The 72,089-nt window shown below is 29.8% G+C and overlaps 4 protein-coding genes and 1 long non-coding RNA gene across 6 annotated transcripts; 3 read left to right on the top strand and 2 right to left on the bottom strand.

The window, feature by feature from the left end:
• Positions 1-9,448: 9,448 nt before the first annotated feature.
• Positions 9,449-11,708, top strand: LOC114181351 (very-long-chain enoyl-CoA reductase-like). Its single transcript, XM_028067777.1, has 2 exons — positions 9,449-9,858; positions 11,040-11,708. The coding sequence occupies exons 1-2, from the start codon at positions 9,532-9,534 to the stop codon at positions 11,508-11,510; spliced, it is 798 nt and encodes a 265-aa protein (XP_027923578.1). The 5' UTR covers positions 9,449-9,531; the 3' UTR covers positions 11,511-11,708.
• Positions 11,709-19,175: 7,467 nt separating this feature from the next.
• On the bottom strand, positions 19,176-23,511 carry LOC114182730 (silicon efflux transporter LSI2-like). Its single transcript, XM_028069664.1, has 3 exons — positions 22,245-23,511; positions 21,577-21,766; positions 19,176-19,488 (listed from the first exon to the last, which is right to left on the bottom strand). The coding sequence occupies exons 1-3, from the start codon at positions 23,415-23,417 to the stop codon at positions 19,226-19,228; spliced, it is 1,626 nt and encodes a 541-aa protein (XP_027925465.1). The 5' UTR covers positions 23,418-23,511; the 3' UTR covers positions 19,176-19,225.
• A 16,548-nt stretch (positions 23,512-40,059) lies between these two features.
• Positions 40,060-41,328, top strand: LOC114181239 (steroid 5-alpha-reductase DET2-like). The gene is made up of 2 exons (XM_028067642.1): positions 40,060-40,455; positions 40,770-41,328. Exons 1-2 carry the CDS (start codon positions 40,135-40,137, stop codon positions 41,238-41,240), a joined length of 792 nt encoding a protein of 263 aa, XP_027923443.1. The 5' UTR covers positions 40,060-40,134; the 3' UTR covers positions 41,241-41,328.
• A 2,136-nt stretch (positions 41,329-43,464) lies between these two features.
• On the top strand, positions 43,465-45,103 carry LOC114182645. The gene is made up of 2 exons (XR_003604155.1): positions 43,465-44,106; positions 44,455-45,103. It is a non-coding gene; the product is annotated as an uncharacterized LOC114182645 (long non-coding RNA).
• An 8,918-nt stretch (positions 45,104-54,021) lies between these two features.
• Positions 54,022-65,679, bottom strand: LOC114181910 (sterol 3-beta-glucosyltransferase UGT80B1-like). Of its 2 annotated transcripts, XM_028068579.1 has the most exons (15): positions 65,443-65,679; positions 64,718-65,326; positions 63,665-63,816; positions 61,515-61,754; positions 59,648-59,759; positions 58,551-58,721; positions 58,076-58,139; positions 57,429-57,486; positions 57,136-57,313; positions 56,538-56,668; positions 55,877-55,979; positions 55,375-55,451; positions 55,118-55,165; positions 54,856-55,005; positions 54,022-54,504 (listed from the first exon to the last, which is right to left on the bottom strand). In XM_028068579.1, the coding sequence occupies exons 2-15, from the start codon at positions 64,872-64,874 to the stop codon at positions 54,301-54,303; spliced, it is 1,845 nt and encodes a 614-aa protein (XP_027924380.1). In that variant the 5' UTR covers positions 64,875-65,326; positions 65,443-65,679; the 3' UTR covers positions 54,022-54,300. The 2 variants fall into 2 exon arrangements, with proteins under 2 accessions (XP_027924380.1, XP_027924381.1); XM_028068580.1 differs by lacking the exon at positions 64,718-65,326 and having other exon boundaries at positions 65,443-65,678.
• Between the last annotated feature and the right edge of the window lie 6,410 nt (positions 65,680-72,089).

Here is a 72,089-nt window from a genome sequence, read left to right as displayed (position 1 = left end):
CTTGAGAAGGGGTGATAAAGATATTATATATCTCTTGCTTTTATTTATATTGATAAAGATATCATATATCTTCTGCTTTTATTATTATCATCAAATATTCTATTTTATTTGGTTTTTAGTTTTCCCTTTATATGATGGGACATTGTAGTCTATATATTGAACAAAGGTTCTAATAAATCAATAAGCAAGTAAGCTCTCTTTGAGTTGTTTTTCACCTAAACTTTTCTTGTGCGTTTTTTTGTACGCATCCTTTCTTCTTTCTCTCATGGCTTACACATGTCTAACACGATATGATGAACTTTTAGATATAAAATACCGGAATGGGTAACATTTAAATATTTTACTGCTTTTAAGATAAGTCATCTTCTAGTAAGACGATTTCAATATTGAATTCGTATCATATGCACATGACTTTAAATAAGCCAGGTCCCATACATACAACTTCCTATAAGTCGTGATCTCAAAACACGATTTATGTGCAAATGGGATTATGCTAACATTGTGATCATTCATTGCTCATGACTTTTAATTTGGAATCTGAGTGATCCACACCAAATTGGTAAAAAAAAATTTCATTCTTATTCACCAGCACATAACCGATGATCTGACTGGTGCAGCCCAGCTCTAGCTCTAGTGGAGAAAGACCACCCATGGAGGATTGTTTTATTTACTCTAATATAGATGCTGGTTAAGGTAACATATGCATGTGTTGTTAATTATTGGTTAATTATTGGAGTTTTATGATTGATATCATCTTGATAAGCCAAAAGATATGAAAAGAGAAAAATGAAAGCAGAGAGAGAAAAAAAAGAGAAAACTTTCTGATATATTCACTGTACTGTGGCCAAACATGGCTTATATATATATAGAGTTTAGAAAAAGGAAAACTAACTATATACATAGAAACTAATTAACTATATATGTAAAAATTGGTAAAACCCAACATCGCCCCATAAGCTCAGGAGTGAATATCAAGTAATCCGAGCTTAGACACAACACTTTTGAAGATGCCAGGATCAAGTGCCTTTGTGAAGATTGGCAGTTGCGAGGTGTTCTTTTGTGGGGGATTGGATGAATTGACTTAGGAACTGTGCGACATATCCGATATCAGGCCTGATGTTTGTTAGGTAAAGAAGTCGCCCTATCAGTCTTTGATATGGGGTGATGTCTTTAAGAGGAACTCCTCCTTCAAACAAACCTTTAGTGTCTTTGGTAATAAGGGTAGCACAAGCCTTTGAAGCAAGGAGACCACTGTCAGCTAAGATGTCTAAGGCATATTTCCTTTGTGAAACATGGATTCCCTCACTTGATCTAGCAATCTCCAACCCGAGAAAATATTTCAAATTTCCCAAATTTTTGACTTTAAAGGTGTCATCTAGGGATTGTGTGATTTGCTCAATATCAGAGAGATGATTTCCTGCAAGTATAATATCATCAACGTACGCTAAAAGAACAATGATGTTAGTCTCGAATATTTTTACAAACAATGAATGATCATATGTAGATTGAGAAAAACTAGAGGCTTTAAGGTGAGATGACAGTTTTGCAAACTATTGCCTGTTGGCTTGCTTCAAGCCATATAGGGATTTCTTCAATCTACAGACCTGCCCGCTTTTATTATTAGCACACCTAGTGGAGGAAGCATATAAACTTCTTCATCTAGATCTCCATGGAGAAATGCGTTATTCACATTCAATTGTTTCAAAAACCAATTCTGGGCAGAGGCAATGGCAAAGAGGAATCTGATGGTGGTTAACTTTGCTACAGGGGAAAAAGTATCCAAATAATCGATGCCCTCCAGTTGAGTGTAATCCTTGGCTACCAACCTTCCTTTGTAGCATTCTACCTCACCATTAGCATTATATTTTACCTTATAAACCCATCTGCAACCTATGGGCTTTTTGTCTCGAGGTGGATCAACAATTTCCCAAGTCTCATTTTGTTCAAAGGCTTTAATTTCTTCTGTCATGGCCTTCCTCCATTCGGAAAAATTGATAGCTTCACTGTAAGAAGATGGCTCTCTATTGGTGGACATAGCAAGAACATATTTCAAGTGTGAAGAAGAAAGTTTACTGTAGCTGAGACATGAAGATATACGATAAAGGACATCTTCACTATTTTTGTTTATATAAGAGCTAAGTTGGCAATGATAGTCTGTAAAAAACTAGGTGCTCTTCTATTTCGAGTAGAGCGTCTCAAAGAATCAGTAATGTTTTCAATTTGAGATTCAATGTGTGGATGATTGTGTTCAGTTTGCACATTTCTAGCGTTGTAATTGACTGATTCAGAATAAGGATTAAAATATGATATTTGACAAGTATTATTTGTTTGCAAAACAGGATCAATATGGTTGGGATAAGGAAACGCCTTTTCATAAAAACACATATCTCTGGAAACAAAAATTTCTCTACTCTTAATGTCTAACACAACATATCCTTTGGTTCCATTCTGGTAACCTAAGAACACACATTTTCTAGCTCTAGTGTCAAATTTAGACCTATATCTTTGCAAGCTAGAGGCAAAACACAAGGATCCAAACATCTTAACATCATTTAAATTTGGATTGATCTCATAAGAGATTTTTTCTTTCAAGACTTTAATTGGTAAACAGTTTATTAAAAAAACAACTTGCATAATAGCATAGGACCAAAAAATCATAGGAATGTTAGATTGAAAAATAAGGCTTCTACTAACTTCCAGAATATGCCTATGTTTTCTTTCCACAATAGAATTTTGTTGGGGGGTTTCTATGTAGCTGGTTTGATGAATTATACCAAGATTATCATACAAGTCTCTACACATAAACTCACTTCCATTATCAGAACGTATGATTTTAATTTTCTTGTGAAATTGAGTGTTAATCATGATCACAAACTTTGTTAAAGCATCTCTAGTTTCAGCCTTCGTTTTCATTAAGAACACCTAACAAAACCTATTGTGGTCATCTACTATAGTCAGAAAGAATCTATGTCCATGTATAGAGGTGGTGCCATAGGGCCCCCAAATGTTAGCATGTATCAAATCAAAAACATGCTCAGAATACGAGCTACTATTACTAAAGGAAAGCTTAGTCTGCTTTAAAAAATGACATACATCACAAGGTTTGGTTTCACTAAAAACAATGTAAGGAAAACGTTTACTGACAAGATGTAGAACTTTATCTGAGGGATGTCCCAGCCTTTTGTGCCAAATTCCCCCATCTTAATTCTTCGAGTTATCATGATGTCCCTCAGTGATGCTGGAGAAGGAATTTACAATCTTCTTTGTGGTTGATAATTGTAGCAGGTACAATCCTTCTTGGAGCTTAGCTTCTCCAATCATCTTTAAAGAACGGGCATCTTGGATCTAACACAACTCAGAGGAAAAAATTAGTTTCCAATTGTAGGATCTAACAATCTTGTGCACAGAAATAAGATCGGGTACAAGAAACACATTATGCAAGAAAAAATTATCAAATTGTTGTACAGTCCCATCATAGTATGCAAATATATGTGACCCATTTGGCAGTTTAATACATGTGAGTCTTATTTTTCTAAAATCTACAAAATTAGAAACATCAAAGGTAACATGGTCTGTTGCTCAGGTATCTAAAATCCATGTAATGTTTCTGTTCTTACCATTTGAAACCTTCTCACCAGTAGAATCAGACATCAAATTGTTAACTTTGTGAGAAACGTCACCTTTGTCTTCTTGGATCATTTTCATGATTTGAAGCATTTGTTCATCTGAGAAAAGATTACCTTCCTTGCTCGGTCGTTGATCATGCTTTTTAATCATAGTTTCATTTTTTTCAGCATTAGTGTTGTTAACCACCTTTTCACCTTTGGTCTTGTACCAAGGGGGATAGTCGTGCTTAGCATAGCACTCATCTATGGTGTGGTATAATTTGTGGTAATAGTTGCATTATTTGCCATTATTATGATTCATGTTTTTGCCTCGTCCTTGTCCTTGTCCCTTCCAATTGTCATGATTCTTGGAATTTCTTTTATCCCTAATGTTCACTGCAGCCACCAAGATCTTACTGCTTTCTATGGTGTTCCCAATTAGTTATCGTTCTTGTTGCATAACAAGAGAGAAGACACAGTTTATACCTGGAAGTGGCTCCATTAGAAAAAAATGTGTCTTCACAGTACCATAAACGTCATTGAGCCCTTTCATAAAACACATGATATACTCGAATTCTTTGTGCTTGATAACAGTTTTGATAAAGTCACATTCACACTTAACCTTACAGGTGCAGCTTGGCGTTGGTCTAAGAGACTCAAGTTCCTCCCACAATGCCTTTAGATCCGTGAAAAAAATCTGTGACAGATTTTTCTCCCTATTTGGTTGAATGTAGTTCTTGAAGAAGATCCGAGATCCTGAAGTGGTCTCCTTTAGAAAATCGCCCGCACAGATCATCCCATAAATCTTTTGCGTTTTCAATGTACACGACGCTTTAGGCGATCTGAGTATTCATGGCACATGTAAGCCACGATATCACCATCATGTTACATCTTTCCCAGGCATCATGGAGGATGGTTCCATGTGTTGGAGTTTTGACACTACCGTTAAGGAATTTGTGTTTATTCTTGGAGATGAGGGCACGTTTCATGACGCGACTCCAAGCATGGTAATTAGCCCCATCAAGCTGAATATTGATTAACGTTGCTCCTGAGTTTTCACCAGGATGGAGGTAGAAAGAACTCAAAGGATTATGGGATTCGTCCGTCGTGGCTGTGTTTTCTGATGCCATCAAGAAAAAACAAAAGAAAGATTTTGAAAGACGAAAAAAGAAGCAAAGAGGAAGACTTGGCTTTAGTGGAAGGAAACGCTCCTGATACCATATTGGAGTTTTATGATTGCTATCATCTTGATAAGCCAAAAGATATGAAAAGAGAAAAGCGAAAGCAGAGAGAGAACAAACAGAGAAAATTTTCTGATATATTCACTGTATTGTGGCCAAACATAACTTATATATATAGAGTTTTAGAAAAAGGAAAACTAACTATATACGTAGAAACTAACTAACTATGTACGTAAAAACTGGTAAAACCCAACATTAATCCATATACATTGTATATAATTAAATATAATATGAGTTGGTTTGGTTGTCTAGATGATTTTTGGATTGAATGGATCAGTGTGCGGTGCAGAATGGAGCGGTGGCTGAGTGAGCCAGGGAAAGGAATAGGGATAGAAGGTTGGGTACGTCAAAGATATTGACTATAATGCACTTAGAATACGAAGTCATGACAATTCACTCAAATGATTTTTCCCTTTGTTTATTTCGAAAAAGTTGAAAAATATTATGTTTTTAAGTTAGTTTTGTTATATATGTGTATGTCACTGATTAGTAAACTTATTATCAATTAAATGGATTTTTCTCACTTGCACACACTTTCTCAGTCAGAAATTTTATTCAGCATGACTTATGGAAGTCGAATGCATAATACATACTTTTGTATTTTAGGTTGAAGTCGTATGCATAATACGTGACTTATGTATTTTAGGTTGAAGTCGTGTGCATTAGATACAAATTCCTCATAAATGTTATTAGGTATAACACGACTTACTCCAAGACTGTAATAAGTTTTAAAGTTGCCCATTTTGGTATTTTATATCTAAAATTGCATTACATCTGTATAAAAATCAATAGAAACACTCCAACAACTTAGTAAAAGAAAAAATGTATTGTAAATTTATCGCAACATAAATAATTCTTAAGATGGTTTTAACATTACAACACAACCTTTTGAATTTGCAATCTTGAAAGCACCATTTAATAAATTAAAACAACTACAATGATTTTGAAGGATTTTTCTTTTCAAAGTAGTATTAGATATATAAAATAATAAATCAATGGTTGTATTCACATAGTTCTGTAAATGTTAATTAAAAACTAATTCAACTTTGACATTGTTTTTCAAGTCTAACATTTACAACGTGAAAAGTTACTTTTATTGTAACACCAAATGCACTTAAGCCACCACTAGTTCCTTTAACATAGTCAACAATCTTTTGCATATCTTGATTCTATCACAAACTACCATGCATGTTAAATTTATTAGTTTCTAAATCAGATAGTTTTAGATTTTGTTAAGTAGAGTATAATTACAAAGCATAACAATTAAACACAAAATGTAATGAAAAATAACAACTAAATTTTAAGTTTAATTCAATCTTATAAATTTAACTTTTAAGGTGAGATTTATATATATTTATATACTGTCAACTTACTTTATCTCTGATCGATATGAGATCTTCAACAAAAATAAATAAAAAATCTCCATAATATTAGAAAACATATGAGAAACCTTTTTCACAAAAATCACATTGTAATTCTAGTAATACACATGTTTACGAACCAAAATAGCACAACTAAACAATTGAAAACAATATTGGAAAAGTCAGACTTGGGACTGGCTTTGAAAGCTCTGAAGGACATGTTCATGACTATAAATGTGATATGCATCTATCCATAACATAATTAATGTGTAAATGGTTATTAATTGTTTTTTTTTCTCTAATCAATGGTTAATTTCTTTACATGTTGTCTCTTGTAGACCGAAGAAATAGCTGAGAAATTATGTAGATATGTGGCAGCAAGTTTGAAAGACAAATTAAATAATGTATTTTATGATGAGTAGTGTATTTTTTTTTTAATATTTTGATAGAAAATGAATAATATCTGGAAATAAATATTTGTTTGTTGTATTCTAATCGACGTCCACATAACTTTGTACGTTTTAATTATCTATCTTACACTCAGTACATTGTTTGGTTTCAATCAAGCATGAAAAAAAACTTGTCAAGACTACAAAAATAATAACCTAAGTAATATTTTTTAATTCATTCATATTTTTATTCTCATGATTTTCTTATGGTTTTAAATTTGTATGTTTTGTTTACTTTTTATTATAGTTCATTTCAAATTTTAAATCTGTTATACTCATTATTTAAGCTATCACCGAGAATAATAGTTTATTTAATTAAGATATAAAATATATCGATATAGAATTTACATTTGGATAAAATCATAATTAAATAATAAAATAACAATAATAGGTTTCAAAAAATAATTATATTAAATTTATTATAGAAAATTCTTGCGGAATTTCTTGTAAGAATATTGGTCAGAAGATATACTTGCAAACTCAATCTTGCAAGAAAAGTTAGTTGGGATTATTGCGGTTTTTCGAATTGATTTTTTTAAAGAAAAAATGTTTTGAATATTTTTTTCATAAAAAAATTTGTTACGAATATTTTTTAAAAAAATTTTGCAAGAAGTTTCTTACAAATTTTTAAATTTTATAATAACTAATTATTCACAAAAGTATTATTACCTATTAATCAGAATTTGTAGAAAAAACGGATAAAAAACACTTTTCGTGTAAATGTTTGTAAGAAATTCACAATAAAATCTCTGTGAAATATAAAAAATTCTAGCAGAGGATATACTAGTCTACTTTAGGAAAAAAAAATACATATAAAGTTGTAAAACTATTAGGAGTAGAATAAATGATTGTATGTAAGTAAATAATATATAATTATGATTTGAATTTATGTAAAATATTAATATAAATATAAATAAAAATGTAAATATTTTAGAGCATTTTTAAATATTTTTTAGAGACTATAAAATATTTTAGAATTGCATTAATAGGTAATAAAAAATTATTAACAAAATTCGTAAATAGGACGCAACACAATTTATTTATAATAATTTAATGTCATTATTATGAATTTTTTTATTGCTATGTAACGTGACAGAAGTTTAAAAGATTTATGCTAAATTTATATTATTATTAGTTTAATTAGTTTAATTATTGTTTTTTGTACGATTTCATTTAATATTATAATTTTTATTAGTACGTGAAGATAGAGATTTCATTAAAATAATATAGAAGAACAAAATAAAGAAATATTTGAAATATTTTTAAACTTGAATATTTATTTTCTCTTTATAATATTTAAAAAAATATTTTTTATTTTATCAATTTTACTTCATTAACATTTGAAAAATCAATAAATATTTTGATTGTCATTAAATTTTATTTAATACTCTAATTTGAATTAAAAAAATTATAATTTCTATCTAAATATTTAATATTAAAAAAGAAAAATATATCTTTTAATATTAAATATTTAATAATATTATATTTCTAAATATTATTGTTATCCATCACCTCTAATTTCCAAAAGAAAAAATAACATATTTGTTAATGTTAATTAATAACCAATAACTATACGTGAGGAGATAGATAAGCACCTACATTAGAAATAAGAAGTCTTAAAACAAGGAATTAAAAAAACATGAAGCAAATGCTTGACAAATCTCCAAAGAAAAAACTAACGTATTTATGAATGTCAATTAATAAGCAATAACTGCCAACTGCCACGAGAGGACATAGATGATCAGCATCCTTAAGAAATATGAAGTTTTAAAATCACGAAAAAGATATATAAACCAATGAGAACTGTACAAAGAAGTGAATTTGGATTTGGATACACTTGTTCATACCTCACACATACACATAGTGTGTGGGAACAAGAAGAAAAAAATTAGAGGATTTTTTATGATTTCTTTATAAATGTGTATGAGAAATTTTAAGAAAAATAAAACTAGTATTTTAATAATTAACTTTATAAAGAGTTAAAAAATAAATTTTGAATAAATTAGTATAAAAGTTTTTTTAATTAACTTGTATACACAATATAAAAAATACTTACATGCACACTAAGCTCGGTGTATATAAAAATATTTACTTTTAATAAAATAATTTAGAGACTAATTAGAAGATTATTTAATAGAATTTGTTGATGTACAACTATATTCAATTAAAGCAAGATAACAATAACAAATATTAGCTATTCACACTAATTATTCATTGAATTAAATATGTTTTGTTTCTTTAACTATAAGTAAAAATTGAAAATAATTTTTTTTAATTTTGGACTAATTTAGTCTTCTAATAATTCTAAAAATATGTGTATTTAGTTTTTTAATCAATTATTTGTAAGTTTGTCTGTTGTTTTAAACGTGTTTGAGATTAATATTTGAGTTATGTACACCGTTTAACACATTCATATTTACATTTCAATGTTAGCTTAGAAACGCGTTTAAAACATCAACTAAGTTTAACAAAATTTGGTTAAAAGAATCTAAATCCATCAAATTTTTAAAGATAAAAGACTAAATTAATTTAAAATTAAAAAAAAAAAGACTAATTTCAATTTTCATTAAAAATTAAAAATAAAAATATATTTAACCATTATTTTTCTGGTAATTTTCCTGAAGAATATGATGAATATTTTAATAGAAAAGAACAATCAAACACAACAAATTAAAAAATTTTGAAAAAAGAGTAATTTAACTTTGATCGAATTTATTATTTTAATATCTTTCTTTCATTATTTCCTTACACAGGTACGGATCCCACTACAACTATCTTCAACCCAAAATGTGGCTATAAAATTGCTTCATCATCAACCCCTTCAATAGGTAAAGAAACAAACCATAACAGTGCGTAGCATCTTCACACCTCAACAATGGTGATGTCTACGTTTCTGAGCTTCATTTTCGCGCCGCCACCTTCTCTGGTGGTTTCTACCATGTCAGTGGTAAGCCTCGTCTCGCTGGCAAATGCTGGTTTGTCAGAAATTAGAGGGAAGCATTTGAACTATTCGAAGTTTTGGAACGCTAACCCTTCTTCAGAAAAGCAGATAAAGTTGTCAAGTAAAACTGGCATGCTTCTGTTATACACTCCTGCTTTTCTTGCTGCCCTTGCTTCCTTCTGGATCTTTCCTCATGAAGGTCTCAGATCCACCCTCCTTCAATCTGCTGTTACCCTCCATTTTTTCAAGAGGGACTTTGAGGTTAGTAACACTGATTTTATGCTTCTGTAGTTATGTTCTCACACTGCTACTTACCAATTACCATGCACGAAGTTAGTATTATATACGGACGAAAAAAAAATAGTTGCTTGGGTTTTAAATATCATGGCTTTAGGTTCTGTGAGAATGTTGTACTTACATTATGTGAAATTGTTACCGATGCAGTCACAATTGTGGTTGTGAGTAAGAAAAACCTTTATGTTGCGGTTGCAATTAAACTTTAGAGTGCTATTTAAACCCATGCTTTAATGGTTTGTGATGAAATGAATTTTAGGAGTGTTTAGTACAGGGTTGTTTTTTTTTTTCTTTCCCTTTTTGTTATGAATTTTCAGTTTAGGTTGCCATTTAATTCTGAAAACTGTCTTGGTAGTTTGTTACGATAATGGAGTATATATAGAATTTAGCAGGCTTGGTTTTGGGGTACATTATATTTGTCAGTAGTTTTCTGAAATATTATAGATCGTGTTAAAAACTCGTAAAACCTTGGAACTGAGTAACTTGTAAAAGGGTTCTATCATATACTTGATTTTAAAGGACAAGATTTTATGTTGGGGCTAGGGTTTTATTGCGATCTTTGTCATCTCAAGAAATCGAAGTTGCAAAAAATATGGTTAATGGAGTTGACTGGAAATGACTGGGGGTTTTTGTTTTCAGTGCTCAAATAGCTTTTCTTTTTCTCTGTTTTGGTTTCTGGTACCTGGGCTTATGGTTTTGTTGCTGCTCTACGATTGCTTTTGGGAGTTGTAGAGTACACAAAAATGAATGCAGTTTTTACTCAACTGTGTAGATTCTGTTTGTTCACATGATTTGGAATAAAATGAATTGTGTGGAAGAAATTATTTGCCTTGCTTATGATGCAAATGAGTTTTAAATTATGGTTTTTGGTCACAACTGTGTTGGGGCTGTTCTGGTTTGATGATGTCCACAATCATGGCTTGAAAGTATTGTGGAGGCTGCCAGATCACCATGATGCAATCTGCAATTTGAATCTAGATGACACCAATTTCAGGAGGATTTTTCAATTTGAATAAGAGAGAATCTAAGCTCTGTTTTGATGGGAAATCATTAATTCTTGTTTTGATAACACTAAACAACTCATGGTGCCTTATTTGCTTGTTATTTTATTGGATTTCAGCTCAATTAAGAATGCTGCTAATGTGTAGGTTCTGTTTATTCACAAATATAGTGGGGGCATGCTTCTTGATTCTGCAATCCCCATCACTCTGAGTTATTTCCTATCAGCTGCGACTATGGTCTATGCTCAACATTTAACACAAGGGCTTCCAGAACCACCAATCAATCTGTTGTATCCTGGCATTGTGATGTTTGTGGTTGGCATCATTGGCAACTTCTACCACCACTACCTTCTGTCCAATTTGAGGGCAAAGGGTGAAAAGGAGTACAAGATTCCAAAGGGTGGCTTGTTTGGGATTGTGATATGCCCCCACTACCTTTTTGAGATTATTCAGTTTTATGGGATCTCCTTCATTTCTCAGACACTATATGCATTCTGTTTCACTTTAGGCACTACTTTCTACTTGCTAGGTAGGAGTTATTCAACTAGGAAATGGTATCTTTCTAAGTTTGAGGATTTCCCTAAGAATGTTAAGGCTATCATCCCTTTTGTCTTCTAAGCTTCTATGAACAACTAGTTTACTTTACTTATATGTGTGGTAGGTTGAGCTTTTTGGAACTGTGACTCACCAATATCAGAATTTTGGTCATCCAATAAGTTATTGTAACTTTGGGTGATTATTTATAGTGAATCTATTGAAAGAGGAAAAAAAGTAAGTACCTAACTTTATGTAATGACATTTGGTGGCTTTAGAAAATACTTCAACTCTTCTAATCTTCATGTTGACACAGAAACGTATTCTGCACTGTCAACCATTTTAAAATGATTAAGATATGGAAGTTTTATTACTTTCAAAAGTTGTATTGGCTAAGAGAATGATGCAATAGAAACTCCTAAATTGAGTGTGGAGAGGATAAGTTTAAATTGGATGATAACAACAACTTTCAAAATATCTTTCAAACGATTGGAGTCTCAATCAGAGAGAACTTGAAGATTCTGGAAATGTGATTGTTTACTGAATAAGAACTGCTAATTGCATTTTCTGATTACTCAACGTATGTCAATAAATATTATCGAAATTGGTTTTAAGACGCATTGAACACAATCCAAAATATACTTGCTGGAAGCAAATATTGTGGAGAAAAATTTCTTAAACTTATCAATGTCTAATATAATTATGAAGATTATTAATTTAATTTGGACATATGCTATAAATTCATATAATTTTAAAATGTATTATACTCTATTTTTTTTTAATTAACTAGTTTTCATGATCACGAAACAAATAAAATGTTAGTCTATTTCAACTGTTGATGTAATTTATTATGAATTCAACCTTATTTTCATTAGAGGTCTCAATAGTGAAGTTGAGCAAGGGAGTGCTTTTTCTTAATAGGCAGAGCATTACTATTTGTAGAAAGTGTAAGTCAATTAATCCGGGAATAAATATATTAATAAATTGACTAAATTATAAAAGCACGTTACCAAAACTTTTTTTAACATAAAATGCATTTTTATCAAATAATAACTATAAAAGGTTGAAAGTAGTTAATGTGAATAAAAACATATTATTTACACAGTAGATTACGTTACATTAGAGAGAAGATTTGTTTGAAGTATTCTCCAACAATTTCTTGGACAGCTTCTCTGTGCACCCTATTTCTTTTTGCACTCCCATAAATTTTTGTATTCTAGGTAATTCCGAATATAAATTACATTTTTTATTTTATATTTCATGATATGCAATTTAAAGTATATTTTTTATTTTATATTTTAAAATACACGATTCATATATTAAAGATTAAATTTTATATTGCATAATTTTAAATAAAAAAAAATTATAAACATGAAGGTCGAAATTATGTAGGACAAGATAAGTGATTCTTGTTAAGGGACTTTGTTTTAGCCCAAATTGTAATAATGAAGGAAGCTATCAATTTTGCTTGTTTTAAGGGATTTTGTTAATATATTTTCTATTTGACCCCTTTTAGATATTCTGTTTCTGTATAGTTAATTTTTTGTATAGGGTTGACATATTTTCGACACAATACTAATAATATTAAACTTTAAAAACTCATGTACAAATTTTTATTATAATTATAGAAATAGGGTACAGATTCTATGTAAATCAATAATATTTAAATTATATATGTATATTATTAGAAATATTTTTATTTATCTTTTATCATTTTTTAATATAATATGAATTTCTTAAATTTGTAAATGTTTTTATATGAATCACAATAATTAAAGACCATAACATGTTGTCTTTTTGTGGTTGCCATTGTAAGTTTTAAGCCTATAACATCTTCATCTTTGTCTTGGAGTAATATTGATTCCTTCTTTACCATACCTGCAAACCTATACACCAACACAATTATTTAGATTAATTTTGAAAGAAATAAATTAATTCTATATTATTATTTATTTATTTGCAAAATAGAGATTAGTATATATCTTGTCTAATAGTTTTGCTTGTCTTATCCTAAACATAATTAAGAAAATTTATTTGTACTATCTTTTCCTTTCTCATACCTGTACTATCTTTCTTCTTTATGAGAACTTTATAATTAGTAGACCTATCATTTTGATTCTACTTTCAGGTAATTAGTAGAACTTTATTTTCTCAATTTGATTTGTTTATAACGTGTATAAGCGTCATGATCAAGAGATCGTTATGTTTTGCATACAATCTATATATTGGAAAGGACAAAATGCTAGGTTTTGAATGTTTAATATTGAAAAAAAAAATGAATGAAAATTGTCCATAAAATATGTGAACTTGGTATTTTATTATCACAGGATCAATTGCTGCAAAACCAGTTGATACAGAATCAGTATCAGTGTAAAGCGAATCACCACCTCTTGATTGCAATGGATTGAAATGTAGTTTAGATGTTGAGTTTTACATAATATGCTGCAATGGCCAAAAATATAAAAATGCCATGTGTGTAAAGTCAGACATTAATCTTGTTTGTAAATGTAAGAATTAGAGTTTTATTGTATCAGTGATTATGACTAAATTAGAATAAAAGATTTGAATTAAGAATTTTATTACCATAAGAAATGGCAGAAGTTCTTCTTCCACTATAAATCATTTTATCAATGCAATCCATTTTTAAGATTGAATATAAATTATGTTCTACCAAATATGTTTTTCGTTTCGTGAAACATAATTCATTTTTGAAATAGTGTTGTATAACAAATTGTTGATTAACACACCAAAAATTAAATTATGAAAAAGAAGTGAAAGAAGAAAATACGGAAGCATAAGAACCGACACACAAAAGTTGTGTTGTATAACAAATTTAGTGAGTGATTGATCGTGTCATTCTCTATTATGAGTTGGAATTATGAGTGTGTATCGAAGCCTACATGCAACTAATCCATCTTTTCTTTGATTGAGTCGCATGCTTTCAACTTTGAATTTCAAATGAAGATACATGAAGCTAACCAAATATTGTGTTACTTGCAAAGAATAAAAATAGTAAAATGCATTCATCTAGTGTCTTCAACTTAAAGGGCAAATTGTTTACTAATCAGGTTATTCATCCGATTCTCGATTCACCAAATGTTGGGGTTTTTTAATCTATGATCTTATGCCACTTCTTTAGTGGGAACTTTTAATTTTCCATTTTCATCTCTCTAATGTTGGATTTATAGTGGGAACTTTGTGTTTTGTTTTTAACTTAAACTAAACATTGCATGGTACATGTCTCACTCATGCTTTACTATGATTCTTTCATTTTAGAAATATGCTTGCCATTGCAACGTTGAGGACAGAGATTGGTGACGGTAAGTTGAAGAAGTGGTAACATTAGTGAAAGACATCGAGGATACGGCTGCTTGTTCTTCGGTAAAAGTGAAAATAGTTTGAGTAAATGTATGAAATGTTATTTGTTTATTTTAATTATGCTTTTGGATCATTTATAACAATACATATTACTACTTTTTATTTATATTTCGACCAAAAGTCAATAATTTATTTTTTTATTCATCTAACATTTTTTTTACGGTAGATATTACTTACAATTATATTTTTTCTTTATTTTAGAAAATTAAATCAATAACGTTTCTTTTTTGTAGTTTTTAGAACGTGAATCAAATTCAAAAAATTCAAGAACTGACACGTGACACCTCCAACGTTGTTACTGTACCACTAACGGGAAGGACTTTATTGCAACAAATTTGTTAGAACAGGGACCAAATTGAGATAAAAATAAATAAAGAAATCAAATTGAGATATTACTATGAAAATGAAACCAAAGACATAAATAAACCTATTTTTAATATATAAAAGCTATAACATATTTCTATTGGAACTTTTCATTTCTATTAACCTTTTATTTAGTTAATTTTAATTTCAAAATAAATTATGAAATATACAATAAATGTTTTATTTTTAGGTTAATCCATGCATAAACAATACGATGATTGATATTGTTCATAAACGTTGAATAAAATGATTAATAGGATGTCACATTGTTTAATTTAGTGAAAAATTTCATGGTGTCTCCCTAACTACCCCACTTATGATAAAGAGTTGTACACTTTGGTGAGAGCCCTTCAAACTTGGGAAATACTACTTAGTGTCCAAGGAGTCAGAGGTAGTTCTGTAAAGGGGAGGGGGTCATGGCCCCCTAATTTTTTTTTTAAATTATATATATATATATATATATATATATATATTTATATTAAAATTTATATTTTTTTAATTTTTTAAATTGTATATTATGTTTCCTTCTTTTATAAAGTACAATATTTAATGTAAATAAATAATAAAACATAAAATCAAATACAATAAAGAATAAAAATATTTATTAAGATAGTTTTTTATTTTCTTTTGATTTTCTCACGAGTTGTATTCATCTCTTATTCTCATCCATTTTCTTTTTGTTCCTAAAGAAAAGATGGAAGCTAGACACAAACTAATTATTTTTGCTCCCATTTCTTATTTGTTCTCTTCCATTCTTGAAAAAAAAAAAAGATAAATGTCTCTTATTTCACTTGATACTTAAATCTTAGTTTGATAGTTAGCATTATAATATAGAAGACAAAATAATGTACTGTATTTTTCATAATCGACTTTTTACTGTGACTTGATTATCATATATTTTTCTTATAGTAATTACGTCTCAAATTTTTATTAGATTATGATAAATTATTTTTTATTCTTAAACTTGAAAAAAAAAAACAAGTATGTTGATAAAGAGATGATTAATTTATAATTTCAACTGCAACATTTAATTGTTGATGCTCCTAACCATCCATATTTGAAGAATTTATCAACTATTATTAGATTATGTCACTTTTTGCAAGAACAGACAAATCAAAGACAATTTTCTTGATTGATCGTCTAATTCATCATATTTTATCTCTTCATGTATCATTTCCTACAATATTATCAAAATAATATTGCAGAATAAATGAAAAATGAATTTCTTGCCAGCAGTATGGTTATTTACATTGAAAAGGGAATAACTGAAAAGTTTAGTTCTTATTCAATTATTGATGAGTCTAAAGTTTTTGAGTATATTATTTTGGTTCCCCAAAATTATTGACTAATATCCGCCACTGCAAGGAGTTTGTTATTCATAGTAACCTTGAATCACTTAAGTATTTAAAGGGTCCCACAATGGGTGCCAAATGTGAATTAAAACGAAAATTTTCAGTTACTTCTTTTGTGTGTGTAAGAAATTCATCTTTCATCTTATTTTGTAATCTTGTTTTAATAATTTGAATTACATAATGATTTTTGTTGTTGTAATAGTAGAAATAAAAAGAATTAAAATAAGACGAATTAAGTTATTATTCAAGTAAAATATACTTGACTTCCCAATTTTTATCAAATATTGACATAGTTCATGATTGATAAATTCTTCAAGTCTTGATGGTTAAATGCATCAACAAAGTTGAAATTTCAAACTAATATTTTTTTTTCAAAGATCTAAAAGATAAAATTTGTTCATATGTTAAAAGAAAAATTGTGTGCTACAATTAAATTGCTTTTGAATTTTGTGATATAAATCTAAAACTTCTAAAAGTAAAATGTATTTTTTTATAGATTACGTCATCGTATTAAAATTAATTTAACTTTTTAGATTTAATAAATTGGCATAAACTTTACAATACAATGTTACTTTCCATTTTTTTAAACTATAATTATTTAAAACAAAATTGACCCAAAAGTTTATCAACTACATTGTCTTAAGTGTATTTGGTTTGCAGGAAAAAAAAACTGCTTTATCATATTACTATTATTTACAAAATCTACTCCACTAAATAAAAAATATATATTTATATTTAAATTCTTCTACATTGAAAAAATTCACTAAAACAAGTGAAGAAAAAGTCAAGGTCTAAGACAAACATTCCTCCCTGCGCACAAGGGGCTTCTAGTAAGAAAGTTTATGGGCCAACTCTTCCTGCATCTCCATATATTTCTTCCTGCACCCCTATAGATGTGATAAAATGATCACTTACCTTTAATGAAAAAAATAATAAAAACCTAGATTATTTTCCGATTTAGAATTGAAAATACACTGTGCAACTTGGAAAACTTTCAGATTACACGATTTAGAAGAGACAAAAAAATAATTAATTATAATAACCAATTTAAAAACTAATTTATAAACTAAATTTAGTATCAAATAGTCTTTATCATAAATAAAAAATTATAATTCATTTATTAGATCGAAAAATACATTATAGATAGTGCACTCTTTCTCCTTGTACAACATCACCTATGTTGTTACCTTGGGCCACCACCGTTATGCCATTGTCTCCATCATCGTCGTCACGTCCTTTTCCAAATCTAATATAGTCATTTTTTTCAATTAATTATTATTTAAGAATAATTATATTATATTAAATCTTTGATAATATATATATATATATATATATATATATATATATATATATATATATATATATATATATATATATATATATATATATATATATTATAATTTTTTCATCATATATTTTATAATTTATATTTTTCTCAATACTAGGAAATGGAAAAAAATAATTTTATTTTTTTTATTCTTTTATCTTTATCGAATACTAATTTTTACATGACAGGACAGAGAAAGTTACCCCTTAAAACATTACTAAATTATTAAAATTTATCTGTCAAAGTGAATCCTAGAAAAATAGTTATGATATTTATAGAAAAAGGATTTAACATTTTCTTATTCCCTCGTATGTTTAAGATGGGATTTTTAAATTTTGTTTTTCATATAACAAATATAATGTAAAATAATAACATATCGAAATAAGATAAAATAAATCTTTTAAATTTACGTACTTAATTTGTATCATATTTTATAAAAATTTAAATTAATTTTGTAATGGTTAGTCAAATGAGTTTTACCTTGATTAAAACAATAACTCAAAAACTTATCATTTTGAGTAAAATTAATCCATTTAAATATTAAAGGTCAAAATTTCAACTACAATAAGCAAATCCTTATTTATTATAAATTTTAACATTTCACACTAACTATTATAATTATATTTACTTGTTATAAGCAAATAAAATGATAAATATTATAAAATGATAAATATTATAATTGAATAAATAAAATGTTGTATAATTACAAGTAAATATATATAAATAAATAGTGTCTAATTAAAGATAAATTTAAATAAATAGAAAAGATGTTAGATAGCTCGATTAATACAAATATATAAATAAAATATGAATAAATTATATATATATATATATATATATATATATATATTAAATAATTTTAGTTGTTCATTCTTTTCCTATGATAGCTTTTAAAATTGCTTAAATGCTTACCATTATAAAATGAAAAGTTATGATAATTCATTTGCGATCCATTTTCTTTTTGGAGTTTCATAGTTTATTAGGCTCTCAAAGTTCTTATATCAAAATAAGATTATGTTAGTCATCGGTACTAAACTCTTATATCATTGAATATATAAGATCCCAAATAAGACCAACATTTATGATCAATTTAACAAACTTCTAATAGAATGATAGAAGACTCACAAAAGCATGTGTTTTATGAGTCACAATTAACATTTCCTTGTACAAAGAAACATGTCTCAGATTAGTCTTTTGTTTCATAGTTGAAACATAAACCAACTTTTGGAATAATCATTGATTATATTTGTATGTAACATAAATGATAAGAAGACAAAAAATTGATTATTGTTACATATATTTTTTCAAAAATCATAAACCACACTGCAATAAGCTTATTCTACTATAAGTATTTGTGTTGAATGAAATTATTAGTATAATCATCTTATGAGTGTCAAACCAATAGCAGTGATTACGAGAGTTGAAGGAAGACCAAATTTGAGATGGTTCCAGAAAGTTAAAGTGTATGCAATGTTAGGAGTACGGCGAGCTTGTTCACACACTATTAAGTTTGCTGCTGATCCTAGAAGTGACAAGTTTCCTGCAACTGTGCTTGCCCAAGCCAGTATCAACCATGCTTTCTTTTCACTTTCTTGCGAGATTGCAGCAGCTGAGGCTGCAACCGGTCCTCCGAGTAATAGAACTACAAAAAATATAACATCTTCATCCGGTGTTTCATGTCTCGTCAAAAGATAATATCCATAAACATTAAGTTTTAAGATTTTATGTTGAAAATGATATCTACTCTATTATATAAACAACTTATTTTAGAAATGGTCAATTTGAATCTTTTATGATAAAAAAAATTCTGAAAGATTTAACTATTTTTTAAGCTTTTGAAATTTTCAAAAGTTATTCTAATTTCCATATAAACTTCATGTACTATATCTCATTTATGTACTTATTGTTACAATGACATTATATGCTATGAATGTCTTGAAAAGTGAAAACTATAGGATAAGTACAAGCTTAACACATTTATTCATGGTATGAAACTCTTCCAAGCTCTAAATTAAAAGTTTAAAGACTATTCAAAACTACAATATTATAGAAAACATGTATTTGAAGGTTCCTTTTATAAAAGACAATAACTTAAATTTTGAGGATTATTTCCATTGTTTATTTCTTATAAAATATATAAACCTTATTTATAAATTATTATATTGAAAACTGAAAATGACTTTTGTTTATAATATTTCGGTTCATTGTCCGTGTTACGTTGAATTATTAACTAGTGTTTACACCCCTTTTCCAGCTCTTTTCATTAGTGAAACATGTCAATAATGAACCTAAATAGTAAAGTGGAACTCAAATTTTAAAATTTAATTAATGAAAAACTATTATACGAAAATAGAAGATACAATACCCAACAAATATGATAGAAAATATATAAGATTAAAATATCTAAAAAAAACTTCATAAACAAGATTAACCCAATGTTTAATTTTTTTTAAAGTAATTTTCTTTAAAAAAAATGTAAGTTAAAAGCCAATCACTTAAAAGAAAAGTCTTTTATACCCATGAAAAAGAAGAATTTACTCCGTGATTTAATTTAATTCATTAATATTAATATTATGATTTAATATAACTTAATTATAAGTATTAAAATCACAAAAACAGAACTATTTTTATAACATCGTTGATAAAGAAAACAGAGTTGTCATATTATTTAATAAAGTTATAAAAGAGGATAATACTATTGAGAACTATATACGGTCATAAATTAAAATGCACTTCATCACAAAATAAGGACATTGTATATTAAGTTTATTAATGAATAAATGCATTTACACTTATTTTTATATTTACTCATGGTAAAAAATATATCTTAATATATTAGGGAATTGGTAAATAAATAAATTAATAATACAGTTATATTCTGTTTAAATAAATTTATCATGTTCATAATATTAATAAATTGGAAAGATAAGTTGTTAATTAACATAAAATCTTTTTTTTTCCACGTATGAAAATTCAAAGATAACTTTTTGGTCTCGATGTGGACCATCATTGTTGCAAAATTCTAAGCAACCCTTCCCAACTTTGACGGAATAATTTGATATTTGTGAAAATAAAAAGTTAACAAATTAACTTTAGAATTACATTTTATGATATTAAACAAAATTTATTGTAATATATATGTTCTAAAAGAAAACAAAGAATAATCACAAGGAGAAATTTGTGACATTTGGCACTTTCTTTAACAATGTAAAATTATTTAAACCCAAACTAACTGAAATTAAACTATTAGGATATATATATATATATATATATATATATATATATATATATATATATATATATATATATAGTTTTATGCCTACAAAACGAGTCACTATTCTCTTTTATAATGTTCTTTGTTAACTAATAAGACAAAGGTCCCAAAAATGATATTATCCTTATTTGTAGAGTTTTAGTACTTTGATGAAAATTTAGTTTATTCATTGATCGGTTGCCATAATGAAGACTTTCAATGCTATTAAAGATTCTTGTTAACTAATCATTCACAAGTTTTCATTTGGATACTGATAAAACTTTTTTTAAAAAGAGCATTTTAACTACCAATGAGTGAACATGGACAAAGAAAACATTATAAATCAAGTTTCTTTTCCATGACAATGCATTCAACATTAAAAACAACCATGTGACATGATGAACAAAAAAGTTAGAAGAAAAAATAACTGAAAAAAGTAAAAAAGTAAATTGAATATTTGAGTAACATGACACATACCAGTTGGAACATTAGAAGCCACATTTGATAAGATAAGTATAACCAGAGCAAGTATTGCTATTCCACTAGCACGGTCAACTCGAGAATAAGGTTCCATAACCTCCCAAAGAGCACCTGGAATTCCAGTTTTATTGAAACCATCTACTGTTATGAACATTCCACAAAAGAATATCAACAGTGAATAAGAAACCTGTTCCAACAAAAACCATTATCCAAAGTTAAATTTGCACCAAAACAACAATTTTTACTTGCTGATTTTGTTTCAAGAGAAAAATAAAAATTAAGGTTAATTATTGTTTTTGTCCCTATACTGTAACACGATTTTGATTTTCGTACTTATCTTAAACACTTTAATTAGGCTAGATCCCTATACTTAAGATATAGATGTAGTCCTTTCCACCCAATAATATTAATTGTTATTTTTACGTGACAAACGACAACTCAAGTCGGATCAGTTCACAAATTCTCCACTTGACAACATTTTGAAAAGTCAGCATAATTCGACATTTGTCATGCCAAATAACAGTTAACGTTGTTGAATGAGAAGGACTCGGTCCATGCATTAAGTATGTAAACCTAATAGAATCAAAATTTGAAATAAGAATGAAAATACAAATCATGTTATAGTTTAAAAACCGAAAACATAACCCATGAAAGATAAATCTTACCTTTTCTAAGGATGGTCCAGCATCTTGGAAATCAAGAACAACCAAAGCTAGAGCAGCTGAAATAGCACTCCATGACATATTCAAACCAAGAAGCATTGCAACCAACATTCCCAATGTGATTATGTAAACACACGACTTCCATAGTATATATCTCCATCTTACACTCAAATTCTCCTTTACTTCTAAAGTGTTCAAGACAGTTTCCACAACTGGTTTAACCCCTTTCGCATCAGTTTTTGAAGGACTAGTAGTTTCCTCACGTGTCTCATAACTCATACCATTTGTCTCCTCCTTTGATGCATTTGAGTTTCTCGTGGAATCCAACGTGTTACTGAGAACCCTGTCGATTTCACCATCACCCACTACCGATCGGTTTCTTAGAGTCTGAACGTGAGGGGAACTCGGAAGATTGAAATTTTCCATGCGTGTATTCCACTGTTCAGAGTTGAGTGAGCTAAAATGAGACATTGTGGCTGGGGAAAAGTGATGAGAATTAACCTCTTCCTCTGCTGCATGACTTGCTAGTGGATCCTCTTCATCCTTTTGAATAGACAACACCCTCCAATACATGACCATGAGAATCAAATCATTCATTACAACCCCTACAACCATAGCTGGAAGAACACCAATCAGAAATTGCCCAAATGAAATTTTACCCTCAACTGCTATGACAAGGTTTTGAGGGTTCCCAATTGGAGTTGCTGCAGAGCCAATGTTAGCACTTGTGGCAAGTGCAAGCAACAAAGGGTGTGGTGGGAGGTTGTGTTGCTTTGCGATTTTCAATATGAATTCTGTGAGAACAACACAAGCAGTGTCGTTGGTGAAAAGAGCACTTGAAACAGCAGAAATCACACAAATTCTGAAGAGTAAGTCCTTTGCTCCTCTGCTTTTCCAAGAAAGCAATTTTCCTATGTATTTGAACATGTCAGCTCTTTCCAGGTAAACACTAACTACCATTGTGCCGAAAAGTAGACCTAGAATTGGAAGATCGATTGCTTCATATGCTTGATCTGGACTAATAACTTGGAATATGACCATCAACATTGCACCTAACAACGACCCTGCAGTTCTTCCAATGGGAAGGAATGGCACAGCAGGAAAAACTGCTAGCATCCAAAAGATTGCAAAGGCAACGGATCCAAGCACTAGTTTTGGAATAGATGCCAATGCCATTGTTGTAACTCTTGAAGAACCTAGTTTTGATCAAAGACTCAAAGTGTCACCTCTAACCGTTATTCCAACTTCATAATAGAATGAAGTTTTGTAGAATGAATTTTCCTGAACATAAAAAGTCATTTGATTTGTTAATAAAAATGCATGAAAACGAGAAAATTCAAGTGAGATTTCCTCCATAAAAGTCTAATCTACTACTCTATAACTTTAACTTTTACAAAGCATTAGAAATTTAAGTGAGTTTTGAATTGATTTTCTAACGCGGAATCACTACGTATTTAGTTTTTAAAATCAATTAAAGAATAAAAAAATTACGTTAAATGATGTTATTTTTGCATTTGATTCAGCTGGAATCAATTCTCCAACGTTTTTCAAAATTTCATATTGGATAAAAATAAAAAAATTTAGTTATAATCATAAAATTTTAGGTTGAAAATAGTTTTAGTCTCTTATATAAGTTTAACTTAATAAAAGTAGAATATATGTGAGTGAAAAATGGGAACATTCATAGGCATGAATTGATTGTAATTTTAATCGAATCGTGTGAAGTGTATCATGGAAACCATTACCAAAGATAAGAAAAAACGACACTACACATATTCAATTCACTTACCTTGGAAAGCCACAATTTATCACGCCCTCTGATTTAACGTATACGAGCTTTCACCAATTTGCTGTCTTTGAATAGGAATTCATGCCATCTGCATGAAAAGTTATGAACTTTAACAAACTAAAGTTTTTTTTTTTTTTTCAAATTGAAATTGAAAAATAAGAAAATATCTTATTCAACTCATAAGTGTTCTCAGGACAACTCGTAATGACATGGAAGAAAGTGACCCTTTCTCAACATTATATAAACACGGACAAACATTTATGTAACCATAAAGAATAAAAAATTTAGTTATAACTTCATTAACTCAAATGTTTAGGCAATGTAAAAACTTTGGGTCTTCTAAAAAATAAAATTGATACCCGAAAATTGATAGATATTGAATGCAGTACCAACTTTGTAATAAAAAAATACATATTCTGACGTATTTATATTGGCATAACGTCACTCTACATTTACTGTTTATTCATTAAATTTTAAGATCAAGTTATCGCTTGATAATAAAGAATTTATATTAACACATTACTTAATCTAAAGATAATTTGTAAATTAAATACAATATTAATTATAAATTTAATTAATCAATATAATTTATTATATAAAGTAATATTATTAGAATTCGAATTCGGACCATTTGATTAAGGGACAAAATCTTAAAACATTTCACTAACATTTAACATTGTATAATTATCTTGAATTACTAGATATATTAAAATATTTAAAAACTACATCTAGCTTTGTAAATTAGATTTTATTTTATGATGGTTTTCAGTTTTAAATTTATAAAAAATTAATTTTAATTTAAAGGTTGTTTATCACATGTCAAAAATATTTTGAATGTATATTTGTATACAAGGTATATGGATAGACTAACCTACATAATAATAATTTTGATATTATACTAACAAGATAGCGAGAATTTGACAAAATACAATAATAGAAGTAGTATATTATGACATTTGATTTTTAACGATGATGGAGATAAAAGAGGAAGTCATGGTAAAAATTAGTAAAAGTGTTTTAAAACTAAAAATCAAATTCATAATTTTTTTGTGAATGTAAAAATTTATTTTAAATGAGTTAAAAATTATTTCAGATTCGTTATTACCAGATTTATTTTTGTTTTAAAAAAATAATTCACCACCATTTTGGAATGCATCTTATATATTTTAAGAAAGCTTTATAATATGACAATGCAATATGGGGGAACGCACAAATCGTTTAAATTTAGTGATGATAACTATATTTGAACTATGGGACGAAATGAGACGAAAATCAAAGCATCGTTATTTCTACGTAGCTTTCAAAATGACGTGGAAATTACAACCAGATAAAAGGTGCAATTTATGAACGACATTTTTCAACTTTTGTTCGAAAGAATTATATTCTCCACTTCAACAAAATTTGTTTTTAGAAACTAAATTATTGCTATCTCAAATAATAAAATTACTCAGTGGCTCAATTAAAGAGTAATTTAAATCTAATCTTAATAAATATAATTAAAACTTTGGTAATTAATGCTGCTAAACAATTCAGATTTTGATCTAAAAACTAATTTATTTATCATTATACAAATTTAATCTAGTGACCAACTATATCAAAATTAATTTTGTTACTATATTATATAAGAATTAGTTCCGTAATCATGTTAATCAATGATCATACTTTGTAAGAACTAATTCATCTACCATAACATATAAAAATTATACATACATATATACATACATATATATATATATATATATATATATATATATATATATATATATATATATATATATATATAACTAATTCCCTAAACCATATCCCATAGAAACTCATGACCACATAAATAAGGTCTAGGAGTTTATCACACTATATTGATCAGAATAGTAAATATTTATTATTCAAAATTTTCTACTTTCTTATATGTTTATTTGATCTTTGAAATCTTTATCTCAATTTCTAAATAAAACATAATTTCTTAATTATATTTATTTATTATTAATTATATATTTAATTTTAAACATTTTAAAGAAATATTTGGGTTAACACATGCCTTGGGTGTGGATAACAAATAAATTTTCAAAGGCAAGCTTTTCATGCTCCCTTATACCGAACAAAACTGCATCAAAAGTACACAAAAATAAGATTAGAAAATGTCAAACAAGATAATTTGACTTACTCGAAAAGAAAAGGGAAATAAGGAAAACACAAGAAACAGAACATGGGAGGCACAAGAAACCAACAACATCTTATGACATAAGGTGTTGTCAAAAAGTGACAGGGGTTTCCTCTGCCTCTTACTTATTCTTGGATCTGGTTAAGGTAACTGAGATAAACATAATAGAAACATTAGTGTAGCTGGATAAAAGACCATGAATTTTTTCATGAAGTCAGAAAGAATGTAATGTATTTTAAGTGAGCCTTGTGCTAGAGGACTTGAGGCTGTTATAGTCAAAGTAACATAAATAGGATGAAAGCCTCACATCTGACGCAGAAGGGGGAGTAAGGGAAAATGTAGCAACTAAAAATGGTTCTAAGAACTAAACAAGATCGTATATGAAGGAGTTCGTATTCTAGGAGATGGTTTTAGGAGTAACAAGCGTTCAGGGTGCAGAATTCAATTCTTATCTGAGAAGGTAGAAATAGTGGGTTATTCTTGGCAAGTTTTGACCCAATGGTTTAGGATGGGATAAAGAATTTATAAGCCATACAGAGATTTCAATATTCTTAAAGAGACCTATGTTAAATAGAAGCTCTATGGTCTAGAATGTAAATGGCCCTCTAAGTGGTCTGTATTCAGGCACAATCGTTAAGTGGAACCTATAAGCTATGGTAAACATTGTGAGTGGTTAAGAGATAGCTATGTTTTTTATCTGTTAAATACAAGCACTACAACTCTCTCTTTTTTGTTATCCCTTAAGTTCTCAAGCATGCCCTTTGACTGGCTGCTGGTGAAACTATGCAAAACAATATTCAGACTCGAGTCTAAAAATGCTTTGTTGATGCTTGCAGATCAGACATGGCTTGGAAATGATACAGAAAAGCTTCTGCCTAGTGGTGGTATCAGAAGTTTTCAGTGGAGGCACTCTAAGATAGAGACAAGAACAACAAGATTGATAAAAGTTTGGGCGAGACTAGTTAACCAGAAAACTACCATACTAAGAGTCAGGACCAGTTCCAATACTCTGCATGGAATTGCAGGAAGCAGTCAGGCAGTGTGCCAAAACAAATAGTTTCAAGGGGTTTAAACACATCTCTATGCTGACAATGATGCTACAAGACCTTGTTGTTGGAAAAGTGATGGAATACCACTTTTGGATGGATTGTAAATGTTGTGAAAATAAGCAAATGTGAAAGGAAACGAACAGTTTGGGAGCTACAATCAAATGATTATCAACAAGACTGTGAATGAAATAATACAATCGATGGAACATGATGTGGGAACCTGTGATCTTTAAGCATGCTGTAGGAGAAAGGGTGGACCTTAATTCTTTTGTTTTGTGATTGATATGTGGGTTTGAAAGCCTAAGGTGTGCTTCAATAGTTTTAATGTACTAATAGGTATGTTGGATGGTTAATAATTATTTATACTTTTAATAATATATATATATATATATATATATATATATATATATATATATATATATATATATATATATATATATATATATATATTAACCTTCTTTTACTCATTTTTTTTACAGATTTGGTTGCTTTGTATATGGATTTGAGCACCCCTAGTATTCTTTATATATATAGTTTTGTTGTCAGTAAAAAAGAAAAGATCAAGCAACATTATATAAATTCTACTGCCACATTCTCATGCCTCGCATCTCTCATACAGGATTATGCAGAAAAACCAAAAGTGCAATAACAATAATAAAATTAGAAAAGTTGTTTGAGTTATATAAAACAATATTAAAGTATGTGACATTATTCAACCACTGAATAAGCTCACAAGAGTAGTTATTATTACATTGTATTTTTTTTAATAGACTACCAAGGACAATAGAGCACAATACTGCAAGTCCATATAATAAAATACCAATCACATAATTTTTCCAAGTCCATAAAACATGCACATAATACTTCAAACTCAAGTAACTGTCGTAATCACCACAGTAGAAAATAGACCAAGGAAAGCAACCTTACTTCCCTATTATGATTCCTCTCAAAACACCTCCAATATTTGCTTCAAAACCTTACTTCTTTGCATGATGAAGGGTGTGTTGCAGGATATGCTACACAAAGAAGATAGTAAAATTAATATAATTGCTGCAGGGCTATAGTTTGTATTTTAGACAGTAGATACATGGAAACACAATAGGATGACTTACAATAATTTTACACTGATCAAGGAGTCATCCTCCAGGAAAAGTAAAAGAAGCCAGAAAGCAAACATAATTTTAATAAAAGAAAGGAGGAATTATAATTGAAATGTTTGCTAATATTGAAAAGACTACCGTGTATATGCTTTTAAAATCAAATTTGGTTTGAACACAACTTTGTATAAGTTTATTTTTTTATTTTTTAATAACTACATTATTAGTATTAATAATTTTTAATTTAGGATTTTCACAACAATTATAGAACACAATAGGCTGGCATTGTGTTTTCATGTGCCTAAAGTTTATACGTACTTCTCTACTAGTTAAACCTGCATCAGTGCATTGCATTGTACTAGGTCTGCTGAGGATCTTTGCTATTCAAGGGTACAATGATAATGGGGTGGAACCTATATAGCCTAATTTCTATACAAGTGGTAACAGATATTGTGTAGTTCAACGGCAACATCATCTCCGCTGCATGCATCGTTCAAAATCGGAAAGGGAAACACTATGCCCTGTTCAAATCAATGAAATTTTCTGAATTTAAAGCACACTTGCCAATAACTAATATTTGCCTCACATGGATACAAGTATGGACAAGTATAAGTTCCTGGGTTCCTTCTCATGGAAAGTTGCTTAAGGAATTCATAAATAGTGATCATACGTGTCGAAAACATTGACATTGAAGCCCGCCTAGGTCCCAAACCTCTATAACATGCCATCCAAGCACCCTCCCTAAACCAAATTCATCATTGTCTGCACAACAGTAGGTCCATGGCGGCCATTCTCATCTCCATCCAACACTTGCATCCTTGTCTTCATGGTGTCCGGTGGCATAGTATTCAAAGCAGACATGCACTAGCCACTGCTGCACTTACTCCCTGAACTGCCATCATTGTCTTAGAATCTGGCCTCAATTCACTCTCATCACCACCTTTTTCGCCTCAATTCACAGCATTGGAAAATGCATATGTCAAAGGTCATATCCCAGAAACTCCTATACAACTACTACCACCATAATACTTGATCATTTTGTGGACGGCATCAATCCCACAGACATTTCGAGGTGATGAAATAACTTAAACACATCTTGAACCATCAAGCGCTGACTCACAACATCAACTGGGGTCCAAGCAAGTTGAGCTGCCAAGAATGCACTTAACTTAGCAGCAGCATTGGCAATAGTGGCAGCGGTAGGTTCAGCCACCCCAATTGGCAATAGTGGCAATAGTGCCAACCTATTGCACAATCAGAGAACCTAGAAAACTAATTTGGGTTTTGTTTATAATATTTTAGGAGTCTGAAGATGGTTAAGAGATACTTAAGTCATTCGTTGATATTCTATTTAAATTCAATTTCTCTTAAAGGATCTTTTTAAGAAGCCGTGGATTTGTATTGTATTAAGATAATTTCATTAGCTACTTTCAGACAAATATATAACCCACTCATTACTCATTAAATCACCCCAACGCAAAATTACGGTAGAAATACTCATTACTCATTTTCAAGAATCACTTCAACTCGATGAGCCTAACATTCTTATATTTCTTCATTCATCTATTTTCTCAACTTCCCTACCAACTCAAGAAAGGTATCAGAAATGGATACTACTACGTCTAGACAAACAATATTTCGGGCAAAAAATCGAAACAAGCATATTCCAAACAACCAAATCAGAATATATGTGTGTGTATGTGTGTGTAAACGCCAAGCCAATGACGAAACCCGAAATGCAAAGCACAATCACTGTTCACAATCAAAATAATCAAATTGATTAAAACTGTAATATATGCTACTCACCGTAAAGATTAAAATCAAGAAATAGGAAGAGAAGTGGAAAATAAATTTTAACAAATATCTCAGCACAATTTCAAATCTGAGACATATATGAGAGGAAAAAGGGAAGTAAACGATGGATATAAAGTGAGGAGAGAACCTGAGGGAGGACAGAACGACACCGTTAGGAGAGATTGCTCGACGAAATGACGGTGACTGGCCGGCGACTTAGCCGGAAAACGGTGCTAGAAGAGAAAAAAGAGAACGGAAAAATGAGCTGAACAATGTGGCTTCGCCGGAAAACAAGAAGAGAGAAAGAGAATCACGAAGAACAGAGGAAGAGAATGGCCTCTAAATATTAGAAGTAGTGGTTATATATAAAGAGGAAAATAATTTTTTTGACAAATATTTGATTTTAAAAGTTGACAAAATTATTAAATAAAGTAATTTTTTTATTTTTAAATGGAAGTTAAGATAATAAAATAATTAAATTTTTAAGATTTTTTTATCAAAAAATAGTTATTTGTCTAAGTTTGTCAGAAAAAACCTTGTTAATATATCATCTCCCATGTAAAAAAGACATGTGTACTTCAATTTATCAATGAGTCATGCATAGCTACTAATATTCAATTAAAACTTATGACGTGGTTAAATTTTGTTTAATACAACAAAATTTCTGTTTTATACCAACAATATTAAGTGCACAACATATAACAACAATTTACATTATATAAGGGATAGTAAATATCACTTTACACATATAATTTTATGAACATTTTTTTTTCATATAAGTTTATTTTATTATATTTATCGAATCACCAAATAATTTATTTTGTAATATGATTAAAATTTATGTTAATTTTTTATTATTATACTTTTGTTACGGTAGTACATTAAATATTTGTTTAAATTCATATTTTGATTTTGAAAGTTTGATGCGGACTTGATTGAAATGTGGACTTATAAAATTTTAAGAATCATATTACAATATAAATTATTAAAAATCATATAATTACGTTATAAAATAGTATGATTGTTCATTATTATTAAGGATTGTGTATAAAAGATATAATATATATAAAACAAAATATAATATAATAGAAAGTCAAATCCTATGTTTTTAATGAAAATAAAGTCACAAATTTATTAATTAAAAAAAATTTATTTTCAAATAAAAATTTAGACGGATGCAAATTAGTACGAATTTATTATTTGGTGGTAAGCAGTGTTAACATAGGATTAAGATACAAGAATCAATGCAAACGATTCCAAATGATATCCTTTTTGTTTCGGGTGTAGGGACCAAACACTTACTAAGAACCACTTCAATTTATTTTACTCCTTTCTTCTCTAAGTCTCCTCTCTTCGTAATCTGTGGTAACTTCTTCACCAAGAAATCTTCCTCCTCGTTCGATCGGCTGAACAGAGGATTGGGGTACCTGTCTAAAAGGCTCCGATGCTTAAGTAAGTTGATGAACCGATCGGTGTATATGTATAACTGCAGTAATAAATGCGAATTAAAGATCCTCACCAACCTACCTTTGGGCCCTATTTATAGTTTCCGGTATGGGCCTGTAATTAGGGTTCCTTAATCACGGCCCAATGATCTTTTAATCAAGATTACTGACTTGTTTAATGTTAATTAATCCAGCTGACTGGTCTGGTTTGGTCGATCCGCTTGACTAGGTGGGTTATCTTCTGAGTTTAACAACCTTAAGTGAATATTTAATCTATATGGCCGATCGACTGATGATCATATGTAAGACATTACGCGAATCACCTATGGGGTCGATTGACTGATGGACCTTTATAGGGTAATGCGTGGTCTATCTGGGGACCGATCGACGGATGGTCCCTTATGAAGTGACGCGATTCATCTGTGGGACCGATCGACCAATGGCCCCCTGTGAGGATGTGATTCATCTGTGGGATCGATCGACCGATGGTCCCTTATGAGGGGACGCGTTTCATCAGTGGGACCGATTGACCGATGGTCCCTTGTGACGTTCATACGTAGTTTATTTAAGTGACCGATCGATTCAACGATCGATGGGTTCGCATGGTTTCTGTGGGTCGATCGACCGATGACTCTGTTTCATAGGTAAGCCCTCCCAGCCTTGTTCAATGGACAGGAGGACTGGGTGTTGCCGATGGTTCGATGGGACATACAGTACACTTTTAATGAGAATATTAACTTACAGTGGAATACTTGCCTTGTATAGAAAACAATAAAGTATATAATATGAGTTCATGTCCCATAAAAATAGCAAATGAGTATATTATTCTGATCTTTTGGTTGGAATACTTCACTCCCATTCTTGAAAGGAACAAATTCTACACTTGTTGAGTATGATTGAAACAATTTTACTTTTTCATAATCAAAAACTCAATGATTCTGTTTCATTAAAATAAAAACTAAAAACTATGATCTTAAACATGGATATTTAGATAATATACGATATTTATGATAAAATAACATAAAAAAGTTGTGGATATGCTTATTTTTACAGAAAAAACAAATATAACAGTTGAAAGTTTCATTATCGTGATTTTGTTTCTGAGAAGTGAAGTGGATAGCTTAAAATAAACAAAGGTTTTGTTAGAAGAGTGTGTAAAGCTTTAGAAAATTTTTTCTTCCAAAGAAATTGACTTCTTCCAACATTTTGTTCAGAAATATAATTGCTGTAAACAAAAGAAAATTTGAAAAAAAAAAAGAAGAAGAAACTTTCAAAGTTCAAAGATTAATTAATTCATTGGATCTGAATGCTTCTTAGTTTAAAAGGTACAAGAAATCGCAATTGTTTTGCCATTAAAGTTCCTGTCATTAATATTAGTTGTAACGTACAAGGATTATTAATTCTAAAATATTTACTCTTCTGAGATAAACTTTTATATATTTTTTAAAAATGTGGATAAAGAATTTTAAAAAAAGATTGAAAATTTATAATTTTATAAAAGTAATTCAACTTATTAAAAATATTAAATTTTGAGTTTTAATTCAAAGAATAAGAATTCGAACTTGTCCGTAATTTTTAATTTTATGCGTTTTATTGATGATGATAAAGCTATTTTTTTTATTTAAGTTGTTGTTCTTGGCTTTCTTCATCAATTTCAAGTAGACCACTTTTTTTTTACTAATGTGAACTAAATTTTTTAATTAAAATATATCTTGATTTTGTGTTGTTGTTGTTTGTAAAGATTTTTTTTTATCATTCAAATTAATACTATTTTTCGTCAATAATTTCTTAATGTTAACTAGAGAAATGATAAGTCATTGATTAAGATTTTTATTTATTTTTACCAAAGTCAATTCAAAAGCTTTTAAATTGAGATTGATTGAAAAGTTGACAAAACAACGTTGTAAAATTGATCATAATTGATGATAGTCGGAACAACATAAAAAGACAATCACTATTAATATTTTTGAATTATCACTAATTATTTGATATTAAACTATTTTTTTTTACATTTAGTGATAATTTAAATTTTTTATCCAAATAAAAAAAATTAATAGATATAACATCCGATCAAAATATATAAAAAATTAAACAATTCAAAATGAGATTAAATCAAATTTAATATATTTAAAATTCTTATAAATTATAAAATCAATTCACAATAATTAATGTCATGTCAAGTATTATGGTGAACTTTGACATTTCAATTATGACTTCAAAATTTATCAATTATTTGTATCACATGAAAATTTATTAAAAATAAAAAATAAATTAAAATCATACAAAGCTTGAGAACTATACCAAACTCATGATAAAAGTTATATTTCATGAAACATAGACAAACTATATCTATTATGAAAAAAATCAAAATAAATACATGTAGATAAAACATTCAATCACTTGTATTGTTCTCTATTAATAAAACCTAAATTAACTAACTTATCAGCACAATATTTCCTTCACGAAAAATATAAGAAACTTTGAAGTGAATATGCGTACACAAATGCAAACACCAACATCATCTCCCTCTAAGACAAGACTCTAAGAAATCCCGTTGATCCAAAATATCGTGACAAACTAAAGAAGAGTCACTTTCCAACCAAAGCCTATGAAAGCCCTCATTTTAAGCATGTTCCAAAGCATAAATGACCTCATAAACTCAGCATAAACAGGAGTTTGTACTCCTTAAAAAGCTGAAAAATTGCCCACATATATACTCTGATTTCCTCTAAAAATATTAACACATGAAATCAAATTAGAACAATCCCTAACTGCATCATAAGTATTCATCTTAAGTCAATTACCACATGAAACTTACCATATTACGGTTTTTTTAATTAAAGGCTTCCAAAATCTTGGAAATTTATGCATTTATGCTTTATGACGAGATTCTATTAAGGGGAAAAAATAGAAGTAAATCACTTTCACTAATAGCTTAGAAAGAACGTAGATGTAAGGTGGAGAAATTAAAACACAAACCAAAAATTAAATTTGATATCTTGTATTCCAAGTTTTTCCAACCCATTTGGCAAGGTTTTGTTGACAAAAACTTGAGTCTCTATACTGCTCAAGACACTAAGACTCAAGACACGATTATCCGGATATATATAATCAGTCAGATTCACCGAATGCTTGTACTTGTGGTGGCCTATACTATTCTGCAGAGCCAATTGCCAATGGGTTTCACCCTACCACTCACAAGGTTAGCCTTCAAACATCTAAGGTCATTATCCTGCCAAAGACTAGGACCTCCTGCTACTCTCACCACTTGAGTCAGTACGCTCTACGTAAGACTAACTAACTCTTTAAAGTGTCAGGATGCAGTTCTTACTTGAATCCTTACTAAATTATATAATGAGGCACCACCACAAACTTCGTGGAATTACGTCCTAAGTATGAGGCACCACCATGAGCTCCCACTAACAAGGGTCATGGAATTACATCCTGACCATGAGGCATCACCACACAACCATCGTAGAATTACGTCCTGACCAATGAGGCATCACCATGAAACCATCCTGGAATTACGTCCTGACTAATGAGGCCCACCATGAGATCTCATCTAGAGATTCATGGAATTACGTCCTAAACCACATAAAATCATGTCTCACCAACCCATCATATAGTTATCCTGCATACCAATTCCATGCCAACATTTATAACTAACCATTCATTCATGTTCCATACTAAGATCATACCAAACTTATTATTTCCAGTCCATAAACCATTCAATACATGCAAAGTCAATTATTTCATGCTTTAACATAGTAATCCAACCAAACATGTGACAATAATCCAATAACAGAGGGGAAAACAGGACCTGAGCACATTCTCGCCCAGTTCTCGCTCAGGCTAAAAGGCCTCGCTCAGGCGAGAGGATTCTCTCTCAAGCGAGCTCCTTTCGCCTAGGCGAGAGCTCGAAAAGTGGAAATAATGCCATACGTGTTCTCTCACTTAGGTGAGACCTCTTCACCTGAGCGAGATCGACTCTCACTCAAAACAGGAGCTCGTCGCTTGAGCGATAGCTCGTGCAAGATCCAGGAAGCAACATCTGGTACTCTCGCTTGGGCAAAAATACCAGGTTCCTCCACTGTTCACGCGTGCAAAACACAAAAACAATACCAAAATCACAATTCAACTAATGTCAAGCAACCATAACAGCAAGCATACCTCATGAATATGGTTTACACATAGAAACATGCGAAAACTCATGAAAAGATGTAAAACCTAACTTCCCTTACCTCAACGGAAGTCACTATGAAGGGTGTAGGCACAAGTAGAAAGCACACAGCTCCAAGAACAATTTTGTGAGCTGGAAACCGTGACACCAGAGCAAGGACAGGGTACTACGGTTAACTCTGGTTGAAAACACAAAACTCAAACTGGAAGAAGAAAGAGCATGAGTTGGAAAACAACTTATGTGGAGCAGAAAATGGTCGAGCTAGCTTGACCAAGATTGAGACCAAACCTTAGCAGAGCACGACTGCTGTTCTAAGAGGGGGAAAGGGGTTGTTTTTCTGAAAAGTGTAGAGAATGAAGTGGTTAAGGCAGTTTAGGGTCTTTGACACCCTATGGGCCAGCCTTAGGCCCAATTGATTAGGGTAGACCTTTAAACTATTGGGGCGGAATTAAGTGGGCCTTACAATTTCATAATTTTTTGTTGTTTAAATTCTTATTAATTATTTGTTATGGTAATAAAATTGCTAGAATGCATTTCAATGAAGAATTCAGAAAGTTGTAATCTCTACAAAAAGGATATTTAATACCATTCATCTAAAAAATTGAGAAAGAAGTGGTTATCTTACAAAATATCGTACTTTGGATATTTTGGAGTTTTAGTGAATCCATTAATTTGATGAAATTTCAAAAACACAGGTAAATCATAATTAAAATTCAATTTACTCCATAATTATTTATTGTTCAAACTCTTAGTATTACTTCATAGTTATTTATTTTTCAAACTTCTATAAGTTATTTGTAATCATAAAAAAATCGATATTTAAAGCAAAACATACATTTTATTTAGTTCTCTCATAAAAATTGGTACAATATTGTAATTTTATTGACATCAACAAACAAAAAATGTTCCTTACTTCACACATACACCATGTTTAGATCTTTGTCCGTTGCAACATATTGTACAAAATTCAGTTCCTAAATTGCATTTCAGTCCATTGTAATATGGTGGTGGATCACTCTTCACTCGTATGTTGAGAATGGTTTCGCAACAACCGATCCTACAAAAAAGATAATCATATAGTTATAATAATTTTCTTTCATTTGTTCTTTTGTTTTTCATAAAATAGAGAAGATTGAAAAACTATAAGGGTCATCTTTTGAATACATAAAAGAGAGAAGATTGCAAAACACAATAATATTTCCCTTCATGGGACATGAGATAAAAAAAGAATTAATCTACAAATTACCTGAAGGTAGAACTAAAACCATATAATTAAAAATCTTAATAAAAGATGTTAATTAAGATGAAAAGTCATATAGGAGGAATGTTATATAGTATGAGGTGTTTTTCTAAGATTTTGAGTACACTTTGCCACAACAATCAAATATAAGAATATGTTTGTTCTAGGTTAGATAATCATATTTATACTTCTTTTTTTAGATGAAATACACTTAATTTTTTAGTATTATATCCTCAAATTATATCTTTTGTGATTGGTGAGATGAGATTTAAAATAGTGTAATTAGACAATATTGGTATGATATGATTTTAATGACAATTAATATTAAGTTATAACGGTAGACTAAAAAAAGAAACAGTTAATTTACAATTTAGAAGTAATAGTAGTTTAAAAATAGTGAAATTCAATTATCTTAATATTAAAAATTGTTAGTATAAATTGAATTGTTATAAATGAGTTTCATTATTTTAAAATTCATAATTTCTTTTTCATCTCTTTAGAAACCACTTTTCTAGACTTTCACTGACTTCTCTCTAAGGGTTCTCCTCCTCTGTTCGCCTGATTGAAGATTTGATACCTTAGGAGTGATTCTTACAGCGAACACTTCAAGTTGGACCGATCAATTTCTTCGTTCGCGTAAGTTAAATTTCAACACTTTTTTTTAAGGAATGAGATTGGTTGTGATTGATGAATTCTGATATAACATGTACGAGATTGACTGTGATTGATGAATTCTAATATAGTATGATGGTTGATAAAATTAGTATGTTGAATGCTTATGGTTTTACCTTATTGTGTGAATTAGGTAATTGAGATTATGGTTCAATTAGCAATTTGGTACCACATCTAATTGGTGAAAATTGTTTTGAAATGAAGTGATAAGAGAGAAGTACCAAATTGAGCTATTGGATACCCCCAATTTACCTAAATCATAACACAAAAATATGGTTTTTCTGATATGGCACTAAGCCTCACGTGACAGCGCTAAGCGTTCATTTTTACGAGCCGAATAACATTGAGCATTGGCTAGACGTCGCTGAGCGCTAAAGACCTATGCAGGTTTGGGAGTAATTAATTTCCATGATGTTAAGTGCTATGTGCTGGCATTGAGCGTTTGTTTTTACGAGGCAAATGACATTGAGCGCTAGTGCTGAGTGTCAGATGCCTTGTTTTAACTATTATGCTTGATTTAACTTTTTTAAGTTATTTTGGGATTTATATGAAGTATGTTCATGGTTCTTATAATGATAAATTGAATATAAGGTTATGTGATGAACATATATGATGAAGTTTGAAGGATTTCAAGGGAAATTCCTAGTGTTGTTATTGTTAGTGTATGCCTTAATATAGTGGAGTCTGGAAGGAGGTATCTTAGTGATACCTATATCTATGGCATGTATTCGGATAATTGAATTTAGTATCAACTGCTTGTGTGATTATAGATATAGATATGACATATACCATGTTGTAGGTTTTTTAGGAAGATATAAATATATGTATTAATATTTCTTTTGAACACTAGCTTACCTTGTGTGTTTTTGTGTCTTCTTGTGTTGTTCGTCTCTTTTCTTACAATGATCACCTATTTGGTGGGAGTAGATGAAGTTGCAAGTATAAAGACACTTTTAGTGAGTGAGGAGATATTAGTTAGAGTAGTGGAAGGTTTCGAAGAGTTTTATTAAGTGGTTAGTTTTGTATAGAGTTTATTAGTTAAGTTTAAGTATATACGTGATGTATGTTTATAATACTATCTGTTATAAAATTCTATTAATATACCTTATACATTATATTACATGTTTCTTATTTTATAAAGAAGTCGTACTATTTTATTAATTTTAAAATGCTAATACGTGATGTTACACATAATAAAATATATAATTAATTCTAAATTTACTAATACATTTTTTCATATTTTCTTAACTTTAAAATTTTCATCCTTTAAATACAACAAGTATTTATTATTAACAATGAATAATTTTCTATTGACTTTAACTAATTTTTATTATTTATAAATTGTTTAACTTTGAAAAACCCATTACAATTGTATTTTTTTGGTTTAAATTGCAAAGTTAAAAATCAAGGAAATTGCATATCGTGTCAAATCAATCGACCTTCAAATTTACACGTGTCTGTCTTCCCTCATCCCCTGATTCCGTATATTTCTTTTTCTCTCAATACAAAAATTGCCGAGTCTTGTTCTTTTTGGTTGCCATTATTCTCTTTTATACTAAAGAACAAATACTCTGATAATATGCAAATTATTAGATAATCACATCCAAAATATTTTCTAATTTCAAACTTGTTTTGTAATAACTTGTAAAGACATTTTAGAAAGTGTGGTGGATCCTATTAATGCCGTCTTAATATACTTGATATAAAATACTAATTGACTTTTAATATATCAAATTAAATTAGTAATATTTTCTACTGATTCACCAGCAACAATTGAAAATTTTCAATATCATATTATTTTTTAGACCATTTGTGGGAATAAGTTTTCAACTAAATATTATCACATTATTCATTTTCATTTTTTAATATGTAGGTGAATTACCATAACAAGTTTGTATCTTTAATTAGTGGGGAAAAATGGTTGAAATCCTATCTTAAAATTTAAAACAATAGCCATTTTAGAATAATCCTAAAATTTAAAAGATAAAAGAGTAAGTAACTTTTTCAAAAAGAAAAATGACCAGATTGAATTAATCTTATAAATAAGATAAATGAAAATTATATAATTTAGCCCAAAAATATAAGCAAATACAACTTTCCTTTCATCTTTCTCAATTTCATTTTTTATCATCTCGTTCTTTTATCAATCACTTATTACATTTCTTACTTGTTTATTAAAAAGTTAGATGAGTTGAATTATAATCGACAGACATTTTAAAATTAAAAAAAAACAGATACAAATTATTTACTAATATAATTTTCACGTGTTTGACAAGTTGGTTTATTCCATTCATGATTCTGTTCTGCTTTAATCACAAACCCAATCGATGTGGATCCCACTATAATTATTTCAACATAATATGTAATTAACTATATAAGTGAACCATTATGATGCATTTTCTTTAGCTGAGTCTGAGAAACAAAACAAGGTGTGAAGAGAGGGTAGAATTAGCATACACCGCCATTGTGATGTCTGTTTTGTTGAGCTTCATGTTCCCGCCGCCACCTTCTGTGGTGGTTTCGGGGTTGACAGTGATAAGCTTCGTGATACTTGTGAGTTCTTTCCTGTCAGAAATTAAAGGGAAGCATTTGAACTATTCTAAGTTTTGGAATGCTAATCCCTCTGCACAAAAGCAGATCAAGTTGCCAAGTAAAGTTGGCATGCTTCTCTTGTACACTCCTGCTTTCCTCGCTGGCCTTGCATCCTTCTGGATCTTTCCTCCTCAAAGTTTGAGGTCCATCATCCTTCAATCTGCTGTTACTTTCCATTTCTTCAAGAGGGTCTTTGAGGTAACACTTTCCTTATGCTACTATGCATAAAAGCAATACCTAGTATAGTACAAGGTTTGAAGTTTAGAATCTATGTTGGAATCTATGTCTGAATTCCTTCTGTATGATATCATTCATGATCAAACATGTAATTTTCTCAATCTGTATCATTGTCTCTGTTCCAACTTTGACTTTTTAGCAATCAATCCACCATATTTTTGGGTGAACTTCTGGACTATAGTCTACAAAGTATCTTGCAACAGTTCATTGATTGGATCACATACTTGTTCTTTTACTTGATTTTAGTTCAAGTAAGAATGTTTGGTGATGTGCAGGTTCTGTTTATTCACAAATACAGTGGAGGCATGACTCTTGAATCTGCAATCCCCATCACTCTGAGTTATTTCCTATCAGCAGCAACTATGACCTATTCTCAACACCTCACAAATGGCCTTCCAGAGCCACCGATGAATCTGTTGTATCCTGGCACTGTAATTTTTGTGGTAGCCATCATTTGCAACTTCTACCACCACTATCTTCTATCCAACTTAAGGAAAGAGGGTGAAAAAGAGTACAAGATTCCAAAGGGTGGCCTTTTTGGGCTTGTGATCTGCCCCCATTACCTCTTTGAGATCATTGTGTTTTATGGAATCTTCTTCATTTCTCAGACACTATACGCATTCTCTTTCGCTATAGGCACTAATTTGTACTTGCTGGGTAGGAGTTACTCCACTAGGAAATGGTATGTTTCCAAGTTTGAAGATTTTCCTCAGAATGTTAAGGCTGTCATTCCATTTGTCTTCTAAATGTTGCAATCATAATATAATTTTACTTGTGTGTGTCTGGATGAGAATGGATAAAGCAGAATAAAACTGATTTTGATGTTGTGGTTTATGTTTGTATGCTTTTACTGTGAAAGTAAATTCGCAGTAAAAATTAGAACAGCATTTTTTGTTTAATACAGAAACATGGATCTGAGACTTCACGCACCAAATCAAAAAAGCACTTATATTCTAAATAAAATCTGAACATAGAAGGCTAATTAGTATCCTAATGTGGTTAAGATTTTGGTTGATGGTGCAGCTACAGAAGTAAGAGAAGAAGTAGAAAAATGTCTAATTTTAAGAATTCAATTCCTAAAAATTTTCATACCGACTCAATGGAACGTCTTCTTTCAACCATTTTAACTATAATATAAGGATTTTAACTATAATATATAAAGATCGGGACTCATAAATTCATGTTTCATTGGTTTTAAATGATCTCTTTGGAAAGAATCAACTATATTCATTACTGATGTATTTTTAATCCAAGTCTCAAATGGTTAGAAAATTAGATCAATAGAGTAAGAGCTACATTTGGACACACCTTGTGCTCCAATTTTGGAAATTATATTTTTTTCTTTAAAAATAAGAGTAAAAGAAAATCTTTAAGGAGTAATTGTGCAAAAAGTGTGGATTGCTAAAAGGAAATTCATTTTTTTCAACTTATTGTGACATTAATCTTATACAACAAAACAAAATATTATTGGTGTTCAAAGTGGCTAGAATTGGAAAAGGGTATTATTGGACATTTATGGTGAAGGATGTAAGGACTTTTCTTCATTTAAAAGTTGTATTATTTGGTTTGAGAGTGATGCATGAAAAGCTTTGTTTATTATATATTATCTTTTTCTAATTATAATATTATAGGAAGACCAATATGAAATTTTTTATTGTTTATCTTGTTTTTATTGCTTTTCTTCCAATGATGAGATCAAGGTTGTCGTATCTTGAATTTTAGGTCCTTGTAAAAGATTCGTAAGATAACTTCAGATTGTCTAGAACAATATCTTTCTAATTAAGCCATTATTTATTAATTAATTACTTAAGTAATGTTGCACGTTTGCCTTGCGATGCTTTTATCATTATTCTCTCTATGAAGAGATTATAATAATTGTTTATATATATTTAACCTTGATTAGTATGGTTTTTGTTTTAAAATAATAAGGCTGAGAGAAGAAAGCAACTTTCTAATAAACAAAGAGTTTGGAAAAGAAAAATGAGAGAGAATATAGAGAGATTGAGTTGTGTACAAATATGAAAGAGGATATGGATCGATCGTCATTAGCCATTTATGTAATATAATGTTGAAGTTTTTAATATTTATGTATGATGAAAAAGTGTGACGTGATGATTAATCAGAAATCTTAATGATAACAATTTTAAATAATTGTTGTAGAAGTTACATAATTAAATGATCATCTAACTTTTTTTTTATCTTATTGATATTAATGATGTATGTAATAATGATTTAACTATTTTTGATAGAATAAGATGGAGAGAAGTTTTGTGAATTTCAAAGATTTGATGATGGAAGACGTATTTATGGGACGGAGACGTGCTTACCAGGTTAATAATCTTCTTAATTTTGTTTTATATTGTTTTATGAGGTTAATTATTAATTAATATATATTTATGAAGCTTTATGTTTTTGTCTTTTATGGCTGATTTTACTTCCTTTTTATTTTCAAGTGTATTGAAGAAAAATAAAATAAAATACTACTTTATTTTTTTTAAAGTTGTTTTTGACAATTTAATCATCAAATAATAATATAGTTCTTAAATTTGTTAATTGTGCAAAGTTAGTTGATTTCACATTAAAACAACTATAATTTATCATAAATTGAATGCTTTATCAATTATGTATACAAGTAAATTTTTAGGACCAAGTTAAATCAAATTTATTTTTCATTATTGGAAATGAAACACCATATTATTCTAAACATTATTAAGTAATATACAATGTGAGACTAAAAACAAGTTACAAACAATCATTTTTGAAAAAAAAAAACATATATTGATAATTGTGTTTATAGTTTGTACCAAAAATGTATAACATTCTTTATTGTCCTATTGGGAATTTGGCAGGATCCCAATCTTTTGTATGACAGTTTGTATTTTTCTCGTTTTTTTTTTTTCATTCTCATCTTTGGTTTAAATATAAAAGATATTGAAAACAGAGAAAGAGATATGGAAGGTAAAAAATTAAATGATTTAAAATGTAAAGTAAAATATTGTTTTGTTGAAAATTTTATACGAGACAAAAGAAAATATATTTGAACAAAATGTTTTAACAAGATTTTGACAAATTTGACGTGGCAACAAACTTTTAAAATTTTTATTACAAAAAGCTTTAATAAGTGAACAGTTACACGTGCGGCATTGGTTTCTTTGGAAATTGAAAGGGAGAAGTGAATTAGAGAGAGAAAGGGAGAACGGGCGAAAGAGAGAAGTGAAAGAGAGAGAGAAAACGAAGTTCCGCCACACTCTCGCTGAAATAGCAGGAGACACAGAGAGAGCGAAAGACAGTAATCCCTTGGAGCATTGCAGGCAGAAAGTGAAAGAGAGATAGACACCGAAATACAGAAATTTTTTTGAGCAGTGGTGGAGACAGAGACGGAGAGAGAAAAAGTGTTGCAAAGGAAAAAGAGAGGAACAATCATTGAAGACATCGAGAGAATGAGAGAAGTGAAGCACTGCAGACTAGTGGTGGAAAGTTGGACGCATTGCAGCTGTTTGGGTGGGTTACCAGAGACAGGGAGTAGCGGAAGTCGTTGACGACAACCGTTTCATCGTGCCCACCGTACCATTGAACCCTTCTGTGATCCCATTTCATTTATTTAACCCAAAGGTAACATATTTCGTTGGTATAAAGGATTGAAATGGGTAGAGAATGATTTAATTTAGTTTTGAAAGTTTGACTGAATTGGGGGAGTTTGATTTTGTAGGCGTGTGTGTGTAAAGTTGATTGATTTGTGGTTAATGTATTGTTGGCTCTCCATGTGGTTGTTGGTGATGTGTTTTGTTTGTATGATATGCTTGGTCAATGAACATTTTATCTTTGTGTTTGCTTAAATGTTGGTGGTTGATTTGGTTGTTTGGTGTGTGTAAAGGTTATTGATGTGGGATTAATTATTGTTGCCTTTACATGTGATATTTTGTGATGCGGGTGGTTTGTTTGATATGTATGGTGGTGTAGGAGTACAAAATGGACAACAAACGTGATGAATATGTTGATTGCACTGAGGAGAAGAAGATGTGTTAATTTGGAGTCATGTATTGATCTTTCTTCAATTATAATGAATGACGTTTACCTGTTTGTTATGTTTTTCAGATGTTATTTCGTCATTGCTGCAAAACAAAGTTTATCGGTGCTTTAAACAATACATTAAGTGTGCAACAAAAGGAGTATATTGCAGTCACTCCTTTTTGGTGGTTCACCATGTTAAATGATTTGGTCAAGATAACTAGAAATCTTTTAAGTCATTTATGTTATAAATGGGTTGAAAGAAGGGGCAGTTTTGATGTTGGTGGCCAAGTCGTGGAATTTAATCTATTAAATGTTTGTTTAGGGTTAGGTTTGAGGATTTTGGGTGAAAGAAATGATTTAAATGAGATAGTTGTGGATAGTGACAATTGGAATATTTTTGGGGGTGAAATAATTAATGTTAAGTTGATATATGATTATCTTTTGAAATTTGATGATGATATTGGTGGTGTATAAGTCTTTTGTAGGATTATCTTTTGAATAACAGCTAACTTTTTACAAGCACGTCGTAGTATTGAAGGACGTCATGCCTGTGGATATTGTCAACATTTAGAATCCAATCCCAAATGTATTGTTGTCTTATCTGTTGTAGTTGTTCCTGCCACACAAATAACAAATATGTTACTGTAGATACATCAAACTCAAATAGAAAATCAAAAAACAAACTTCATGAACTTACTATAACTTACATTGGTGTAATGGGGCATGCTATTGCCATCAAATTTCTTATGACCATCCCACAACTCCGTCATTTGAAGAATAATAATGTGACAATCATATCTAAACAGGCCCACAATAAAATAAATAAACACACTCAATTAGCAAACTACAGTGACACTAAACAATGGTTGAATTACAAGAAATGTAAACACTCACAAGTTCGGTTAAAAATGGGAATTATGTCGCATTGAACTTCAAATTTTGGTCGGTCATCTTCTGAACACTTCATCAACATCCCAAAAAGCAATTCAAAATTATGAGCCTATAGTGTAAACATAATAAGCACTCATTAAGTGAACCAACTACAAATAAATGACAACCTATAAATAACCAATATTACAAAATGGTAATCTTACACATGCGTTGTCTATTCTTTTACGGTTTTTGTTCGAATGCCCTATCGAATCCAGCACAAATAGCTTCTTCTCTTGACAATTTACAACGTAACACCACCAATGATCCTCATGCATAATTGGGGCAAACAAATGCAACACAAAATAACTATAATCAATAACCTTACAACTATTTAGGACAAAAAATACAACATAATAATTAAATAATCTGACAAAATCAGCAGCCAAAATGTCCTCTAACAATATCAGTCCTGAACGAAAGTAGGCAAGGTAGTTTTTCAATGTCCATTGTCGTCTCTTAACCTTCATCCTACGTGAATCGTGCAACACATGGGTCTACATTCATAACGGACATTAGTTATTTATAACTAAGGTCAAACTAAATAATTCATAACCAAACATTCTTTTTACCGTATATAGAGGATTGAAATGTATTCTCTTCACATGACCATATCGACGTTGTTCAAAGTACATCATTGTGCTCCCACCAAATAGAATAACTTACAAAATATTATGTACAATTCATGGTAAGAAATACTTGAGCAATTCAAATCTTGTAAACAGGCTTCTTACCATATTGTCCACCTTCTTTCCAAGACCAAAACCCCAACACTCAGAGATACCCAATATCTGCCCATTAATGTTGGCCACCACCCTACAGTTAAACTATGTTAATAACATATAAAAAAATTTATATAACCACTTCATAACAGTAATGAACAAAAAGATTACTAATACCTGTAAGGTACACTGAAATATGTTACACTCCTATACAACTTCATGAAGTCAACTTTAAATTCAATCATTGATGGCTGTTGTGCAACATATGGAACTATGGCTTGAAGCAGTTCAACTTCACCAGAAATGCCTACATCGAATGCAGAGTTCAAATCAAAGGCTTTCCCAACATCATCACCATTCATTCTTTCAACGACATCTGCATCATCAGGACGAACTTCATCATCATGCTCACCTTCTTCTCCCTCGACATCTTGCCCACCTTTATCATCCCCACCATGACATCGAGAAGATATTTCTTCGCGCAATACACTCATTTCCTCATTCATCCTTCGTAGGTGTCTTCCATGGTTTCTCAACCTCTTTAGCAAATCTTTTGTCGAAGCCAACTTTACATCCACATGATTTTTTGGAGTTTGGTTCCTCACTCAGTTGCAACGCTTCACGAATCATTTTATTTTGCTTATCTTCTTCTTTCAACCTCCATTTCCAGAATATCTAAAATAACACCAAAACAAAGAACTTAATGTTAAAAAATATTAAACATTGTTATAAACCATAAATTGTATGGACTTTTACTTGGCTCTCTTGGAACAACTTCTCAATGTGTCTTGACTTGAAGTGAACATCCGGTCAGGCCAATATTCTCGGAAACATTAACTGTAATTCTAGCCCACACAAAGAAGTCTTTCTACACCTCAAATCTATACCAAACAACATGCTAGATTATAACATTTTAAACATTATACAAATAAAAAATAATAATTAAATGAAGTACTGTGTACCTGCAAAATTGTTGCTGACCCACTTAGGCAAAGCTCTGTCTGCCAGAGTGCCAAAAACGCACGACTTAAACTTTTAACCAAATAACTATGAACTGCTTTACCCCAATTGTAATTTGATAACCTGTCTATATCATCTAAAACATTACAAGGAATAATAGTTTTTGAATTCCTAAGAAAGTAAAGCACAATAAAACAAACAAATATGTACAAACGACATACATTATCAACTTCATCAGAATCACTCTCAACCATACTCTTAATGATTTCAATAATAGTTTCAACAATTATTATTCTATCTTCCAAAAGTCCACCCACTACCCCACAAACATTTTTATCAAAATCTACATTTAACCCAACAACCTCCAATCCTAAACACATGCAAATGTCAGCACAAGTAAACGGGATAGACCGTTGCATCACACAAAATGATTCCTGAGCAGGTAACCAACGCTTCAACATCTCAAGCAAAAGAGGGTTACATATCTACAATGGTTTTCGCATGTGCAAACACTATTTGAATGGTGTATCCTCAATCCTTGCACGATGGCTATCCAAGATCAATCCATTCATTTCGACAATGCACTTTGTGTAACAAAATGTACGCAATCGAGCCTAACAATAAAAAAATTGAAAAAATTAATACTTCATTTTAATTTAGACAACAAAAGAATCACAACAGAATATAGAAATAACATCATGTCAATACCTTGTCATTAAATCCAAATTAACCAGCCATAACGTTTTCATATCCTACTACTGCAAAAAAATTGCGATCAATGTCATTGTTCCAAAGTGCAACACAAACCAGAGGACATTTCTTACACAACACGGAATACATGACATTGGCGAACCACCACACATTGAAAACCACCTTCTGCTGAAACCCTAGAAATTAAATAACAATTAAGTAACTCACTACAAATTTAAAGTCCAAACAACAACACACCACAACCCAAATATGGAAATAGAAAACATGTGCTTTCTTCAAAATTTGCAAAGAGCCACAACTCTAGAACACACAACAGCGAACTACAACAATGGCCACTAAAAATGCACAAAAAACTCACGACAACACCACCAAATCAGTTTTCCAAACTTCTATGAAAAATGAACATCTTCAAAACCAACTTTTTAGCACAAAACCTCAAAACTTTACGAAAATGAAATTAAATTCATCATCATCGAACACCGTAGGGAAGTGTCTAATGGAAGCAAAGCTAACTTACAATGCAACGCTGTGGAGGACGAAATCCTTGCTGTCGACGACGAAAGGTAGCCGTAGTCTCCGCAAACCCACACCGAACTTTGAATGCAACGGTCTGAATGAATGATAGTGTATGAGAATAGTGTAAGTGACTTCCGGTGTGGACGGCGAAATGCTTGCTGGCTCGGTGGCTCTCTGAATCCGATTACTCCGGCGACAAGTACTTGGTTTCTCTCTCTAATTCATTTTTCTCAATCAGTTTCCAAATAAACCAACCCCGCACGTGTAAGCGTTACCTTATTAAAAAATTTTGTAAGAAAAATTTTAAAAGTTTAGTGCCACGTCAGATTTGTCAAAATCTTGTCAAAAAATTTTGTTCAAATATCATTTCCAGACAAAACTCTAAAGCAATAAAACTTGGGTTTCCAAACACGTTGGAAAGAGATGTGAGAAGCACGTGTTCTGAAGTGTTTTTAGAAATAGAGGAATAACATTTAAAAGGAATTCTAGAACTTATCTTCAAAAGGAATGAATTTGGAAGCAAACTTCTATAAACAACGATGACTTTTAAACACTTTATTTTTTTTGAACACTTTAAAAATTATTGCTATATATTTTAAATTTATATGCATTATCTTTTCCATATTATTATTAAGTATTTAGTCCTCAATAAAAAGTAAATACACCGACACTTAATTCATATAGTACTAAAGAATATATTTAGAATAAAAATTTATTTTATGTTATTATTAATTAAAAATAACTAAATATTTTTATGATCTTGATAGATTAATTTTTTATTTAATTATATTTAAAACCGTAATAGTACTTGTTAAATTTACTTTTAAAGTAACTTAATTTTCTTTATATAATAAGAAATAATAATAAAACATTTTAACTCTTACAGAGTTGTTAAAAGTAGATGATGAATTAATATGTTTCTACGGCTATTATTTCAATTCGGTTAATTTCTAATAGAAGAATTTCTATATTGATTAAATATTATATGGGTATAGGTATAAGTACGTGTGATACCTTATCTTTTAAATTGGTATGGGTAACGATGAAGTTTGTTCATTCCTAACTTTTTCTTTATATATATAAATGAATAATAAAAGTAATTTCCTTTAATGTTAATATATTTTATAAATTTGGTACCAAAATTTTCTACTTTTACTTTGATACTCATAGTGGCGGAACTTAGGAAAAAATCCTATAGAGTTGTCAAATTAGATTTTTGTTAAAAATTTAGGAGTATTAAATTAGATTTTTATTAAAAATTTAGGAATATCAAATTAAATTTTTTTAAATTTATTATATGGAACTTTAAGAGTTTTAGATAGTTGTTTTTCGTAGTCTTTAATTTTTGGATTCTCATGAAATTTTTCAAGTTTGATCGATGAACATGAAAATTTGAGGGTATCCAAAATCTTTCTACTCTTACTTTGATATCTACAATGGCGGAACTTGGAAAAAAAAAAACTTAGGGATGTCAAATTATATATTTTTTTAAAAAAAACTTAAGGTTGTCAAATTAGATTTTTTTTAAATTCATTATATGCAACTATGAGAGTTTTAGATAGTTGTTTGTTGTAGTCTTTAATTTTTGGATTCTTATAAAATCTTTCAAGTTTGATTGATGTACATGAATAAATCTTCTTAAAAAAAATCAATTATTTTACTCTTTATCATAATTTTTCTATTATAAATTTACTATCTCTCACCTATTTAGAAAAATATGAATTTGACACCACCTAATACACAATAGACAAACTTATTACATGTAAGAGGAAAACATATACTTAAAAAAAATACAAAATAAATCAATTCAAAAGAATAAATTAATTGATCTAAAATATTCTTTAACTCATCAATTTTACTGTGTTACAGTTTTATTTTGAAAAATAAAAAGAGATAGCAAAACAAAATAAAAAAAATGAAAAAAATGTACGTATGATATTTTAAGAAAAACTTAAAAAATTAATATAAATAATATAATAATATATAAATAAATAATACAATAATATATAAATAAATAATTTAAATATATATAGCAAATTAAATAAAAAAAATTGAGGGAGCCGTAGCTCCCTCTGTCATGCGGAAGGTCTGCTAATGGATACCCGCAAAATATTTTCTTAAAATTCCTTCCTTGATATGAAAACGAGTGAATACATATTCTTTTCATACTCATGCATTTTCCATTACTAAAACAACTTTATTTATTTTTAACTAATCTAAAAAATTTAACTTTTCGTCATTAGTTTTGTAATTTATTTTAGGGTAATTCTATATTTAACATTTGGCCAACTATTATTTGATGCTTTTATTTGATATTCAATGTTATGATTTCTTTCTTGATATTTGATTGTAAAAGGAATATATATATATATATATATATATATATATATATATATATATATATATATATATATATATATATATATATATATATATATATATATGATTTTGACATTAAATACTTAATTATATTTTCTTTTGTTGTGATTTTATTTCTTTTAAAAGAAATATTTAACTAATATTCGAAAGAATAAAAGGACGGGTATAGACCCCATATGGTACTCCCATTGTCCAATAAAAATGAGAATGAAACAAAATTTTATACATAATGGAGATGACCATTAAGATGAATTTTTATTTAAAATATAAGATGACATAATCAAACCTACAATCATCTCATTCCTATGCTAGTTAAAAAAGAAAAAGAAAAATTGATAGGTTATAACTACAATTTTTTAAAATACGTTCAAGTTAACTCAAACTTTGAAATATCTTTAAATAAAAGTTTTGTTAACTTAAACTAAATAACGAGTCTTTTATGAAGATTACGATTAATTACTTATAACTATAAATTTCTTAAAACAGACCCTTAAAATATATTTAAGACGTAACTTGCTAATTTATTTTCTTGAAAAAATAACTGAAAATTTCTTTTCATACTTTAATTCACATAATACTTTTTCTTAGAAGTCTCTCATTTAGACATGTATTTGATAATTAGTATTTTTATTTCAACCAAACTTTTTAAAATATAGAATATGTTTAGTTTTAGTCAAAAGATGAATACAATTAACTAGGACATTTAAAATAATTCATATGTCTTTGTTGAACCTCTCTTATCTTAATTTGTCATGCTTTCTGAAATTTCTCTATTTTTTTTTATTGTCTCTCAACATTCTATTTAATTTGGTCATTCACATTTGTTGTCCATCTTTTATTGTCCAACCCTTTACATCCTTTGTGTAACTCTCCATAAATATTTATTAAGTCGGCCTTTTAGTGAATGAGCCCCCAATAATATTTGGCCTACTATCACACAACCCACTTAGCATCGCAGAGGGTAAGGTTGAATAATTTTTAATTATCGATTCAAATAATATATCTCTTATTATAAGTTCAAAAGATGTTGGGCCTCCAAAAAGAACTACTAGGATGCATATCGTTCTTAATATCACATTTTGTAGTTTATAATGTTCAAGAATATAAGACGTAAAAACTTATCGTGAATGACTCAATGTTCCTTCAAGGATGAATTTAACGTTGTTATTGACCAAGCAAAAATCATCTTCTTTCTTGATGCAGACTTTTCAACTTTTAGATCCCCTGAAAGAAGTTGTTGATATCCAAATTGTAAATGGTTATCTTTGGAAGATGATTTTTCCTTCCTCGTTTGAATTATGTTAATGTTGTTTGTTATCTTGATTTCTATTTTAAAATGGTGTATAACACATATCATATCTTACATCTTTTTATTCTTTAGTCTAATTGCTAGATCTTGTTTAATTCTTTAGAGACTGGTTACTTCCATCGAATTTTTTGTCATTTTAAGAGACCGGTTGCTCTCATCGAATTTTAGGATATCTTCTTTATTTCTTAAGAGATTGATTGCTCCCATTAAATTTTTGTTCCTTCCTTAAGAGATTGATTGTTTTTATTAGATTTTAGGAAGTCTTCTATATTTCTTTCTTAAGAATGTGGAATCTTTTTAACCAAACCTTTAAAGAGACATTAAAAATACTATATATATATATATATATATATATATATATATTACATAAATAAAATGAAAAAGATGTGGGAGAAAAATAAGTCGCAAAACAGTATCCCTAGTGATCAAAACGACAGAAAAGGAAACACTCTCCATCATTTGTCATTATTGTTCAAACGTGGCCACAGAATTAGGAACTTGTAGTTGTAGATATGTAATATCAACCCTAAGCAGTTCATAAAATTAGGAACTTGTATTTCTATCCCTATATGCTGTCACATCAACCCCAAAGCAACTTAAAGCATCTACCAGTAATATATACCGAGTATGGATGAACATGTTCCATCTCAAAGACACTTTTTTCATCTACCCTCATAGCTTTTTTTTGTTTGCACTTTCATAATCTTTTTTCTATTCTTTTTCTTCAGATTATTCAATTTAAAAGTTTTTTCTTTTATTTTTTAATTATTTAATTCAAAAGTTAATTTTAGTTTTCAAATTATTCAATCTGAATATATTTTTAAGAAAAAAATAACTTTTAAATAACACAATCCAAATATCATTTTTGACCTCTAGATTATACAATTCAAAAATTTAAAAATAAAATTTAAATTATACAATTTTAAAAGAGTAAAATGAAAAAAAAAGACTTATGAGATTTATGAAGGTAAATGATACAGCAATACTTTAACTTGGATCACATATTTTTGTCCGACACATATCAGTGTTCAATACTTTAAGATACTTTATCGATACTTATCAATAAAATATATAATTTATAAAGTCATAATACACTATAAGAAAATATTTGAATAATAACCAATTTTGTGACAAAAAATAATTAATTACTATATAGTAATTAATTTAGATTCCGATTTAAAAACTAAAAATTATTGACAACTAAAATAGTTCTAAAAATATTATAATTAGATTTTAAATTAATAATTAAAATAATTTTTATTATAAATCAATTTTTAAATTGGTCATTAACATTATCTACCAAAGTTTTGATTACCATAATAATTAATTTCTGAATTAATCACTATAATTAACTACCAAAATTTTAACTATTAAAATAATTAGTCTTTAAATTAATTTCTAATTAGAATATTGATCTCTAAATTGATCTCTAACATATATTTGGTTATAAAATTTGTATTATTTAAGAGTTTTTTTATAGTGATACTTTATGATAATAATAATTTATATTTTTTTATATTGACAATTTTAATACATATAATTTTAATTTGACTTCACACAATAACAATCATATATTTATTGTGTTTTTAAAAATTATTGTACATTTCTAAATATTTATATATCATATATATATATCACATAACATGTGCTATTATTTTCAAAATAAATCAACATTTCAGATATGTATTGTATCTATTACAAATATCGTATCCGTAGATAGAAGTACAAGAAGAAACTTTCCCTCTTGAAATATGCAAGTTTAAGAATGCAGTGGTCTATATGCATATACTTGTGTATATATATTATTTAGTTAAATTTTTATCATGAACGTGTACATCTAATTGACTAAAATAACATCATCCACAAGGATAAGTGTTTTGGCCTGAGAAGTACTTTTATTATTATGGGGTAATTTTGATTATGATTAGTAGTAATTACTGAAAATAAACAACAGGACTAAATTGTTATGTAAATGGACTATTCCATATCCAGATGATTTAAATGGTTAGTTCTTCCAACTGTTCGAAAGGAAAAAAGAAAAAAGTCAAAGACTAAAGAACATACTCCAAAAATGGGATGCTCAACTTCGAGATCACTACTATTAGTCAAACCCTCACAAAATGAGATTTTGACAGAAATGAATGGAATATTATACTAAGCTAAACACTTCTTTCATTACTAAGAACAGGGAAAACTCCTACAAAATATAATTATGCAATGAATAAAAGATAAAAAAAGAATATACTTAAAGTAAAAAAAGCAAAAGAACTATACACTCCCACAAGGTAAAGTGCACAACTTTGCTAGTTGGAGAAAAAACCACTGCAATGGATTTGCATGGTCCTCCACCACCGGAGATGGAGTTGGTAGTGGTAGCTCTGGTGGTAGATGACGGTGAAACGCATCAACTGCGGCTGTAACACCGTCTTCATTCTCAATCAACTTTGCAATTGCCATTGCTTGTGATTTTACCTGAAGATTTTGCATTCATTACTAGAAAGACTTTGTAAACCAATAGTATTATTATATCATATTATAATAGGTCATCAAATTATCGTTAGGAATCCAATTATGAATCTAAGTTTCACATCGAAGAAAGTTGAACATCATATAACGAAAAAGACTCATAAAGTTATTGTCTTAAGTTTTTAAATTGAAAGTAATGTCAATCTCTTATGTATGAATTTGACTTACTCTATTAGTGTTGTATCTCTTCGGTTATTCTCTCTCAAAAGGAGGTAAGGAATTTTTCCATATTTAAATTCAAGGATTATTCACATATTTTGGGATTAGGGATGCACATTGCATAGAATTGGAAGTTACCTCTGGCTGGAGCATGAATTTTATGGCATTTGTTAAATTCTCAAGACTAAGCTCAGATATAGGAATTGGAACAGGTCCCAGTCCTCTCTGATATATTCTGTCTCCCCAAAAGAACTGATCTCCAAAGAATGGAACAATGGTTGTTGGACACTGCAAGTTATGGTATTGCCATTAGTAAAAAAGAAGAATGAGAAAAATCAAGTAATACATATCCTTGAATTAATGAAAAACACTCCTTTTATGACACAATTGAGCATATTACCCCAGCCTTTAGTCCTGTAGCCGTTGTTCCAGCACCACCATGATGCACCTGCATTTTTGTGCCAAAATATCCTCAGTTAACTATTTATTTTGTGATCAGACATGTAAGTGTATATTTCCTACATAATCTCAATATTAAGAAAGAATCATATCCTAAGGACTGAGCTGTAAATCAAAGGGAAATTCCCTCCAGGGGACTCAAAGATTTTTTTTTTTCTTTTCAAAATCAGCCACAAGAAAATATAAATTGGAACTTACCAAAGCAGAACATTGGGGAAACAACCAGTCATGAGGGCATTCCTCTAGCACGAAAACATTTTCGGGAACTTCTGCCGCTGATTAATGGAAAACATAATGCAAGTGAATATAATCAATATCTAAAATGAATAACATGTGTTCATATATATTAGTTAAGGGTAATACAATTTTTATACTATTGTCATATTTATATCTTTGTTGTGCTTTCTAATACTCTTACATCTAACATCCTCTATGTTGGAAAGTTTGGGCAAATTCAATTTATTTTAAGCTGAAATTTAACATGATATCAAAGCTTATAAGACTGCAGAAAATTCAAGAATTTTTAACCAGGTAACTATAAGTAAGGGAAAGTAAATGGAAAAGAAGAATAACCCTATGATAGTGTAAAACATAATGTATTACAGTCATACACATAGAGGAAGGGTATTTATATAGAAAATTATCATTTGAGAAAAAGGAAACAAATGGTGATAGAATGAAATTGAAGGAAAATACTTACAATTGCCTAGATTCCCCCAGCCCCGGTCAATAATTCCTCGTTGTCCTGTATCCTTCAGTGCCTCCACTATAATATCAGTAGTTCTTTTAGGATCATCAAGAGGCTAATAAAGTGAAACAATATTTTCATTAGAGGACTACGGAATTTCATTCTAAAATTTTGATAATGGTACAAGTACAAAGGTAAAAATATGTCAAGTTTCTAGCTTTAGTGTATACCTGAAACTGTTAATGGTGACAGGATAAATAACTAAACCGATTCTATTGCATAAATGCACATCAACTCTAATATCAATATGCCAAATCAGCCAATAGTTCACATACAATACTCATTATATTGGGTTGGATCCCATGATGAACCAAAACCAAGCAAACTTTTTTTTCAATAAGTATTAGCTAGTATGTACGTACATATATACATATATATATATATATATATATATATATATATATATATATTATATTTTTAATTTAGTTGTAATCGTGCTTCTTGGTCCATTGCTTTATTTTCTTTTGAAGAAAGCTTTGAGTTCACAAGATAGTAGTAGCAAATATTAAAACCCTGAGTGTAGTAATGTTCTCCAAACACAAAAGGACTAAACTGAAAAAAAAAAAACAATTTGTTCATATAAAGAGAATATCTACAAGTGAAATTATCATACCATGCTCCCAAACCCAAAATATAAAGGTTTTGGTCCTTTTTGAATCCACCGGACAAAGTCTTCCTGTGGTTGATACTTTGATCCAAGGTTCAAGAAACAATAACCAACGACATCAACTAAGGGGCCCCAGTCTGCAAATTTTCAAATGACATTAGTGCAGGGAACACACTCGTGACAGAAAGTAAAAGTGTAAAAGCTGTTTGTATAATATACTAAGCATTTCAAGACAGGTATATTGAAAAACATTATCTAGAAATTATGTACTGGACTCAACATCATAATATGATATAAATAAACTGTACTGTCAGATTGTCCTCAGCTCCATGATAAAACTTTATATAGTAATGGGAAAAAAACTAACCAATTATTTATTACAACATAAAATTTGATATATCCACATTCAAATTATCCATCTTTAAGCAACTCCCAGTCAGAATTACTCAAGGACTGAGGCTACCTTGACTGTAACAACTTATGGTTTATCTCATACTTCAATAACAAAAAGATTATTCATTAAAAAAATACAAAAGGATAAAATCAAAAGATTATGCTACTTTCTTAAAAGAACATTAAGCTACTGAATTGTAGCATTTCATACCAGTTGGTTTTGGAACCACATGAGGACTCCACATATAGCCAGTAGGTAAATGAGTTATTGATCCACTGTACATACTGAAGTATGCAATAGGAGCAAGCTTCAATTTTCTTTTCCTGAAGTCATTGATGAGTCCCCGTATTCCCCACCATATCAGTACATCCACAATTATATATGACAGCTGGATAAGGCAAGGACATATAGAAAGGGGTGTTTATAGGTAATTAGTTCAGCAATTTATTCACAAAAATTAATTGAATTCACATAACAGAAACTAATTTCGGCAAAGGAAGTACCCAATAACCAGCACTTTGAGGAACACGTGCCAAAGGGTGTGAAAACTCATATGTTGGCCTGCCTATTGAAAAATTTATATGTAAGAAGCTAACTCAGAATTTTGAAGTAATTATAAAAATAGCATTTCAAAAGAAATAGCATCAACTTTTCAAGCCATGTTTTAAAACCTTGGGTTTATCCAATGGTAATAACAACTAGAAAAGTCCATATTTCTTTTATAATGTTTGAATACATGATTAGATGACAGAGTACAATAACTTTACACTAAGATTATATCAAAATTAAACCCTCAACACCCTTCACTCTTTCCAAATGGTAAGTTCACTTAGGAGATGTGTATTTTCATTGATTCCTACCTTTGATCTATGTATCAAAGCAAAGTACATCTTTCAAAGTACACCTTGAAAGATAATGCACTTTCCTTGACCATTGGATAATAGGTAATTATTTGATAGGAAAATGTTCCATTTACCTGAATATTTGAAAAATTATTCCTGCTTTAATTTCTTAGAAGGTATGTGTGCGGTTTTGACTTTTAATATTTCAAGTACACACTTCTATATTTTTACCAAACCTTCTTTTTTCCATATTTAAAGTGCTCTAATGTAATGTTTTTACTCAAAGGTTATAAACAATTTAAACTCACGTCCAAGGCATTGTGAAGAAGATGTGAAGGGGCACCCCGAGGGCTTCAGCAATGTGTGTATGTCCTGCAAGACACAACATAAGTTAATTCTATCTATTTTAGTCAAAAGCTCTTGCACCAGACCAATTTACAAAAAAGAGCTATGAAACAAACAAACAAACAAGCATACTCTTGTAAATGAAAGGAATCTTCGCTAGGGAGAAAATGTAGTGCAATTCAATCACTCTCACGAATTTGAGAAAAACAATAGCATCGTTCTTCACACTTTTAAAATGATCGCCCTTGAATTTCAAATTTTAATTTTAGCATCCTTTTTTCCTTAAGAAGAATAGTAGGGTCCACTAAACAATTAATGCTAATATTAATTGGAGTAATACATAAGTAAAGGAATAAACCGAAAGATAAATCAATAGTAATCAAAGTATGAAATAAAGAAAAACATAATGCAATAATCTTCTGGGTTCTAACCACTCACCACATGCAGTAGGATTGGCTATAATAGCCTGAGCTCTAAAAGGAATACCAGTTTCCAAATCAGGTTCTATGCATGCTGGAAGAAGAGAATCAATAATAGCCTTCAGCTGCTTTCTTTGGATAGATATTTCAGTTGGACCAGATGGGATTATACCTTTATTCCTCACCATATCTATCACAGAAATAACTCAATTAGCATACTTCAAAAATAAACCCTCCTACAAAATTTAAAATATTTATGTGAAGGCTTATGCTTGTTTTGTATCTGAGGAAAGGCCTTGTGCTTAAAGCACGAACAATGTATAGGCCCACCCTATCAAAAGTTCAAATTCAACTTTTTATCTGAAGAATAAGTGGCAAGGATTGAAACAATGACAATTTAGTCATAAAAGCTCAAATATATCGCAAGGACCATCAATCCCAAAAACTTAAACTCTCAAACCACGGTTCATGACTGGTTTTACGTTTAACATTTGGTGAAGATATACAATGAACAGAAAAAAGAAATAAGACAGATAAATGTAGTGTTTGGCGGCAGCAAAATTTCTTGAGAAACCTTCTCCTAAGAAATAGATTTTAAATCTAACTCAATCCTATAAAACTGACTTATAAAATTAGATTTATATTTACATATAGTATAAATTAACCTTTTTGAGTAGATATAAAATTTCCAATGCATCTTTCACGTTGAGATATTTTCATTACATATTTGGGGGTCATCCAATGTCGGTCGATAACATGTGCTATTAGGTGTGATGTTGGTTTTTTTTTTTTTTTCTTTTCGTAGATGGTAGATGGCACTTGGCAATGACATGGATTTTTAATACAATCCTTGAGTATTTAACAAAGAAAAATCTTTTTCATCAGAGGCAAAAGTTTGAAGCTTAGGATTCTAAAAAGCGGTCAAATTATTTTCTAGCTAACTTTTGCAATCCCATTTTAACCCCCACTATTACTTATATAAATACCAACTACAGCAGATAACTTCACAATCATTTTATATCGAGAAGGATATTCTTAGACAATTCAAACAAATAAGATTATCTGAAAATGAAAATTATTAGATACTAAGGGCAGCATTAAAAAGGAACCTCTTACATCTTGCCAAAGCACGAGGATCACCACCCAACGGATAGAAATCAACACCAGCACTCTTTACAAATGTGTCAAAATCAGCATGTGTTGCCAGCCTAACACGATGACCATAGTCCTGCAAAAAAAGTGATAATTCAGTAAAGCTAATGGTTTTGATATAAAACTCATTAACAGTAATTGGAAAATCATGATTTTTCAGTCTCTCAAATAAGATAAGTAGCACAAATCTAATGACAGCAATCAGGGGAATATACTATCATCACAACAACGTAAAAATGAATACAACTGAATTAAATACTTAGATAATATGCCATGCTTTTTTGTTACATTAACAATAGAGCCACCGGCATTTCATTGAAAGATACAGACAGATGATAAGTCAAGATCTATAAATAAAAATGCAATGGTAAAAGGGAATGACGTAAGAGGAAAAACTTCAATGAATGTGAGTAAGTAATGTCAAAAAGAAGTTAATAATAATAAAGTAGAAAAATTTAAGTCTCAACTCTACAACACCGTCTCAATAAGGTGAGGTTTGACCTCACCTATGTACTGTAAAAGGGAATGACGTAAGAGGAAAAACTTCAATGAATGTGAGTAAGTAATGTCAAAAAGAAGTTAATAATAATAAAGTAGAAAAATTTAAGTCTCAACTCTACAACACCGTCTCAATTAGCTAGAGGTTTGACCTTACCTGTAGCTAATATGGATCTATAACACACTCCCATACATTGAAGACATCAAGTGTGGGAATCGAGGGGCCCTGATTGTAGGTTGTATGATAGGCCTAAATCTCAACTAGAATAGTCTCTTAATGGCTCTAATACCATATTAAAGTAGTGAAATTTAGGCCTAACTCAACTCTATAAAAGTGTTTCAATAAAAGAAGGTTTGCCCCACCTTATATAATATAATTTGGTTTCATCTCTAGCCGATGTAAGATCTTCAACATATTCACTCATGTCAAGGACATCGTGCATTCACACCGAAGACGTCGTGCACGAGAATCAAGGGGGACCCATTAGCAAGTGGCGCAGTGGTCCCAAATCTTGTCTAGAATAAACTCTGAATGGTTTTGATACTATATTAAGATAGTGGATCTACTTTAATTTGAGATCCCACATCAGCTAGAGTGATAGCTAGAGTGATAGTAACACTGCAAAGGTATTGTCCTTCATTGCATTACTTGTTGTTAATTGATGCTAATGAGCTAGCACATTTTGCTAAGACTATGTGGGGGATAGTTATTAAGTGGGAGCTAGCAATGGAAGATGATTTTAAATTTCTTTAGAAGCATAAAACTTGGTCTTTACTCAAGCTACCAGAAAGAAAGAAGATTTGCAAAACAAGTGGGTCTATAGGTTAAAAGAAGAACCTTGCAGTAGCAGAAGATACAAGGTTACACTCTAGTAAAAGGATTTCAACAAAAATAAGGAATAGACTTCACAAATATTTTTTCTCTTGTTGTCAAGATGACTACCATCATATTTATCTTGAGTATTATAGTTGTAGATCTAGACTAACGTGCATATCAACAATTTAATTATTCTAAAGTTTACATTCTTTTTTTATTTATTTCTGGAGTCTATACAATAGAATCAAAAGGTAAACCTGACCATGCTAAAGAATGGTATAAACCAAAGTCGGCCTATGGATAACCAGTAAAGGTTTTATCACTGAATAGGGAAAAAGAAGTACCACAAACTAAAAAGTCAAAAATATTAAATTGGGTGGAAAAATTAACTCTCACAGCAAATGTTTATCAACATCTCAAACATTTGTTCTCAATACAATAAGCAAACACTAATCACAGTTATTTGACATCTCTGCTCTCATGTGCACCATGAAGAATTGGATGGAACAAACATGCCTGGAGTTTTTTTGCCATGGCTAGGAAAGGTTGTACATCGCCTCTAGTCCCAACCACAAGCATGACAATTTGTAACCACGGAGCTGATTTTTTTGATTCAGAAACAACACTTGCACTCATTGTTGTTGACTCTTCAGAAGATTGAAACTTCAACAATTCGGATACAAGAGATGCATCTTTTTCCAGATCAACATCAACAGTCCCATCATTTTGTATCTTTGCAAGGTTAAGCAGCTTTTGCTGAGAAACAACATAGAAGTATTGTCACCAATCAAGAGAATTTGGCAACTCTAATGCATAAATCACAAACACAGACATGTCAAGAACAAAGCTTCAAAGGCAGGCAACCTAAAGGCTTTCGGACGTCATAAAACTCTTAATGCTTCAATTTTGGCAGAAAAGGAAAACAAAATGAACACATAATACATTTACTTATGAGAAGTTATGAAGTATTAACATGAAGAGATAATATTTAACTAAATTTCAAGTATTTGGATACCATGTTTGAAAAACTTTTCCAGTTATTTCTACGAAAAATAAGTTGTTTTGCAAAATAAGCTAGATATTTGGGACATCAGCTGAAATTTAGTAAATTTTCTGAAAAATAATTTTTTTTCATGAATCTGAAAATTTTTCAACGGCTTTTTTTTTTTTTTCCATTCCACTTCACACAGACATGTGTTTTAAAAACTAGACAAAATTGGCCAGTCGAACAGGATAAGTAGTCAAGTAACCCATTTAAATAAATCATGGCATTGGTTTGAAGAAAACTGATCAAAGAACCAAAAGCTGGTCAAAATCCAGCAAAAAACTGGTTTGTAGTAGATCAATGGAAAAAAAATGGATACAACATCTTTTTAATTTTCTTTCTTAAAAAAGATAGATCTAAAAAATTTGATATGTTCTTTTTTAAACCAAATATAAACTTGTTATTAATATTATTCATAAATAAGTACTCTAATATATTTATTTTGAACTTCTGCATGTATTTCATTTAAATGTTAAGAACCTACAAAAGTAAGTTTTAGTTTTCACCATCACAAAGTTATGATATTATGATTCTTTACTTTTTTTTATGTATTACTTAATTATTATCATTATTTTATTAAACCGTTACAATCACAGTTAAACAATTCAACCTTAAATTAGTGTCTGGAGGGATTCTATGATCCATCCGATTATAAAAACATTGATACATTTTGTTTTTATTACAAAAAAAATTGATTTTTTTGTTGCATTCAAACAAAGTTTATCATCTTTAAACTACTTTGCAGTAGAATTACCCAAACAAAAAATGATTCTAATTACAATCAACTGTAACAATAATTGATTATTGAAATAATCTAATTTTCACAATTACCTCAAAACAAACCTTAAGCCACACTATAAACACCACATATTCCCCAACAAAAAAATGTAAAACTGAGTCCAAATTGTGAATCACTAAGTTAACTTCACTATTGTGAGTCCAAATCTGTATCGAAACGTAAGATGCAGAGATAGTACAAAATAAATTCAAATATATAACAATATGATATATAATATTCAGTGAGAATTATAAACTATACGTGGACAAAACAATTTAATCTCAGTTCTCATAAAATAACATGAATAGTTTTATCTGAGTATATGAGAATTCTCTATGTTAGCATAAAGGAATTGATACAATAAAATATTGAAAGAGTACATTGTTGAATAACTGAGTGAAAAATAAAGTAACAAATAATCAAATAGAATAAGATCATAAGTTCACTTTCCATTATTTTTTGTTTACCAATTTAAGCTTACTAATTTTTCAGTTTATTTACGAGAATTGGTGAAAGAAAAGATAATGAATCATAGAACAGTGTGATTCATATCCATGATACAAAATTGCATTGATTATGCAGTAAATATCTTTGATATTATTAGAATTAAACCAATATCTACTGTATCTTTCATATGTATATGATTCAAATTCTGAATCATAAGTGTATGAAAGGTAAAAAAAAGCAATTGTCCAGATTTGCATCTTTGAAACAATATTAAACAGAACATATAAACAATTATTAATATATGAACATAACTTACTAAAATTTGAATGAAATGCACAAGCACGTAGAAAAAGAATATATACACACACACACACAAGATATAACTCGGGAATCTACCTTCTCACACTCTGAAAGCCTGTCCACTATTAGGTCTTGCCTTGGAGAATCCCAAAATTCCATCATTGATTTAGGAAACAAAATCTCATTGTCAGCAGCAACAAGCAGGTTACTCTCAGTTCCAACTGGCTCTGGGATGAAATGATCCAAACCTTTGCGAGCAAATTTCAACAATATAAAACATCAAATTAATCTTCAAAAGAACCAAGAAACAATAGTCAAAGGTACAAGGCCTATAGCTTATAGTCATCCAATACAGCATATAACCAAGATAGGAGGTAGACAAGCACAATAACAATCAGACTAGGAGGGTCAGCCACATGAATCAGTCGAGGCCAATCACATATATGAACCAGCAAAATTCCTTTTAAAGGATAAAAAGCTTCTGAGGATGAAAATAACTTGATCTTTTAATGTAGCATTTAAATTTGTGAAAGTCAAACAAAATGTAAACTGGATACTTTATAGAACTGAAGGTTCCTCTTTGGATAAGGCATTTTACACAAGCAAAGTAACTTAGAGTCCTGGACAGGACAAAACAATGATGAATGCATAACAGCAATGACTAAAGGATTTCAATTCAAAAAGCAATTTCTAAATCTCGCCATTAATTCTATTGAAATCCTTTTAAATCCTTTCCCCTTCTCCACTTCTCAATCTCTGTCCCGCTTCTTGTGTGTACCACACTTTCACAAACTCCTCCATTATCAACTCTTCATTTTTTTCGTCTTTTCATGGTCAAATCCTCAAATATTATTACAGCTCTGCTACTGCCAAATTACTCTCTGCAAAGTTGCGTATTAATCGTACAAAGCCAGAAAACCTTTTTGTTGTGACATCAGAATATACCTTAAATAAATAAAGTGTGCTCCAACCATACTTGGGCAAAAAAGTTAGTTCAGCTGAAAACAACCTAAAAGAGGCTAACAAGGACTGAAAACACTTTCGTTAACCTACTTTACAACAATTATAATGCCTATTGCACAGTCATCAACTACCTAATAGGATAGGAGTCATAAAAGAATCCTTTCCTCAGGGCTAATGAGCACTTACCTACTCCAAGTGTAGAATTAACCTCTGAAGATGTAGAATTAACGTCTGAAGAATTCTGCTCCAAATTTTCACTCCAATTCTCTTCCTTCTCAGAAGAAGTTGATTCAAGCTCATATCTGGATACGTTGTCAACTGTCACCAACTCGTCGTGTCCCATCTGACCACGATCTTCCCTTTTGTTTGCAATCAAAACCTTCTAATGATTCTTTCGAGCTTGAACAAATATTCAATCCCATTACTAACCATCCCAGAATCTGACCAAACTTATCATACACAAGAAATCAAATCTGCATCACCCTCTGAACACACCCGAATTTACCACAGAAAACCAAACCCACCTAATCTCAAGCTCATAAAGACTTGTACCAGTTTCTCCTTTTAACTCTTCATAAGCATGGCACGTGGGCCTCAGAAGACCGAATCGTCACTTAATAATTAAAAGCTTTTGTAAAGAGCACACTTAACCAGCTAGTAAAACCCACCAGTCATTTAAGCAACAAAGAACGTTTGGTAAGCATAAAGTCAAAACTTTATGGAATTATAACTAGACCCAGATGAAGTATCAAGCTTGATTTCACCTCAACACAAGAACAAGCTCTAGCTTCAAACCTGAAAACCCAGAACAAGAGTAGTGGAAAGTGCCCAGAAAAGATTCACATCAAAAAAGGGGAATGACACCACAGAAAGTGAAGCGAGAATTAGAAGACCAAAGGAAGAACAATCACCTTGCTCTCTCTTCACATCAACTGTGTCACTGCCACAGCTTCAACTCCGGTGGGAATTACACGTTGAGATGTGAAAATTATAACAAAAATTAGAATGATTGAGAAGTTATGTTGACGTATTTGGGAGAAGGAAGTTAGTATCTGACACATAACAACAAAAATGGACTGCGAAATCCCAAGAATCCGAGCACGAGTAGTCATTTTAAGAAAGTGACCTTTTATATATTGGTGGAGGAAAAACAAAAAGAAAATATCTCAAGAGAAAAGGGAAGAAAAGAAGCAAAATTTTATTATTTATGTCAAATCAGATGTGTTACTCTAACTTTCAACACGCATTAATTCAAACACTAAAAAAAATACCGACATGGAGCGAGATTTATCGTATGTTCGAGTCGCAACAGGGCATCTTTGAGGGAATAGAGTTACAAATATTACAATATGAAATTATAATTTTTTCTGTAATAAGTATTAGTAAGATATATATTAAAATAATATTTTATGTTAATACAATATTATTGGAGAGGCACTTGCCATCTATTCTAAACAAGATAATTCATGTAGTTAAATAAATAAAGTGATTGTTAGGTGTTATTCGGTGCATGGTCGGTTATGTGTTAAAATAATATAAAATTGGTTAAAATTGATTTTTTAATATAATTAATAATTTTTTTTTCTAAAGATAAATAATTAATATTGAAGGATTTTTTTCTTTTATTATTTGTGATTCTTAATAATTTTTTTAATGTTAACTAATATTATTTTTTTAATTAATACATGTATTTATTATTAAATATTAAATACGTAGTAATTATTAAACTCATTTCTTACTCCACGTTTTTGTTATGCTAGATGCTTACTGATATTTTAAAAAAATAACTATAACTTTGTGAAAAAGTCAATAATTTTATTTAGTTTAAAAAATATAATTAAAATAATATATAAAAGTCATACCAAAAATCACTTAGTGTAATATATATATATATATATATATATATATATATATATATATATATAAACTATTTAAAAAGTGGTCAAATCAATGAAACACAATCTTTTTCCATAACCTATTAAGCAATATTTATAAATAAAAATTCATTAAAATATATTATGCATTATCTCACTTAAACATTAATTCACTCTATTAAAAATGTCTTCTTCACAAAAATCTTCACTTGCAGATGAAGAAGTAAACACGTGGACACCTAAGAAGAAGACACATCAAGACGCAAGAAAAGAACATGGAAATATATTTAGCAGTTGAGAAGGAGAACGTGCCGACATTATAAACTCATCCCTTAGAAGAAAAATATCTTAGTAATGTTCATTTACAATTTATCTTTGAAATTAGGAGCTTTCCACAGACACAAATATCTAAATCTCAATTTTCTAGTCAATTTCACAAAGGAAAATGTCAGCAACAAATTTCACTTTCAATGTAATTTTGCACATAAACTAAGATATAAATTTAATATTTTTTTCTTATAATATTTTAATATCTTAATTTACTTACATTAAAAGTAGAAAAATGAATCGTTATTAAAATAAAATAAAATTCCATTTGAGTATATACCAAAATTCATCTGTGGAAAATATTCAAGTAATAAGTGACTTCTCATTCTAAATCATTAATGATATCCTTCTTTTATTTTTCCTCTATCTGAATTCAAACTGTGTATACTAGAGAGTGCTAGTATAGGTAATTAAGGGTTCGTTATTACTTTAAAAAAAAATTGAAATGTGTTTTCTAGTTGTTTCTATCTTGGTATGATTGCATTTCTTGTAATTAAATAATTTCAATAATTAGTAAAAATTTAGGTTGCTTAGATTTTCTAGTTGTAGATTTGGGAAAAATTGAGTGTAAAATTTCTTCGTGTGTTTCTTTGATAATTTCTTGTACTTTTGTATTATTAAGATTTTTTATCACTACATAATAATCTTTACTTATTAACAACTTTCAAGATAAAAAAGCTTTTTAGGAAAAATTTTGAAGATTTATTTTCTTGATCCATTCAACCCCTCCCACTCTTTGCACCTTTGGGTTGTGATTGATGTAAGGACCTAGGTTTATGTGCTAAGTGTTAAGTATACAAAACGTGCAAATAAGTGTATCAAACGATGAGGAATAGAAAAGAGCATTAGATGAGTCTCGCATACACAATTGGAGTAGATATTAGTTACACTAAACATAATAAATTCTATGAGTTACATATGGCAAAAATTATGTAGTTGACAATATAAGTAAACAAGAAAGAATAGATTGATACATGTAACTAAAGGGGAGTAGACAATACAAGTGAAAAAACTTGATTATCTAATTAATTAATGATTTGATTACTTGATTAAATAATTATTTAAAAGCTCAAGCTATAAAAGGTGTCATAACTAAGTTGAATTTCACTTTTATACGAGCTATTATCTCTTTAAGAAACTTTTGTCTCCTCTTCCTCTATAAATCTCTCTAGATTTTTGCTAACTTTTTTTTTATCGGCAAAAGATAAATAAATAAAATAAGAGCACTTGGGATACTTTAACCCTTTTACAAAGAGATAACCTACACTATTTGCATAAGATATGGTCTCTTTAAAACACACCTACACAAAAGCTAAAACACTAAAAAACACAACAAGATACACGACTACAAAGAAAAAAATATATCTTTTCAAACTTAAAGTAGAGAAAGACAAAGTTAAGAGGTATGCTATAACTAGAAAGATGTTGCCTAAACACACATGAGTAAAAAGCACTCTCGAGAACCATCTTGTAGCTTGAACAAACATGAAAAAACCCCACAAAAAAACTACCATTCCCCTTCTAAATACAACAAAATGCATGAAGCAAACATTCTCCTTGATTTATGCCAATTCTACACCTCCGAAGTAACTCTACTCCCTACATTGGACACATAGATAGAGGTATTTCCCACATTGACAACAACAACCTTGCATAGGCCATGGGTTGCTTTTTGGACTGATTTAGCCCCATTTGTATTGGCAGCTTCAAAAAGCACTCATGTTTTCCTTGCAAAACATCATAACAACATAGATAGTTAGTATGTCCTAAAAATATAACCCCACCTTTACTCCCACACCCGAGGATAAACACACACTTATGCAATCTAGTATTACCACCTGACCCCACCTTTTGTAGACTATATCAAAGATTTTAAGCATGTTATGGGGCTAAAGCACCAATCTAACTTACCCATTCTTTTAAAAATCTGAGAGCATCATAAGACTTATAGTGTCAAGGGCTAACTTTTAAATCAATCAAAATTTAAATCAGGGTAAGTTCATCTTTAATCCTTTGTTTAAGTCAATGTAGTGATGTATTGTCAGGTTGGTGGTTCTTTCTTATTTATAACTTTTTTTGTTCAAGAGGGGTCTTTATATATCAAATATCTCTAAAGTATGTTCAAATTGTAGATTCGTAGTTTTTTCTTGTGTAGAGTAGAAAACCCTAGAGATTGCGCCAATGGGTAAATCTCGAGGAAGGTGAAAGCTTTAAGATAGAAATGGGAGTTAATTGTTACTATCAATGCTAGATTGTTGATTTCGTGGTTCTGTGTTGAATGATGAAGATGTGATGATGTTGTCTGATTGATGTCATAAATGTTTGAGACTTCTTATGATGTTGTATGCTATTGTATGTGGATGACTTGTTAAATTGTCATTGCTTGTCGTTAAAGGAATGAATGAGTATTGCGTGGTTTTGTGGGTTCTATTAAAATCAATTGATTTTCTAAGATTTTAGGAAGAATCGAGAAAGTTAAGTTTTTAACTTGGTCAACTGAGTCCAAAAGTTATATTGTGGGTGAATTTCTTTAAATATTGTAATTAAGACTTTAAAACCTAGAAAATGAATAAGTACACCCCAAATAGATCAAAGGGGTCAGTTGAAGTAGTTAAGAGTTGTATTGATATGGTGCAAAGAAAGTCCTAAATGATGGGATGAGTATATGAATTTGGAAATTATTTGGCTTAAGAAATAATCTAAGCAAATGAAATGTCATAATACGAAACTGGTATACCTATCAATCATATGAATTAAGCAAATGAAATGTCATATATGCAAGCATTCATTAGACAAAGTACTCACCAAACGATGTACTTAGTAGATGAAGTACTCGTCAAATGATGTACTTAGTAGACACAATACTCATCATATGATCCATTTATTAGTACTTGTTAAATAATACACTGATTAAACAAGTCATCCACCCACTTATTGAAAATTATATTTTAAGTCTCCATAGAGAGCATCATAAAATACCTTCATTACTTGAATATAACTCACTCGATGATCCTAGTGGAAGAAATTGCCAAGGATTTGAGTCATCTATTGAGTAGTATCCTACTAAAGAAGAAATATTTTCTAATTATTCAACGAACTTAAGGATGGTTGGGTTGTTTAGTGAAGACTGAAATAGGTGGATTTTACGCTCGTAAGATGATGCATTCATTAAATGAGTGTATGATATCCCTAGGTGAAGAATAAAGAAAACAAGTCCTTTTCAAGTGTGATATTGAAACCTAGATGTTGGTATATGTGTGATTTGAGGGGTTGAGTAGACTTAGGACAACAAATATTTGCATAGATTGATTCCAAGGGAAAATAACTATGTTTGTGCATTTTAGGTGTATTGAATCGGGAACGCGACTATAAGAGATTAATCTAACTCTATTAGTTGTTGGACTCGTGTGGAGGAAAATAGTTAGGCAGTGAGAGTCAAATGAGGTTCCTATGGTCATGGTTGGTGGTAAGAAAAGGCATTGTGTGTGGCTAGACCAAAAATAATTCACCTATCATATGGGGGTCTTCATTATTGTGGCTCTGTGGCAGTAATATAACATGTGGCTCGATTTGAGCGGGAAGACATGTGACAATTGCAAAATTAGAGTTCTAATTCAATACACACCCATCTCCTAGAAGTAGATTCATATCATTATGAATAATGTATAACGTTGGGTAATATGTGTAATATGGAATGTATGATGGGTGAAAGGTATATGTTGCTTCTAAATTTGTACCTATGTTTTATCATGTTAGCTTACCATGAGTCTTGTGTTTTGTTTGTTTGTTTATGCTATGAATGTGTGTTACACATGTGAAAGGGTTGAGTGTTGCCAATATTTTATAGAGGATAATTATATGTGTATTTTTTTATGTTCCTCTTAAAAAGATATTATCCACGTAAATGTATTTCAAAAAATTTAATATATGAAGAATGTAAATCTAATGACATGTATAGAGGTTCTTTATCTATGAGGGCAATGGATAGACAACTTGTCAAACTATATTGTTAGGTGATTTGCATATGCACCAAATGATTAGTCTAACTTATGTTTGTTAGACGATAAGCACATGTTATGTTATTAAATGTTAAGCTAAACAAGTAGTGTAGCTATGTAGCACCTTGAGAGTAGTGTTACAATGAAACCACTATTTGTTTACAAGATTTTATAGATAAGGAAATATAGTTTGGATGATCTTAGTTTATAAGTATGAAATAGGATCCATTTTATTGGTGAATGTTTTAGTAGAATAATGTATATTGCATATTGAGTATAAAGTTTTTTAGTTGTATAAGAGTTTAAAGTCTTTTGGTTGTTCGTCAACTCTGAAGCTCTTTGGTTGCATGTGAGTTTACAGTTTCATTTGTTGCATGAGTCTAATGTTTTTAAAATGTATGTATAATTTGAGGTTTATCTACTATATGTAAGTCTAGCATTTTTAGATGCATGTTAAATGTAACGTTCCTTAGTTGTGTGTTAAGTTTGAATTTATTGTTTGGCATTGTTGAATTAGGTTTTCTTTTTCATTTTCTTTAGTCTTACAGGGAAAGTAAATTTATTCTAGTTTTTTAAAGGAATAATTTTACGAAATGGTATACAAATGTGTTTTGAAACTCAAGGATGATGGTTTCATTGTGGTGCTTGAAGAGAATTATTTGTTTTTATCAAAATCACAAGTAACTTTAGATAGATTATTCATACATAAACTAGTGTCTAATTTTAAATAAATTGTATATTAACAAGCTTTCTCTTTTTATTTTGATAAATAATATTAGTTTAGTTGAAAAAGCATCTACTAATCGTTTCAATTAATTTTGAACTTTGAAAGAAGCTTAAAGTTTTAAGAATTATGGATGATACGTTTGTCATTGATTTCTTTTATTAAAAATATATATGAAAACATGTTACATTAGTTAGAAAGTGCGCATATATATTACTATGATAAATATAGATACGAGCTAAAGATTTCATAGATTTAATAAATCATAAGAACAAAAAAATAACATGCATATGGTAGATCAAAGCATAGGTAAGATCTTAACAAGGAGATCAAGAGAAATATATATATATATATATATATATATATATATATATATATATATATATATATATATATATATATATATATAAAAGTATATAGACAACTTGTTAGACACTTTTATAAGAAAAGAATCAAAGTTAAAAGAATAAGAATCATCGGGAGTTTAATAAGCTAAATGAACGTGTCTAATCTACATGAGCTATGGCTATCTATACAAGAAAATTATATTTCTTCTCCTTGAACAAATTATGTTTTTTTTTAACAAAATTGCTCATTTTCTTCCCATTTGTCATAAGTAAAAGAATAGACAAAAA

The sequence above is a fragment of the Vigna unguiculata genome, chromosome 4 (assembly GCF_004118075.2).
Source record: "Vigna unguiculata cultivar IT97K-499-35 chromosome 4, ASM411807v1, whole genome shotgun sequence".
Classification (NCBI taxonomy): domain Eukaryota; kingdom Viridiplantae; phylum Streptophyta; class Magnoliopsida; order Fabales; family Fabaceae; genus Vigna; species Vigna unguiculata.
The sequence above is the reverse complement of the archived record's forward strand: the minus strand, read 5'-3'. Positions and strand labels throughout refer to the sequence as shown.

Excerpts from the sequence above, each read along its gene's own strand:
- LOC114181351 (XM_028067777.1), top strand. The coding sequence starts at position 9,532 with ATGGTGATGTCTACGTTTCTGAGCTTCATTTTCGCGCCGCCACCTTCT. Across the intron at positions 9,859-11,039 it reads TTTTCAAGAGGGACTTTGAG|GTTCTGTTTATTCACAAATA; the intron begins GTTAGTAACACT and ends GCTAATGTGTAG.
- LOC114181239 (XM_028067642.1), top strand. The coding sequence starts at position 40,135 with ATGTCTGTTTTGTTGAGCTTCATGTTCCCGCCGCCACCTTCTGTGGTG. Across the intron at positions 40,456-40,769 it reads TCTTCAAGAGGGTCTTTGAG|GTTCTGTTTATTCACAAATA; the intron begins GTAACACTTTCC and ends GGTGATGTGCAG.
- LOC114181910 (XM_028068579.1), bottom strand. The coding sequence starts at position 64,874 with ATGGGACACGACGAGTTGGTGACAGTTGACAACGTATCCAGATATGAG. Across the intron at positions 61,755-63,664 it reads GGCTTTCAGAGTGTGAGAAG|CAAAAGCTGCTTAACCTTGC; the intron begins GTAGATTCCCGA and ends GTTGTTTCTCAG. Across the intron at positions 59,760-61,514 it reads CCATGGCAAAAAAACTCCAG|GACTATGGTCATCGTGTTAG; the intron begins GCATGTTTGTTC and ends CTTTTTTTGCAG.
- LOC114182730 (XM_028069664.1), bottom strand. The coding sequence starts at position 23,417 with ATGGCATTGGCATCTATTCCAAAACTAGTGCTTGGATCCGTTGCCTTT. Across the intron at positions 21,767-22,244 it reads CTGGACCATCCTTAGAAAAG|GTTTCTTATTCACTGTTGAT; the intron begins GTAAGATTTATC and ends TTGTTGGAACAG. Across the intron at positions 19,489-21,576 it reads GGCTTCTAATGTTCCAACTG|TTCTATTACTCGGAGGACCG; the intron begins GTATGTGTCATG and ends TATTTTTTGTAG.